A 72,089-nucleotide genomic window follows, 5' to 3' on the forward strand; every position below is an offset into this window, starting at 1 on the left:
GGAATGATTGGGAAAAGAACATTATAGGATTTAGAATTAAGGATGAGCCAAGGACAATGGATCCTTTAAGAAAAACTTACTGTCACTGTATTCTACTCTATCCTTCCAAAGAGCCTTACTGTCTCCCATGTATATCAGTTTTATGACACTGGCAAAGATAGGAATGTCTGGTCAAGGTTTTGTAAAACCTTGTAGAGTTTTATAAGGCCTCTGTATCCTAGTAACGCTGCCCATAAAAATCAGAAAGAATACTCAAATTTGATTAAACAAATGTTGTCATTATTTTTCCTCCTACTAACACTAGTGTTACTACTATCACCACTACTACTGCTGCAATTATTATATCATTAATTAAATTAATGCATCTATTATCTCATTTGTCTATCAGGACACTCCTCAAGACAAGTTTTATTAACCTCATTTATACAAGTGAGGAAACTGAAGCCCAGTGAAAGGAAAATTATTTGCCCAAGGTCATATGGCTAGGACGTGTGAAGACCAAGACTAGATTTCAAGTTTCTCTTAGGGTCCTGTGGCTGCTGACTATGTGACTTATCATATAATCATACCTGAGAGAATACAGGGCTAAGAAGGTGTTGTCGACCTTCTTTCAAAGTGTCCTATCTCTAGTGTCTTTTGGTGTTCTCTGTGACTAAAACACCTCAAGCATCTGAAAGCATAGCTTGATACTCAAGATCTTTCCCACTTATACTTAACACAGGGGAACACAAAAGCTAGGAAATCTATCCAGAATTTCTAAGAGCTGAATGACTCTGTGATGATGAGATCCAACATGGCTCTCTTGCTCTCCCACTTTTCAAAAGTTTGTCATAGCACTATATGATGGTAATTTGGAGAACAGCCACTTAGAGACCCAAGTACCCCTTGATTTTGTATGCTACCCTTAAGCAGCTTCAAAGTACAAGAGACTAATGCCTTGCTGTTGGCAGCAGCTACAGCTTTTGTTTCATCTTATCCCTGCCTTCCTCTCTAATAGCGGTAAATATTTTCTGATTGTAAATGTAAGGCTTTTGGCACCATATAGTGTTGCTACTTTTTTTTTTGTCATTCAACAAATGCTTAACAAGTCTTTATTTTGCAAGGCATTGTAAGGGTGGGGAACAATGACAATAATAATAATGTAGTTATATAATGCTATAAGATTTACGGGGTACTTTAACCTGTGTGATCTTTGCCCTCAAGGATTTTACAGTCTATCAGAGGAGATAAGACACATATGCAAAGGAGACAAAATTTAATAAATTTCAATGTGTATCCGGTCACTTACAATTCATTTGAAGAGAGATTTCTGTGACTCTTCTTCCTTGCCTTTGGGAAAGGATCTGAAACCATCTTGTCTTAGTTTTTCTGGTTATAAGGTGTTCAATTTAAAATACATTAAATTAAACTATATCTAATGAAAATTTCCCCACTTCTTAGTACAAAATTCATATATGTCAACTAGCAAAAAAATAAGTGTGCATTGAATAAACTACATGCAATGCAAAACAGTTACCTTATTTGAGTGTTAAGGATATTTTTTAAGGCTTAACAAGTTGCACCTTTTGAAATAGCAAGAATCACCAAAAGGCCCTGCTGCATGTTACAGATGGATAGCTCTGCAAATGTGATTTTTGTAAACAAAGCTATATTCGAACTATAAAAGTGCAGGGGAGCATAAGAAGAAGCCTCAATATTTTTAAAGGGAAAAAATCCCCAATTCAGTTCATAGACAAAATGATATATGCTACCAGTATTAATTATAGTAAAGCATCTAAATTGTTTTCAAATAGCCTTATAGAAAAGTTATAAAATCACCATGAATCAACTTCCTCCCTTCCCTCCTCCCATCTTTAAAATTTATTTACTTATAGGGTTTTCCTCAGATTGTTGAAGTCTAAGTTGGCAAAAACTACCAACAGCCTAAGTAAGGAGACAGCTCAGAATGAGGTTTGATTTTAAAGTTTTTGATAAAATTCCAATTTTTTTCTATTTGATTTTTAAGAGGTGTTTTTCCCTAATTATTTTAAATGGTATTTTTAAATAATACATATTACTTAAAATTATTTTTGATCTCCAATCTCCAGTAGAAGTAAATGATTTAGAGACAGAAGGGAGGTTACAGATTAAGTAATCTGACCCCATGGTTTTTTCATTATTATTATTTTACTTTTTATATTGATTTATTTTAGACTTAAATGCTAAAACTCAAATACACAACAAGAAAAAAGGAAATCTATTATAAACTTGAAGACAAAATAATAAAAGAAAAAAAAGCTTTGCTGTGTGCACAGCAGAATGTAAGAAAGGATTCAAAATATACAGCAATAAATTTCCATCTCAGGAAAGCCTATATAATAAATACTACATATTGTGTTCAGAGCTATCCATCTTTTCTTTGCTTCCTTGTAAGTTTTCTTTTGTTCTCTGCTGTGTACTTTTTACTTTGTTCTTTTTTTCCCCTTCCTCCCTGCCCCCCAAGAAAGCTGTAATTAAGGCAGATATATTTATACATATACATACATACATACATACATAGACATACATATATGTTTGCATATACACACAAAGATATACACATACACACATATACTTACATATGCATACATACACTTAGATGTCTATAATCATACTCATATATGGACATATACATTCATATGCATCTATGTAAGATCATACTGTATTTATTTGTCCTCTGTTTCTCTGAGGGTAGATAACTTCTTGCTTCATAAGTCTCAGTCTTTCTGACCCCATGGTTTTTTAAGACAAAATTGAGATCCCAAATGATGACGTTGCTCGTGCTCAAAATCACACAGGCAGTCCTTTGACTCTAAACCCAGTGGTTTTTTTTTTTTGCAGTAAATCATGTGATGATGAAACTTCAAAGTTAGTGGTAGAATAGCTATATATTGAATAGAAATGCCACAGAATCTTAGAACTCTAAGGAATCTTAGTACATTTCCTTTCAATCCATCCCTCTGGAATCCTAGGTTTGGGCTAAGCTGACTATGGGAATTTAGCTATATCTATTCATGTTTACTTGCATACATATGATATAAAATAATAAAGATTTATATATCAGTGAGGGAGAACAGACATAGAGACAGAGGAGAGAGTGAGTGAGGAGAAGGAGGAAGAGACTGACACAGACAGATAGACAGACAGACACACACACACACACACACACACACACACACACAGATTTATTAAGTGCTTACCATATGACTGGCACTGCAGACAGAAGCAGCATAGATAGTTTCTACCCTAAAGGAGCACATATTCTAATGGGGGAAGATAACCCATATAAAGGAACTGCAAAGTTATGAAAGCTGCTGGCAAGAGGTGGAAAAAGTCTTAAGGGTGAGGAGTTGAGCTAAGAGTAAAATGTACATGGCTTGGGTATCTCACGAAATGGTGGCCGAGGCTAGGAACTCACCAATCAGAAGAGAAGGCTGTGTGGGAGAGGCATCAATAATGTAATAAACATATAATATATAATGGATGAGATTTTGAAACTGATATGATTCTCAAAAAGTGAAGGCTTTTTCTTAGTGTCCTTATAAATACTTACACCAGGGCTACAATTGAGTAGCCCCCTTTTTTTTTTTTAGTACATTTAGTTAAATGTGCCCAAGTGCTCGCTCTCTCTTTCCTCTCTTTCTTTCACAAAAGCGCGCGCTCGCACACACACACACACACACACACACACACACACACACACACACACACTTCAATTAAAAGTCTTTGGAGTAGGTCAATCTATGATGGAATTCTAAGCAAAAGAAAGGACCTCTACCAGGTTATCAATGCTTCAATTGATTTGTGATATCATTGATGTCTGCACAGATTGCAACCCATTCACAGTTTATCTTGTGTGACTCTCGTTTCTGTCCTATAAATCCTCCACCAAGGGCATACTCAAAGTACTGGGTCTTTCCTCTTAATGTCTTGATTTCACAAGGATACCAATGCTGCACGTTGGTTGTTCATCTGTTATTCTTTACTCTCAAAACATGGCCAGCTAACCTCCTTTTCCAGTCATACATCTCTTTGATGATCTCTTTTATGTTGCCTCTTTTGTAAGCCATTTCCCATTGGGAATATGAGGGAGTCTATTTACACCCACTATGGCTCTCTCCACTGCCCTTTGAGTGTTTTTGATTCCTCAGAGATTGGGGTATTCCATGATTCACAGCCATATAGTGAAACTGGAAGATTACTGATATTAAAAAGATGGATTTTTGCTTCAGGGAGATGCTTGTGGTCACTGGAAGTGCTATGCAATTTCTCAAAGTGCAATTCAATCCACTCACTTCCTCCTGTTCAATTCTGGGCCCAGTTTATTTTCCATCCAAAGTGTCTATCCAAGGTGTATGTATTGATGGGTAAGCCTTATGGGTTCTCCATCTAATTACATCCAATAGATTGTCTGAACAACAGGAATTCTTGTATAGGAAAGTGGATAAAGTGACTTGGAAATCAGGGAGAGCTGTTTTCAAATCCTGCTTCAGACAGTATTTGTATGACCTTAGGCAAGTGACTTACTCTTTCTGAGTCCCAGTTTTCTCACCTATAAAATGGGAAAAATAATAGTACTTACTTCCCAGTTTTGTTGTGCAGTTCACAGGGAGATGATGTATATGAAGCTTATCACACACTACATAAATGTAAGCTATGATTACTTGTTCAATTGTTTTTTTTTTCCTTTGAGGATAGTTAAGCTGAACCCTTTTGAATGATTTTATATCTCATTTAGGAGGCTCTGCAGTGTTCGAGGTCAAACTCAGAGGCACAATAGATAGATTGCTGAGCCTGGAGTTCAGGGAACCTGAATTCAAATCTGCATTCAGACACTTACTAGCTCTGTGACCCTTAGAAAATCACTTAACCTCTCTCTGTCTCAGTTTCCTCAACTGTAAAATGGGGATAAGTATAGCACCTACATTGTTGTAAGGATCAAATGAGATATTACTTCTAAATAGTTTAGCACAGTGCCTGACACACATTTGGTGCTTTATAAATGCTAGCTGCTATTATTATTATTATTATTATTATTATTATTATTATTATTATTATGGTTGTTATCATTATCATTATTATTATTCACTCATTCTCAGTTATTTCTCCAAGCAAAATATGGAGTCTTTGACATAGTATTCCTCAAAAATTATCTTTTATTTACAATCTCTGATAGAAGCAAATATTATTTGGAGTTGCATGGGAACTTAGAGATTAAGTGATCCATCTTCCTCATTTTATGTATGAAGAAACTGAGGCCACAAATGAGTAAGTGACTTGCTCAAGACCATGCAGGCAATAATTGTCCTCAATGGCTCCTTCTCTAGTCTTTCTTCCAATATACCAAGTGACAGTAAAATGTCAAGGTTAATGGAAGAGTAACTTCACATTTAATAGAAATTTCATAGAATCATAGAGATCTAAGGGACCTTAGAGATTATTGAGTCAACTCTCCCCTTTTTTTTCTACAGATAAATTCCAAAAAGGTTCAGGGGCCTACCCAAGGGCACACAGTTATTGATAAGGCAAAGATGAGAACTCAGGTCTTCTAATTCTTACCCAATTTGGTATTTTTTCTATCAACATATATAGTAAGTAGCAGCAAAGATACATATGCATGTGCACGTACATATTTATGTATGAATGAATGAATATATGCATATTTGAGGTCAACTTGATAGGAAAGTCCTTCTATCAATGCAGACCAGACATTGTTCTTCTAACTTACAGTTTTAGAGGGTTGCATGGGGCACCAAGATGTTAAGTAATTGTCCAGGGTCATAAGTCAGTTATGTATCAGAAGTGGGCCTTGAATGTAGGTTTTCTTGACTCTGAGGCCAGCTATCTATCTACTACATAAGTCAGTCAATCAATATTAACAATTCAATATGTGCCAAGAAAGTGCTAGGAATATGAAGAAAAGTTAAAAAAAAAAAAGAAGGCCCTGCCCTCAAGGAGCTCACATTCTAGTAGTGGAAAAAACATAGAGATAATTACGTACATACATGAGAAAAAATGGAAGAGAATTTCAGAGGGAAAATGCTCCTGCAGAAGATCAGATTGAACCAATTCTTGAAGGAATCCAGAGAAATTAAGAAGCAGAAAGAAAGGAGGGAGAGCATTGGAGACACGGGGGACAGCTATTACAAAGGCATGACCATAGGAGATAAAGTGTCCTGTTCTAGGAACACCAAGTAATGAGTATGGCACTGCTTTAGAGGCAACCTGGAATAGCAGATAGGAGTGTTAGCCACTAAATCAAGAAGATCTTGGTTCCACTATTGCTTCCTTCCCTTGCTAGCTGTGTGATGTGACAGAGGCAAGTTGCTTAATGTCTCAGTTCTTCAAGGCAACTCTCTAAGACTAAAAATTAACCACCTGTTCTTCATTAAGGGAGGGCATTTCTAGACAGGCAGTCCCCCATACCAATATAATAACGGATGCTGGGGGAACCAAAAGGGAAACAACCGAACAACAATAAAAGACATAATTCATAGTACTTGTGTTATAGGGAACCAACTTTTAGAAGAAGGAAAAATTCCATATCCATTTTTCAATTTTAACATTCATTTATTCAGCCAATTAGACACATAGCTGAGTATATCTGGCAAGATTGACACAACCCCAATGGTTTTCTTATTCTAGCTCCACAAAGGGTAGACTGATATTTTCATCATTTTGTTTGCAAATTAGTCATTCCTTGCAGCTGGGGATCTTTGCTTTAGAGGTTAGTCAGTATGTCTGCTCTAACTCCAATCTCAACATATCAGGTCAACTGATCTCATACAGTACTCCTCACTTTCACCTCAAACTTAGCAACTCTATGACATTATTTGGATTGTACTTTGGGTTTTTTTTTTTTAATGATTTCCACACAAACCTTTTTGAAATGGTTGCTGGCCACATGAGCTTAACAGATATCTATAGCTTGTGTTGGGAGATTTAGAACAAGAATGGAAATAACTAGAGGCTTGGGAGGATGCTGTTGAGAAAGTGGCAGGAGGCCAATGTTTTGTACTATAATACCTCCAATGTACCCAGAAAAGTTTTTAGTCTATGGACCTGAGTTGCCGGTATAACTTTTCCCACTAACACCTCAAATTAGATCTTTACTTAGACCTTACACAAGGAGAAATCTTGAAGATTATTTAATGATATGCCAGGAGAAATGGAAGCAATCCCCAGACTGAAGACGTAGAATTCAAATTTGGCTTTCAAAATGCCTAGAGGGAAGGGAGCCATTGCTACACTATAAGGTTTCTATCTCCTGTGCTTTCAAATCCTAATAGCAGTGATTCCACATGTTTTTCCCAGGGAGTCTTAAACTTATTCACTTCAAATTTCCTTTCCTCAGAACAACATAGTCTCATGAGAAAGGACAAAATAGCTTAAGTGGCCAAGAGGCAGTTGGGGTTTTGTGGGAAAGGAACTATCACTTTCTGGTATTTAGTTGAGACATAGTTCTTCTTCCCTCTTTTCCTTCTCTTTGTCTGTGTCTCTCCAGCAGAGAACTATTCTATAACATTTAGAGCACGAATGTAAATGTGTTTTCTTTATATGGACTTGGGCAGAATTTAGGACATAGAAATACAGATGAAAGAGCAAGACTTAAGTGTGTTTCTTAGGCATCAAATCCTATCACCTGTGACTGGATAGCATCCTCCCCTCATCTCTTACTTCCACTGAGCTCCCCTGCAATGAGGGCAGGCAGAGGCTGAATTTGGCCATCAGACAGCCACAAAATAGAAGTGAGCTGTCTAAGCTTACCTGCTACTGGTAGAACAAGAAGGAGAATGGAAGCTATTTGCAGTAGACAGTTGAAAAGGGCAAGGAAGAGACTGCCTTGCTTTAAATTGGTTTCTTAGGCTGACTATTGGCTTATCACTTCTCAATTGAGGCTTCTGAGACCAATCACAAGCTAGACTGCGCTCTCTCTCTTCTCTCTCTCTCTCTCTCTCTCTCTCTCTCTCTCTCTCTCCCCTCTTTTCCCCTCCCTCTCTCTTTCCCTTTCTTTCCTCTCTTTCTTTGCCCCCCTCCTCTTTCCCCTTCCTTCTCTTTTGCTTCCCCTCTTTCCTCCTCCTCTTCTTTTTCTTCTCCTTCTCCATTTTGCTCTCTCTCCTATTGCCCTCTTTTTCCTCTTTCTCCTTTTGTCTCCTCCTGCTTCTCCTCTCCTTCCTTCTCCCACTCCTCTTTCCCCTCTTCTGCTCTTCCTCCTCATTTTTCTTAACAGTACCTGGAAGTTAGCGCTCTGTAGACGTTAAGGACCAAATCAAAGCAGGCAAATGGAATGTGTAGGTTATTTACGGATTGTTGCTGAGCAAATTTAATCATAGCTCCACTGTAACTCTATCATCATTTCCCTTGACGAGAACATCACAGACTTAAATTTTGTAAAGGAGGGGAAAAGTGGCCGTAATCCAACTATAACAGTAACAGCCAATTCTGCTGTGATGGGAAGAGGCTCTGTATTAGTGCCAATACATTAAACCAACTTTCAAATTGCAGGGGGGAACTTAATTGCCATTACAATTCCCTTGGCACTTCTGGGAGAAGGTAACAGAGACGCTTGAATGAGCATTCGTTTCCAGCTCAGCACTGTGTGTGTGTGTGTGTGTGTGTGTGTGTGTGTGTGTGTGTATGTATGCACTTGTGAGTGCACTTGCACTGATGGTTAGTGGTAGGGTTGGAGGACAAAATATTTCTGAAACACTCTGGCTCACTCAGTTCCTGGTGCACTGTACAAATTGTGAGAGCCTTTCACATTAAGATCATGGATTTAAAGCTGGAAGTGACCTTAGAGGCCACTGAGTCCAACCCCTTTATTTTATAGATTAGAAACTGAGGCACAGGGGGGTTAAATGATTTGCTCAGTGTCCCAAAGCTAGCAAGTGTCAAAGGTAGACGGCTTCTTTATCTGTAAAGTAAGACAGTTGGACTAGATAATCAATCAACAAGTTATTTATTAAGCACCTAGTATTTGTCATTTACCATTCTAGGTGCTGGGGATACAAATACAAATAATGAAACAACCTTTACTTATAATGAGCCTGCGTTTATTGATCTATAAGGCCTCTGAGCTTTAAGGCTGAGTCCATGTTCTACAACCCTTGCTCTTACAAGGAGTTGGAGGTCAGAAGGAATTCCCATCAGCACTGTCTTTTTTCCCCAGTAGACAAGTGACGCTACTACTTTTGAAGTTGAATTTTATCTTTGGATCTGGCTACAGATTTTAATACCCACTAAATCATGATGGAAGTGCACTGATTTTCGGATTTTTATCATACAATTATCAGTGTACTTTAGTACTTCCAGCATTTATCAAATGCCTGCTTTTGAGACTAGGAGATTCAGTGGAGACAGTACTGACTTTGGGGTTTGGATGATACTTATCTTAGATGCTTACTAGTTGTGTGGCCATGAGCAAGCCCTTTGACCTCCCTTGATATCGGTGTCCTCATCTGTAAAATAAAGAAGTTTGGCTCCATGTTCTCTAAGATCCCTTCTAGCTCGAAATCTATAAAATTGTGTATCAGGCACTAGGGATACAAAGTAACAAAAACAATCCTTGTCCTCAAGAATCAGGACCTGGAAGAGACCTTGGGGTCATTTAGTCCAATCCCTTCTTTCTGAAGATGAAGAACTGAGGGCCAAAAGTGATAAGTGACTTTCCCATGAAGACATAAGTGGTAAGTATAGAATCAGGATTGAGTTCAGGCTCTCTGACTGCAGATTCAGCACTAGTCCCAATTGCCTTTCCACATGGACAGCTCTTAGGTGCCCTTCATCAGGTCCAACACATGACAGCCACCCCCATTTCCAAACACTTCTACCTTTCTAACCTCAATTTGGAGCAGGAGGGTAAATCTATCAATCAATCTATCAATCACCTATCATCAATCAGTCATCGTCTATCATCTACCTATCTATTCATATTGTACATATAAACATATTGCATGTATATGTGAAATGTGTATATATACACAATATGTATGTTTATATACACACATACACCCTCCTGCTCCAAAATGAGGTTAGAAATACCTACAAACATACACATACATACATATATAGATCTGGTGGGCTAGCTTGATTGGAGAAGATGATACATGGAAATAATGGTTAGATGGACAGAGTAGCAACAGATTATGAAGAATCTCAAAAACCAGTAGAGACTGGGGATCAATTTGGATTAAACTGAGCAATGAACATCAATCACCACTCCAGAACTCATTACTGTTATTCTGGAGCCAGATTCTAGTTTTTTCTCCTTGTTTTCAGTAGAATGAACAGTACAAAGAATGACTTCTTTAATGCCCAAAGGAGACAAACCAAAGTAAAAGCAAACTGATTGGAATTGTCAGGAGATCTTGCTAAGCTCTCTGTGAATGGGGCACAAAGAAAGTCCATAAGCATCATCTGTCTGTAGTGCATAGCTAGCTATGGGCCATTTTTCAAAGCTTGCCTCAGCATTATGAGCCCAGTTCCCTACCCCACATTTCTGCTTCCCATGACTCAACATTTCCGGTGGTAGAAAGGTGAACTCTCTTCTGAGGGCCCCACTTCACCTTCAACTTATTCCCTCTCCCTCTCTAGGAACTCTATTTCTTATCCAAATCCTACCACTTTAATACCCTAACTGAAGTCTGTTCTATCCTAAGGTGTCTCAAAGCTTCTGGGTTTTGGAATCAGAAGAATTTCTCTTTAATCTCCCTGTACCCCATACTCCTTATGCATACTGGTACTGACCAGTGATTCAGGGAGGTAGGATGGGGAGGAGCTAGACCCATCAACTGCCCTCCCTTAAGGTATCAAGCACAGTACCTGACCCATCCTAGATATTTTTAAAAAAGAACCTATGGTGTTTTTTACATACAATGAATCCAGGGCAAAAAGACCCTCCAACTTTCCACATTTCCATCTCTTAGAAGGCATGTTATCTTTTAGAAGATTCTCACTCAAGGCTATCTTTAATGTTCTTTCAAACCTGGTTTCAAGTAGTTAAAAATAAGAGAGAGAGCAAATATAGTGTATTGTAGTTAAAACATGGAAGGCAACCTCTTTTTGTAGAATCATACTGAATTTGCAGTAGGATAAGAGGACCTGAGTTCAAGTTCTACTTCTGCTCTTTGCTCTTTGTATGATGATCAGCATGTCACTCAATTTTTCAGAGTCTCAGTTTCTTCACCTGTAAAATGATGAGATTTGACTATGTGGCTACTAAGATTTGCTCTAAATTTATTATTTGGTGTGTATAGTAGAAGCCAAGAATAGCATAGGTCAAGTCAGGTCAACAAGCATTCATTAAAGTATTTACCATGTGCCAGGCATTGTGCTAAACTCTGGGAATTCAAATAAAGCAAAAAGAAAGGCAGTCCTTGCCCTTCAGGAGGGAGAAGACAGCACATAAAAGGAAGCTGAAAAAGAGAGGAATGGGCAGAAGGTGCCTACTTGGAGCCATGGCAGAGAAAGTTTGGAGACTTATGTGTAGAACCCAGAGAAGAATGAAGACATGCATGGAATGGGCACTTTCCTTAAAATGGATGTTCTGAAAGAAACTAACCAAGTAGATGTAAGACCTACAGGATGCAATGAATTTCCAGGGTCACGAGTGTAATTGTAATGATGAGTCTTAGCTTTGGGGAAGAGAGGAGGTAATACACATCCCACCTTTCCTTGGATAGTTGTGGGACTATGGGTATAAAATGTTACATATATTCTAAAACATGGCATCTGTGTTAGTCATTTTGGATTAACTGCTTTTCTTTTCTTACAAAGGAAAACTTCCTGGGTGAGAGGCGGGAAATGGGAGACTAGGGAAGGATACCTAGAAATGATGTGGCAAAAACAGACCTCTCCAGACAGAATTTATGTTTTCTTATTTGAAGGATCACAGCTACCTGATAAGAGGAAATCAGACTGATTAAACTAATCACGCTAATGTCTGAATGGACTGACTTCCTCTTTAATTCCATAAAAACATCATCAATTTATTTCAAAAAACTATATTTTTGATACATGTAACTGCTATTGTCTTACAAGATAATTAGGCACAAATGATATATAATTCCCATAAATTAGTATTCATATGTTCATCCAAATGGATCTTTAATTGGTAGAATTTCAGGCAGAATGATGGAGATGCTGTACTATTAGTCAAATCTCACCATTTAACCTGCTCCATCTATGAATAAGGCTATTTCTGGGAGCTAAGTGGGTAACAACAACAACAACAACAATAGTTAACATTACTATAGCATTTTAAGATTTACAAAACACTTTTTGTTTTCTCATTGATTCTCACAACATGAGAGATAGATGCTATTGTTATTAAGAAAGGCGTACTACTTATCTGAAGAATAGCCTGGTTGAGGGAATAGCTTTGTGTAAACCAAAGGGTAGACTCCCTCTGAGTTTTTTTTTTTTTGGCCTGGAACCCAAGACCAGCTATGACCTTGGAATGGATAAGGATGAGAGTTCCTGACTTAGAGAAAAAGATGAGAATAAGAATAATAGCTGGTATCATATATAATTTCATCTGATTCTTACAAAACCTTGTAAGGTAGAGTATCAGTATGCCAATTTAAGAGATGAGGAAACTCAGATTCCTAGAGGTTAAGTGACTAAATGACTTGTCCAGTGTCAAAGAGTTTGTAAGTGCCTGAGGTTCAAACTCAGGTCTTCCTGACTTCCAGGTGCATCACTCTGTGCATGATACCACATGGTACCTCAATCAGTCCCATAAAGTAATTGACCTTAAAAGTAGGATGTGTAACTTTAGGACGTGCTAAGATGAAAGTTGGATAAGGAGAAGGGTAATTATGAAGCTTCTTTCCAGATGACCTTTGGCCAGACTGGAATTAAATATACTAAAGCTCAGTCAAGGACTTTTGCTTTGCCTCCAAGATCATAGGCCCAAAATGGGCCATTTCCTTCTGTAGGCATGTGAGGTTTATTGGATATAGGGGAGCTAGGGCAGCAGGCAAGGGTGAGAACTAAAGGGAAGCTTTGCATTTGAAACATTGTTTAATAAAAAGCATACCTGTTGGCTGTTGGAACAGGTGGAAAGGAAGAGGGAGCAGTGATCCTGAAATGCTTGGTTCGTAGACAACCACTTAAAAAAAAGTGGGAAAGGGGCAGCTAGGTGGCACAGGGAATAGAGCTCTGGCCTTGGAGTCAGGAGGACCTGAGTCCAAATCCAGCTTCAGACACTTAACACCTACTAGTTGTGTGACTCTGGGGCAAGTCACTTAATTCTGATCCCTGCACCAAAACCAAAAAAAAAGTGAGAAGATCTTACATTTATGGATCTAGTGGACTTTAGAAAGGCTTCTTTCTGATTTTCTCAAATGAGATCAAAACATTTAGTATAATTATATAAAAGTATTATAAACTACAGGTATTTATGCAACTGCTTATTATTTATGCCAAATCACCATGACAATGAGCATATTGTCAAATGTCACATTAACTTGGTTGTTATTATAAATGAATTATGACCTTAAATAAACTTTGCCTATATGTTGCAATCTTCATTTTTATTGTTCAGGCAGCATGAGGGACAACTTAAACAAATGAGAGATCACATCGTTTCTAAGCACTATCCAAAAGTGAGAAAAGCAGATGGAGAGTTATTCTTCACCTTTCACATTTCCTAATATAGCAATTCAGTGCCTTTTAAAAGAATTATTTTCTTTTCTTTCTTAGTACCCTCATGTTATAACAGAGTGATTCCATTACATGAATGCTTCAACCACATTAGGTTTACAAGTGAACAGTCATTTACATTATTTACATGAGCTTTGTGGATTGTTTTGGACTTATTTTCCAGATGGAGGCATTGTGTGACTCCGAAAAATCTAATGTGACTTGGAGTTACTAGGAGTTTTATATCAAATATAACCCATGATTCAAAACCTTACATGCATAATGTTTACATAGCATGGGCTTAATCTTGGGAGCTTCTTACTGTGGTTCATTCCTCTACCCAGGGTTTCCTTAGGAATGTCAGAGTTTGACTTCAGTTTCCAAAATGAAAGGAAAAAGCTCTCAATTTTTGTGCAAACACTCAGGTTAACATAAAATATAGAAAGACTTTATTTAACCTTAGAGAAAAAGGAAGAGAATCAACTTGAGCTCATATATAGTTAAGGCAACCCTTCCCTTTGATGAGTACCACCTTCTTCAAGGACCTAAGTAGTCCTCCATACTAATATTATTATGCTAAGGTTGAAGGTTTCCTGTAAGAGGCCAGTACTCATGGTCTCTTAAGAGCTGACCCCATCTCAGGCCATAGAAGGGCTTAAAAATGATTTTGAAATGAAAGTAAGAGAAGTAGAGGAAAAATTGGGGAGAGAAATGAGAGTGATGCAAGAAAATAATGAAAAATTTCTAAAGGAGATGAAAAATACTGAAGAAAATAACACCTCAAAAAATTGACTAACCCAAATGGCAAAAGAGGTCCAAAAAACCAATAAGAAGAAGAAATGCCTTAAAAAGCAGAATTGCCCAAATGGAAAAGGAGGTCCAAAATCTCACTGAAGAAAATAATTCCTTAAAAATTAGAATAGAGCAAATGGAATCTAATGACTCTATGAGAAAACAAGAAATTATAAAACAAAACCAGATGAATGAAAAAAAATAGAAGAAAATGTGAAATATATTGTTGGAAAAACAACTGACCTAGAAAAGAGATCCAGGAGAGATCATTTAAAAATTACTGGACTATGTAAAAACCATGATCTGAAAAAGAACCTAGCCATCATCTTTCAAGAAATTATCAAGGAAAACTGCCCTGATATTTTTGAACCAGAGGGTAAAATGGAAATTGAAAGAATCCACCAATCACCTCCTGAAAGAGATTCCAAAAGGAAAACTCCCAGGAGTTTTATAGCCAAATTCCAGCATTCCAGGTCAAGGAGAAAATATTGCAAGCAGTCAGAAAGAAACAGTTCAAGTATTGTGAAAACACAATCAGGATAACACAAGATTTAGCAGCTTTTGCATCAAGGAATCAAAGAGCTTGGAATATAATATTCTGGAGGTCAAAGGAACTAGGATTACAACCAAGAATCACCTACCCATCAAAACTGGGTATAATCCTTCAGGGGAAAAATGGGCATTCAGTAAAATGGAGGACTTTCAAGCATTCTTGATCAAACGACCAGAGCTGAATAGAAATTTTGATTTTCAAATATAAGACTTAAGAGAAGCATGAAAAGGTAATCAGGAAAGAGAAATCATAAGGGACTTATTAAAGTTTAACTGTTTACATTCCTACATGGAAAGATGATATTTATAACTTGTGAGACCTTGCTCAGTATTAGGGTACTTGGAGGGAATATACATATATATACATAGAGGGCACAGGGTGAGTTGAATGTGAAGGGGTGATATCTAAAAAATAAAATTAAGGGGTGAGAGAGGATTGTACTTGCAGAAGGAAAAAAGGATAGAGGTAGAATGGGGTAAATTATCTCACATAAAAGAGGAAAGAAAAAACTTTTACAGTGGAGGGGAAGATGGGGACAAGTAAGAGAGAAGGAGTAAATCTTACTTTCATTGGATTTGGCTTAAGGAGGGAATAACATGCACACTCAGAAATCTATATTACCCTACAGGAAAATAGGGGGGAAGAGGATAAGAGAGACGGGGATGATAGAAGCGGGGGCAGGTTGGTGGGGGGTAATCAGAAGAAAATGCTTTTGAGGAGGTACAGGGTCAAAGGAGAGAATAGAAAAAATGAGGGGTGGGATAGGATGGAGGGAAATATCTTTCACAACACTACTATAATGGAAGTGTTTTGCATGACTACACATGTATAACCTATATCAAATTGCTTGTCTTCTCAATGAGAGTGGGTGAGGAGAAAGGGAGAGTATTTGGAACTCAAATTTTAAAAATGAATGTTAAAACTTGTTTTTATATGCAACTGGGAAATAAGATACATAGGCAAAGGGGTATAGAAATTTATCCTGCCCTACAGAAAAATAAAATGAGAAGGGGATAAGAGAAGGGGGTGGTGATAGAAGGGAGGGCAGATTGAGGAGAGTGGTATTCAGAATGCATGCCATCTTGGGGTGGGAAGAGGGGAGAGATGGGGAGAAAATTTGGAACTCAGAAACTTGTGGAAGTGAATGTTGAAAACTAAAAATAAATAAATTAATTAAAAAAAAATAACTGACCCCTTCTGCACAGTCCACATATCTCACAGTACCAGTGAGTTTAGTTTTGCTCTTCTACAGTAGTACTCTGTCCTTGTCTATACCTTGGTTCCAAATCCTGCTTGGTCCAGGAACTCCCCTGCTGGATCTAAAAGACTTGGTACCAGAATTCCTCTGTTAATCTGTCACTGCTTGCCTGGAGCACACATTTCCCTAGAGTACATAATCTACACAAGACATGTCCCCAAGCAACCCATGTGTGTAACACCAGCTTCTTATTTTTGCTTGACCTCATCTCTCTATCTGTCTCTACCCTCCTTTTCTTTCTTTTTTTTTAAAATATAAATTTATTTATTTTTAGTTTTCAATATTTGCTTCCACAAGATTTTGAGTTCCAAATTTTCACCCCATCTCGCCCCTCCCCCACCCCAAGATGGCATGCATTCTGAATATCCCTTCCCCTAGTCTGCCTCTCTTTTATCTCTCCCCCCCTTCTCTTATCCCCTTCCCCTTCTATTTTCCTGTAGGGCAGGATAGACTTCTGTACCCCATTTCCTGTATTTCTTATTTCCCAGTTGCATGTGAAAACATTTTTTTAAACATATGGTTTTAAAACTTTAGGTTCCAAACTTTCTCCCTTCCTCCCTCCCTACCCACCCTCATTGAAATGGCAAGCAACTCAATATAGGTTATACATGTGCAGTTATGCAAAACACTTGCATAGTAGACATGTTGTAAAAAACTAACTCTGTTTCCCTTAATCCTATCCTGCCCCCCCATTTGTTCTATTTTTTCTTTTTACCCTGTCCCTCCTCAGAAATATTTGCTTCTGATCATTCCCCTGCTCTCTAGTTCCCTTCTCCCCCTATTTTCCTGTAGGGTAAGACAGATTTCCATACCTAATTGAATGTGTATGTTATTCCCTCCATAAGCCAAATCCTATGAGAATAAGATTCACTCATTCCCTGTCACCTTCCCCTGTTTCCCCTCCACTGTAAGAGCCTTTTCTTTTCTGTTTTTTTTGTGAGATAATTTACCCCATTCTACCTCTCCCTTTCTTCTTCTCCTAGTATAATCCTCTCTCATCCCTTAATTTTATTCTCCAGATATGACCCCTTAATCTTCAACTCACCCTGTGCTCTATCTATCTATCTATCTATCTATCTATCTATCTATCTATCTATCTATCTATCTATCTATCTATATACATACATATAATTTTTTACCTCCAACTACCCTAATACTGGCAAAGGTCTCATGAGTTATAAGTATCATCTTTCCATGCAGGAATGTAAACAGTTCAACCTTAATAAGTCTCTTATGATTTCTCTTTCCTGTTTACCTCTTCATGTTCCACTTGAGTCTTGTATTTGAAAGTCAAATTTTCTATTCAGCTCTGGTCTTTTCATCAAGAATGCTTGAAAGTCCTCTATTTCACTGAATGACCATTTTTTCCCCTGAAGGATTATACTCAGTTTTGCTGGGTAGGTGATTCTTGGTTGTAATCCTATCTCCTTTGCCCTCTGGAATATTATATTCCATGCCCTGTGGTCCTTTAATGTAGAAGCTGCTAAATCTTGGTGTTATCCTGATTGTGTTTCCACAGTACTTGAATTTTTCCTTCTGGCAGCTTGTAATATTTTCTCCTTGACCTGGGAACTCTGGAATTTGGCTACAATATTCCTAGGAGTTTTCCTTTGGGATCTCTTTCAGGAGGAGATCTGTGGATTCTTCAATTTCTCTATTTTGATAAATTTCTTGAAAGATGATGTCTAGGCTCTTTTTTTGATCATGGCTTTCAGATAGTCCAATAATTTTTAAATTCTCTCTCCTGGATCTATTTTCCAGGTCAGTTGTTTTTCCAATGAGATATTTCACATTTTTTCTAATTTTTCATTCTTTTGGATTTGTTTTACAGTGTCTTGATTTCTCATAAAGTCACTGCTTCCAATTGCTCTATTCTAATTTTTAAGGAAGTATTTTCTTCAGTAATCTTTTGGACTTCCTTTTCCATTTGGCCAATTTTTCTTTTTAGGGCATTTTTCTCCTCATTGGCTTTTTGGACCTCTTTTGCCATTTGGGTTAGGCTATTTTTTAAGGTGTTATTTTCTTCAGTATTTTTTTGGGTCTCCTTTAGCAAGCTTGACTTGTTTTTCATGATTTTCTTGCATCACTCTCATTTCTCTTCCCAGTTTTTCCTCTACTTCCTTACTTGCTTCTCAAAATCCCTTTTGAGCTCTTCCAAGGCCTGGGACTGATTCATATTTTTCTTGGAGGCTTTGGATGTAGGAGCTTTGACTTTGTTGTCTTCTTCTGGTTGTATATTTTGATCTTCTTTTTCACCAAAGTAAGATTAATATAGTCTGACTTTTTTGCGCTGCTTGCTCATGATCCCGGCCAATTACTGGAGTTTTAAACTCTTTGTTAAGGTAAAAGTCTGCTTCCAATGTGGATAATGTACTGTCCCAGGCTTCAGGGGTTTGTACAGCTGTTTTCAGAGATACCTGTAGGGACCTGTAAATTTTCAGTTCTTCCAAGGTGGTATGACAAGGGCCAAGGTGTTTACTCCTTTCCTTCCTGCTCCTAGTGACCACAAGCACTCCTTTCTGTCCTGGAATGATGAGGAGGGTTTTGTCTTCACAGCCTCTACAAGCTCCACCAAGCCAGTGCTCCTTCTCACCCCAGGATTACCTCCCAGAACTGTGACCCAGATCCAAGCACAGGCAAAGCAAGAGATTCCTGCCTCAGCACTGGCAAAGAGATCGCTGCAATCCCTCTCTGATCAGCTACTCAATTCCCCCTCAGTGTGTGGGCTGGAAGCTCGGGAGGCAGCTGTCCCCCCAGGGCCACACTTTCAGGGAACTGGAGCTGAGACCCCTCACTCCTCTCTGCACTGCAGAAACAGACTTTTCCCACTGACATTCTAAGTTGTCTTTGGCGTCTGTGGGCTGAGATGTCTGGAAACCACCACAGATGCCCGTGATTCAGTCCTCTGAGGCCTGCTCCAGGTTCACTGTGGCCTGCGTGCCCACACCACACTGAGCTCCTCTTCTAGCCTGGTACAATATACCTTTCTCATCAATCATCCAGGTTGTCTTGGACTGGAAATTTGTTTCATTCTGTCTTTTTGTTGCTTTTCCTGCTTTAGAATTTGTTTAGAGCCATTTTTTACAGGTATTTGGAGGGGTTTGGAGGAGAGCTCAAGCAAGTCACTACTTTCACTCTGCCATCTTGGCTCCACCCCCGTCTTCTACCCTCGTTTTCAAAAGACCAGGTTCAAGAGTGTATAGCTGAGGTGTGTGAGTTGCCTGTGAATTAGTCAATTAATCATGATATCAGTGGAGAAACTCAGAAAAATAAAAGGAATTCATACCTCATCAAGAAACCATCATTAATGACAGGATGAAGTCCTAATCAGTGGTTGGCAATGAGGATTTTATATCTTGCATGAGGAGACATCAGATAGAGGCAGAGTGGATAGAACATTAGATTTGGTGTTAGGAAGACATGGGTATGAGTGCTGTTCCAGATACTTAATGGCTATCTGATCCTGGATCTTTCTCTCAATGTTTCCTCATCTATAAAATGGAGCGGGTTAAGAATTACTGACTTCCAAGGTCTTTTTGAACTCTAGACCTATAATCCTATAATCCCTGTCCCAGAGCCCATTGGGATCTCTCTTCATTGGTGGAGAAAAATGCCTTGTTCTGTGTGAAGGACAGGGCAGAGTTAATGGGAGAGTTCCAGCCTTTTTCAGTATTCTTTGGGACTCTTCAAGCTTCTAGTCACTTCAAGCACTTCTGGCTTCCAGATTTGAGAGAGAAGATAGAAAAGGCCAATCCCACTTCAGGTTGCTGAAGGGAAAGATTGGGAGACATGAGAGAAGCTGGCAGTCTCTATCATATCCCTATCCCAGATGGTGAAGTGGAGACTTTGGAGAGTTTCCACTTGGGAAAGATCTAGAGCTCTCTTAACTTGGTTGAGCTATTATCTCAGTTCCAAAGGGGGAGCTCTTTTACTCTGTATTGTATGATATATTTTGTCCTATATAGGCTTTCTCTGATTTCTATTTTTGCTATCATTTGATTAAATGTGTTTTGTTGCTATTTGCTATGTATATTCATTGTGGAACTGGTATTAGGTGGGAAAGGGATCAAATCTCTGATATAGACCTTAGAGTCATCCTCTCCCCTGACTCCTCAATAATGACAAAGTGATCAGAAGTTAGCTCGAACCTGACTATATCCCATAGACCAATTATATTTAAGGGAGCAGATAGATGTACCAGCCTGCTACCCCCTCTCTCTGAGGAGGACAGAGCAACCCAACTTCCTATTCCTCCTCCCCCTCCTCCTAGCAGGAATTAAAATTGCCAGTAGAGAAGGGTGGGGGGAGAAGAAGCTAGAGATCTCTCTTTTGTCTCCCACTGAGCCACACAATGACATCCCTCAATACAGAATTCTCTCTGTTATAATCCTATGTTAAAGCTAGAAGGGACCTTAGGGCTCAGCTAGCCATTTTTTATAGATGAGTAAACTGGCCCTTGGAGACAAAGTGACCTGTCCAAATTCTCATAATAGCTTGTTTATTACACAGTTTGTAGTCTGTATATTTTATGTTATTACAGATGGGAATTATTTGGCTTTAAAAAATAACATAGACACATCTGCGGAATTCTCCTCTCCTTTCTCTAACACAAATAATAAAATATACTCTTGGCACCTGAAATGTAAATGTAACAATTATTTATAGGAAATCACAATACTACCCGTGAGTACTAGATAGAAATAGTACCATTGGTCCTAGTTCATTGCCTTCTATGTTCTGTTTGCCAGCTTCTATGGAGCAATCTTTATTCTGCTAGGTTCTTTTTCTCTCTACCTTCAATGAATTACTTCTCAATAAGAAAAATGAAACAAGTAAGAAATAACTGACAGGAAAAGGGTAGGTGTAAAGTATCTTTTTTTTAAAAATTCTGTAACCATCTTATGGTATCATTTTGGTGCTTTGGAAGAAGACATAAGCTTATCTGCTTCTGGACACTTCAAGTGATACTTAGGCACTGAAGTACTTTGGGATGACCCAATAATCCATTGATTTACATGATGGCATCAGGGAGAGGGGGTGTTCCATCAAAGAAAATTGGCCAGTGAACCAGGAAGAGCTGCCCACTAAGTAGACTTTAAAGGAGAATCAACTCACTCTGTCCCTCTCTTCTTCCTATTTTTTTGAATATGTGACTGGGGCTGAGAATTCTTTCTTAGATTGCCCAAAAAGCAGAGAGGATTTCTTCTCCACTTCATTCACCCTGGCAGCAAAGTCAGCAAGTCACTCATTTTGTCTGGATGATCTTGAGATTGGACATCCCACCTCTAGCTGCCTGTTCTTTTTTGTGATTATTTCCCTGATCACAAGTGACTAAGCAGTGTTCATAAGAGATAGTCTTTGGGGGAGTGGCTACCTCTGGAGTTCAGGAGTTTGTGAGTTCCTTCTGGGCTTCTGATACTGGCAGTAGGAGTACTTTCTCTTCAACCACCTCCTTCTCAGAGAAAATGACCACTGACAAAATGATAAGTCAATGCCATGCCCTGACTTGCCAAAATATATGGACCTTAAGGGAGTTTCTCATTCAATGAACAGCAGAGATGAAGGTGAAGTGGTTGTTCCTACAAAGTGTTTTATGTTCTAATGGTTTAACTGTCAACCTCTTGGGAGAATATCACAGGAAACGTGGATAACAATTTCATGTTTCAAGTCTTTGTCAATGCAAACTTATGAGGATTTTATGTTTTAAGCATTCTTTTTCTGTGTGGAGGAAAAATAAATATCTGTGCTAGACCTGAATATCTTTCTAATATTGAATATTGAATATTCATATTGAATATCTTTCTAATCCATATTTGGGAACCCTGGACATGAGCCAAACCTAAGCTTTTTTTTGAGGGATTATCCCCAGAGTTCTGCTGTGGTGTGAATATGTAATGATCCAGAGAGTGTGAAAAAGAGTCTGACCTCTTTTTTTAGAGGCCAGGATCCCTCAGAACTGAACCCAATCCATGTGAGCTCAGAACTAGTTCTGGGCCAGTCAATTGTAGAAGAAATAAAAGAGGGAATGAAAAAAGAAATAAGGAAAGATAAGAAGAAATGAGGAAAAGAAAGGAAGGAAATAAGGAAGGAACAAAGGGAATAGGGGTAAAGTTGAATGAAAATTTAAGCCATCTATCCAAATAAATATTTTTTCATTCTTTCTTCCAGCCAGTATATCATTGTTAAGTTTCTCTTGACTCAGAAGTGAAGTAGTAAGTGAATGATAAGTGAAAAGCAACCCCATACAACAAGAAAAATGACCTTCTATGGCTGGGAGAGAGAAGCATATTCCAAAATATGTGCTATAGGAATGGTTAAGGGATTGACCAGCATCTGTCCTACATGTCTCAATGCTGAAAATTCAGCAAGGGCACATTTCAGGGCTAAGAAAAGCAAATATACAAAGTATTTTTAGAAATGAAATGACTTTGAGAATATTAAAATAAGATTCTGAAGCATTATCATCATAATTCATCACTAAATTGGACTAACTTTGAATAGGAACTTTGGTTTGTATTTTTAAAGTTGAATATAGAGAATATCTGGAGTATGTACCCCAAACAACCATAAGGTGAGAGAAATTCAGGGTTAAAAACATGCTGAATTGGTAATCTTGACTAAAGCCTTTGTCTTTTGCCCCTTTGTGCCACCAATATGACCAACAGTGTGCTTGAGCTATCTGCAATTATCTTGCAAAAGCTGATAGCTAAGTTTTCAGCCTGAGCATTTATAGCCTGGAAATCAGTCAATTCTACAAACTAGGGCTTGACAATATTGTTTCTTTTTGAGTGTCCAGATTTAAGAAAGTGATAGCAGGAATTTTAATAATAGAGATTAAACTTAAAAGTGTGTCACTTATATGTTTTTTTCCAGTGAACCGGTTGTTAAATATTTATTAACAAACATACCACTGAACATGACCTTGGATTCTCAGAGCTATGTCAATAGACTAGAGACTCTGGTAGGTGATAAGATCATAGACCTAAGACTTTAAGTAACCTTAGAATTCAACCTTATGAATCTAAAGATAAGACAACTGAGACGTAGAGAAATGAAGTGATTGTGTAAGATTACATAAAAAGTAAGTGACAGAGTCAGAACTTAGAAAGTCCATCCAAGATTAAAAGATATGTCATAGAAAAGAATCATCACATTCTTAAACTAAAGATAAAGATGTTTCTGTAAATAACTTTAACAATAAATGTGTTTTTAACAATAACTAGAAAAATAACAGCAAAGTGAGTACTAGACCAAGAATGGAGATATGTCTGTTGCCTGAGAACCAGTTTAGGCAAGGTCACTATAAGAATGATCACAAGTTGGTGGATTTTGTTTAGTTTTGTCTGTTGTTAGCCATGATAACTTGTGAATATTATTTACTTAGGCATAGAAGAGCTGTAATAAGCATCAGGGGAAAAAGTACTTTCTTTTTTTGTTATTTTTTAGAAATTATTTTATTATTTTATTTTTATTTATCAACAATCACTTCCGTATGCTTTTTTTTCCCCTTTCCTCCCCACCACCCTCCCCAAGATAGCACACAATCTCATTAGGCTACACATTTACATGCTATTAAATATATTTTCACATTAGTGAAGTTGTAAATAAAAATTAAAACCAATAGGAGGAACTATCAGAACGAGGAAACACCACTCAACGGAAGAGAAAAAGAAAAAAAAGATAGCGATTCAACTTCCATAGTTCTTTCTTTGGATGTGGATAGCATTTTCCATCACAAGGCCTCTGGAGATGTCTTAGATCCTTGTATTGCTGAGAAGGATTAAGTTTATCAATATTAGTCATCGCACAACATGGCTGTTATTGTGTACAAAGTTCTCTTGGTTCTGCTCACTTCACTCAGCATCAGACCATACAAGTCTTTCTAGGTTTTTCTGAAGTCAGCCTGTTCATCATTTCTTATAGCACAATAGTATTCCATCACAATCATATATAACAACTTGTTCAGCTATTCCCTAATTGATGGACATCCCTTCAATTTCCAATTCTTTGCCACCACAAAAAGGCCTGCGATGAATATTTTTGTGCATGTGGGGAAAAGAGTACTTTCACTGATGAAATAACAGTCCTTAAGTGTTGAAATAAAAGCATGGTGTCTGAATTGAAGTACTAGGTATTTTTCAGTATGTGCTTGTGCGCGTGTATGTGTGTGTGTGTGTGTGTGTGTGTGTTTAGCACCCATTCCTTATGGATATTGAAAATGATTACCATATAGGAACCTCATTCTCTGTGATATATCTCTTTAGAATGTGAGGAAGAAAGAGGACAGTACAGGGTTGGGTAAACTGAGCCCTATTCCTAGTTTGACTGCTAACTGGCTATGTGAAACTTGATCATGTTCTTTGTCTTTCAGGACCTGTTTCCAACAGGAAGACTTATGTGAAATGATGTAGAACAAAGTAAGCAGAACCAACAGAAGAATATACACCATGACTACAACACTCTCAATGGTATCGACATTAAAAATCAGTCAAACTCAGATGAATTGCAGTGACCAGTCTTGATCTCAGAGAATAGATGATACAATACATTTCCCTCCAACAAATAGAGATGTGGGGGATTATGGGAGTAGAAAGTTTTATGTGCTATCAGCCGCCATCATTGTGTTAATTGATTTGCTTGTCTCATTTTTTTGTTCATTTAGTTTTGTTTTGTTTTACAAGGGATAGTTCAGTGACAGTTGGGTGTATTGGGAAATGAGCATGGTGTAAAAAAATCAAAGGCACAGATACTATTTATTGATTAATTTCCTTATTTATTTAAATCAGTTTTTATTGATGTCTTTTTTTTTTAATAATCACCATCATTTCCCTCAGTATAGAAGAAGCTCAGTTTCCTCATCTGCAAAGTGAGGATATGGGACCAGATGATCTTAAAACTCCCTTCCAGCTCTACCTGACTGCTTGATACCTTCTGGCTATCTTCTAGTCAATTTTTCAAGAAAGGAAAGGATTATACTTCTCTAGTGAGAGAGCACAAAAGGTGCTCCATCTCCCTAGAACCACACCTTAGCCTGATGGGAGAGAGAAAAGTGCTGCAAGGACAGTCCTGAGCAAAAGCATTTTCAATAAATTTCATGGAACAAATGAAGTGTGCAGTGCACACCCGCCTCTTAGGATTAATTCCCAGGTTACAGTGAAGCTTGGAAAATTGCTATTTCTTGACCTAAAAGGAGGTTAAAACACTTTTGCTGGAAATCAATTCACTTTAAAGTATTTAGCACTGTTCATATTTTGTAGGAGTCTCTATGATGGGGCTGGTTTCAATTGCCACTTTATGTAGCAGTCGTAGGAAGCCCATCAACCTGGGAGAGAAATCTGAATGAGTGTTTAACAAGATGGGCCATTTTTCTTGTTTCTCTTTTAGCATAAATACCAGAACATGGCCCCAGACCTACCATTGTGCCAGGATACTACAGCCCTTGGATGTGTTTGCCATGTGAGTGGTTGTGGAAGCATTGCTTAGGAAATAAAATTAATTTTCCCTGCTGGTTTTATTTTTGCTTTTCAAGGGGAATTTATGTTACACATGGTCAAATAGCATTATGTACAATGAAGGAAATGAGGTGTGAGAGATCATTCAATAAAAAATGGTAAATCACAAAAGATCATTTAAAGAAAAAATGCAGTTAGGAAGACTTAGAAAAGTATAAAGACCCTCTTTCATAGATTTTTGAGGGAATGCTGTAGCAATGAACGAATGAGATGAGTTTGTTAAGTGCTTACCATGTGCCAAGCACTCTGCTAAGTGCTGGGGAAACAAGTAAAAAAGCCAAAACAGTATTCTGCCCTCAAGGAGGTCATTTGGGATTAGATGTTCCTTCTAAGAACAACAACAAAAACAAACAAACAAACAGAAAAACCCCAACAATGTAGATGATTAATGTAACCTGTGGCACAGAGCCCATTTGCATAAGACTTTCTTCATTGGTTGAGATTGTTCACTTAATGCTACTTGCCTGTATGAGGGGCAGAGTTGGCAAGAGATTAGGAAAAGATAAATCCTGGTCATCTAGTTTCTAGCTTCAAGAGAACAGTTCCAGATTCTTTTCAGATCCCTGATGGGAGAGAAAGACTCTGAGAAGAAGATGATATGTAGAGGAGCTGGCACCTCAATCATGTCCCTGCTTCCAGATTACTACTGAGTTTGGAGAATTTCTCCTCGAGTGGATTTGGGTCTCTCTGTCTGTCTGTCTCTGACTCTGTCTCTGTTTCTGTCTCTTTCTCTCTCTTTTCCTCTCTCTTTCTCTCTCTCTCTCTCTCCCTCTCTCTCTCTCTCTCTCTCTCTCTCTCTCTCTCTCTCTCTCTCTCTCTCTCTCTCTCTCTCTCCCTCTCTCATTAGTGAGCTCAGATATCTTGATCCCAGTGGAAGAACTCATTCACTCTGTGTATCTTCTGGTGTAATCTTATTTGTATACCAGCTCAGATTTCTATTTGTTACTAGCTTGGATAAGTGGGTCTATTTGCTATTTGCTATGTGCATTTTGTTGTAGAACTGATACTTAGTGGGAAAGGAGTCAATGCTTGGATATATTCTTAGATCATTTCTTCCCCATTAAGAGATGTAATCAGGAACTCTGTTAGAATCTAAAAACTGTCACCCTAGATTAACAATATTTAGGGGGTCAGATATAATTCTAGCCTGATACTCTTTCTCTGAGAAAAAGCCAGTGGCCAGCCTCTGGCCCCAACTTCTTGCTTCTCCCGGTGAGAATCAAAGTCTTCCCTGGGGACTCTAGGGATATCTTTTCATGTTTCCTTGTGAGCCACATCTATACAGACTCATATGGACACGCATAACCCATGGGCAGATTGACATGTACATACACACCCACACCCCCCTCAAATCCCGTCCCCCACGACTCTTCCATGAAAAAAAAATAAACATAGGGTCACCACTATAATCAGGCCACACAGAGGAGATCAAGGTTATGTGGGAACAGGGTGAGGTGGATTTTAACCCTGTTGTCTTCTCTGCTACTGGATCACACAATTTAAAGGTTACACATTGGAGTATCAGTGAACTTGTTCTGTAATACAGCAGAAAATAAAACTAGGGTCAATTCATGGTGAAATACATGTGTCAATTCAATATAAGGACTTACTTTTTAATAATGAGAGCTGTTCAACATTGGAACAAGATGTTATGGTAGATAAGGAGTTTTTAACAGTGATGGTAATCCAGCACTTGAAGGGAGAGGGGTACATTTAATGAGAGGTTGTAAAAGTCTACATTTCTTTCATCTCAATATTGTATGATTCTAGGAGGGAGAAAGTACAAAGGAGAAAGGGTGGGACTTCTTTAGAAGCTATCGCACTTTGGTTGACTGCTAGTATTATTAGAAGTACACACTATGATTAAGGAATAAATTAAGAAAAACATTTTACTCTGAATTCCAAAATTGCCTGACCTGTTTAGGAGGCTCTTTGCATGGACCTCTTTGAATTATGGGATTTGCTTGGTTTTTTTTCTTTCCCAATTTAGACATCTGTAAAAGACAGTTATCCAAGGGCTTCAAGGTACCGTCTTATATCATCTCATCTATCCCATGCCTCTAAGCAGTACAAGTAAAACTGTCTTAGATGGAGAACAACATCAGTCTTCCTTTAAAGTTCCCCAAAGGAACATGAAACTCTTCAATATGTCTTTTTTCACCCATTACAAGTTTGGTACAATAAGTTTAAAAAGAATTTTGTGTTAACAACAATGAATTTCCTCCAGCCAAATTTTTGTCATTTTTTCAAAATATTTATTAATATGTTTTATTTTTGAATTGAATAAATTTCCTTTTGTATACTTCCCTCTCCCTTCTCCAGAGAGATATTTCCCTCCTTTTTTTCTTTTTGTTTTTCCTTCATTTGTCAGTCCCTTATGCTATCTCCTCCCCACTGAGCAATTTTTAAAAACCTTGAAAAATAAACTCATCAATACACACATGAATAGCCTGGTAAAATAAATTCCTACATTGGCCATGTCCAAAAACGTGTGTCTCCTACCACATTTTAAATTCAATACCTCTCAGGAAGTGGTGGTATGTTTGATCTTCATTTTTTGGAACTTGTGGTTTATCCTTGCATTGATTAGAGTTCTAAAGTCTTTCAAAGTTGTTTTTCTCTGTAATGTTGTTATCATTGTATAAAGTGTTCTCCTAATTTTGCTCACTTCACTGTACGTCACTTCATAGAAGTTCTTCCCAGGTTCTTCCAAAACTGTCCATTTTTTCATTTCTTATGGAATGATTATTCCATTACATTCTTATATTACAATTTGTTTAGCAACTCCTCAACAAAAAGACTTCCCCCTTACTTTCCAATTTTTGGCTACTACACGAAAAGCTACTATAAATATTTTTGTGCATATCAGTCATTTTCCTCTTTATTTGATTGGGGGGGCATAGATCATGTAATGGTAGAGCTGGCTCAAGGAGTGTATATTATTTAGTAACAGTCTGGGCATAATTCTAAATAGCTTTTGTGAATGATTGGACCAATTCCCAAGTCCACCTAAAAAGAATGAATGTATCTGTTTATACCACAAACTGCAGCCCAAGCAGATTAAAGGATGTTATTGTTGTTGTTATTTCTTGAATCAGGGGAGGGAGTAGTTGTGGTTCAAAATCCAGATAAGGTAAGTTGTCTTACTTTATTAAAGAGAAAAAGAAAAAAAAAGAAGGAAAAATTCCCTTTGTTCTGGCAGGTTTGAAGTTCCACCAAGGTGGCTAAAATCTTATAGGCAATCAGAAAGAGAATTCCATAATTTCCCTAAGGAAAACAGATCCTGAACTGGAGTTTCAAAAGAATTAGAGATTTTGATATCAAGTTTGTTGAGCTTAAAAAGAAAATCCTTCTTGAAGCCATGCATATATTTGCAAGTAAGGGAAAAGAGGATGTGTATTAAGAAAGTGAAAAATTAGTAAAGAAGATATAATTTTATATATATATATATATATATGTGTGTGTGTATATTTATATATATATGTATGCATGTATTTGAGACTTTCTCTTTGATTCATTAGTTTGTTCTAAAGTGTATCAACATTTAAATTTCCAGGGTTTAATCATTACTTACTGTGAATTTTTTTTTAGAATTCCAAAAGACTGACAATTTTACTTCTAAAGTACAAAGGTTCTAATACCACCAATCAGTAAGTCAACAATAATTTATTAATTCCTTATTGTGTGCCAGGCAATATGCTAAGCACTGAGGCTACAATGAAGGGCAAAAACATGGTCTCTTTCTTCAAGGAGCTCAAATTCCAATATGGCAGACAACATATAAGTAGCTACCTATATACATGAAATATTCAGAACAGATGAAAGGTACTCTCAGAGGTAAGACACTGCTCATGGAAAGGGAAATGACTTGGGGGTGGGGTTGGAAGGTTTGCAATAAAATGCAATTTTTTTTCCTTTCTCTTTTGTGTTATAGAACCTAGGGCTTGAGGCAGCATCAAGGATTATCTTGTGCAATATTCTCCTTTCGCAGATAAAGAAACAGAAGTTGAGAGGTGACTTGCTCCAGGTCACACTGCTGATAACTGATTGGGCTAAGGTTCAAAAAAATAGGTCTTCTGACTGCAAATCAAGCATACTTCCCACCATGCCACACTGACTTCACACTTGTGTCCCTAGATGAGATGATCACAAGGATAGTATTGGGAGAACCCATTTTGATATTTAGAAGATCCATAACTTTGTAAGGGTTCAGTGCTGACTTTACACACACACACACACACATATGTATATTCATGGATATCTGGGTAGAGAGCCCTAATTATCTAGAAATATAGTTTATACACACACACACAAAATCTCTCTCTCTCTCTCTCTCTCTCTCTCTCTCTCTCTCTCTCTCTCTCTCTCTCTCTCTCTCTCTCTCCCATTTAGCAGATGATATTCTAGTGTTGCCATGGCAGAAAAAGCCACCAGCCCAAGATCAATCCTGGACATTGCTAGTTTGACCATCTGACAACAGGCATAGTCTATCACTGAGCCTGTTCTCAAACCTTGTCCTGCTTGATAGAACCTTCCACTTTCTGCTCAGTTGTTATATAGCCTTTGATAATCCAAGATCATCTCCGTGCCACTAGTCACAGATTAGAGCTTCAATGGAGAAAGGAAAAGAGGATTGTAAGAATAAACTCTTGTAGTGGTAAAATTCATTGCTAACAAGAACAGAGGAAGGTATTCCTTTTCTCAGTTTTGTGCTTTTATTCATCATCAAAAGCTTGTTATTCTGTATCATACATTATGAAATCCCAGAGGCCCTATGACTGCTTTTATTTAGGAATTGTGCTGATTTTCTGAGCACCTAGCAATGCTGAAACCTCTGCTGTAGGCTGGTAAGATGGTGATTATTTCAGAAAATGGAGAGTTTGAAAGTTTGGCATTTCATGGACTCCACTGCTTCCAACTCCCCACCCCCACCCTTTTCAAGTTTGTGAAGGTAGGAAACTGCCCTTGGTCCAGGGCACAACAGTGGTATGCTTGCAAAAAAGGAAAACATTTCCAACATAGTATAGTAGGCAATGGCACTGAACTGGAAGTCAGGGAACTGGGTTACCATCTCAGCATGGATACTCACTATTTGTGTGACAGTGGGAAAAAAAATACTTAAACTCTTTGAACCTTCATTTTCCCTTCTTTCAAACAAGAGATGGTATGGATAAGAGACTATATGAGACAGTGGAAAAAACACTGACTTTGGAGTCAGAAAAGCTGGATCCTTGAATCCTGTTCCTAATGTTTTCTTCCTGCATGATCTTGGGCAAATCACTTAGCTTTCCTGGGCCTCAGTTTCCTCATCTGTAAAATGAAGGGGTTAGATTAGTCTCTAGACTAGATTAGAGACATAGTCTGTAATGTATTTTCATTGTGCTCCACAAATTCCTGATCTACCTAGAATCCATCTGGGGCTGTTCATCAGCAATAAGAGTTGCTAGAATAGACTAAATTCACTCTTCACTTCCTTTTCTTCCTCCCCTAAAAGGGCTACCCAGATCCTTTCTGGGTGGCCAAGCAGGAAAAATGATATGGCTGTTCATATCGTTTGGATGAGTTGAGAGTCATCAACTATAACCCTTACTATATAATGGAGTATCCCATTTTATTTATGCTAAGGTCCTTCAGACATCACCACATGACCTAACTCTCTGATCTAAAGATACCTGGGAACTACTAGTTTACCTTCCAATATACCCTAAAGACACTGGGGCCTTGCTATCCACTCTGCCACTGCACCTGTAGGACTTCAAGGCTTTTACTTATTCCATATAGCTAAGCTGTCTTATGTATTTTGTCTCTCCCCATTAAAATGAGAACTCCTTCAGTGCAGAGACTCTTGTTATATTATTGTTTTCTATTTGTTTACCCTGGCAGATTATAAGGGTTCAATTTTTTCCCTATTCATTAATTCATTTTATTTGTGATCCTTTGGCTATCTAAATACTTTGGTTCTCAAAACTTGCTTCAAGCTACTGAGCTAATAACTCTTCATACTTGGGGCTGAAAGGAAGGATGAAAAACTTGTTAATATTCAAAGTTTAAAGACTCCATATCATTTAAGGGAAAACTCCACTTGCAACAGCCCTTCAACAACCATTTATTTAGCACCTACTATTTTGAGGGCTTTGCTACTTGTATTTCTTTTGGATGGGCTCCCCCTTTATCTGATGGTGCAAAGTCCCCAGATTTTCTCACTATGATTAGACTACAATAACATAATAAAAGCATCACAATTGAAAAAGAGACACCAAAACACAGGAGTGAGAAACTTTGACTCTTTTCTTGTCTCTGCTCCTAATCTTTGTTACTCTGAATAATTCCTTACACTCCTTGATGACTCAATTTCCCTGTCTATTAAATTACGGGGAGGGGGAATGTTATCTGGAACATTGCAGAAAATATTTGGAATAATATATATTATAAATAGGAAGAATTATAATGATAGATGTCCTGGGCAGAAAACTGATACTATTACTTGTATTTCTCCCCTTGCATTTCCCTTTAATTTTTATCTCTATAGGTACCTCCATTTACGTATTCTAAACCCTTTTAGAGCTGATTAAGCATAATATGTAGCTTTTTGAATTAGTGAGAGTTTTATGTTCATATCAAGATAGAGAGCTAGAACTGGAACTCAGGAAGACCTGAGTTCAAATCTAGCCTTTGACAACTTATTAACAGTGTGACCACTGACAATTCATTCCAGTTTCTTTGCCTCAGCTTCATCATCTACAAAATGGGATAATTAATAGCATCTATCTCTCAGGGTTGTTGTGAAGATAAATCATTTATTACTAAACTGTCTTTGGTGCAAGATTAGGATGAGCAAAATACTTGTGAATATATGTTAAGATTGAATACTGGGGGCAACTAGGTGGCACAGTGGATAGAGCACCTGCCCTGAAGTCAGGAGGACCTGAGTTCAAATCTGGCCGTAGACCAAACACTCGACACTTACTAGCTGTGTGACCCTGGGCAAGTCACTTAACCTCAATTGCAAAAAATATAAGATTGAAGATTGAATACTGACTGTGGGTGTGCTGAGAATTATAGACTCGCAGATCATATTGAGTGAGAGATAAATGCGTAGCCATATGCCACTGGTGAATACATTGTGTCTCTGTTTACTTTTAAGTGGCGTGATGAACAGAATTATAACATGCAACAATGACATGATGAAACAATTTTTGGACTGAAAAATAATCAGGGTGTGACAACTATGTGGTGGTGATGAGTATGTGGTGAAATATGGTAAAATTTGCTTCTGGTGCTCCCCCATCTCCATCTCCTGTCTTAATATTATTAGACTTATCTCCTTCCCTGGGGACTAGGTAGTCTAGTAAGCAGAGTACTAGAATTCAAACCAGGAAGACCTGAATTCAAATCCTGACTTAGAATATTAGTAGTTGTATGTCCCTGGCCAAGTCATTTAATTACTCAGTCTCAGTATCCTCATTTTAAAAATGGGGATAATAATAGCCTCTACTTCCTGTGGTTGTTATGATAATAAAAGGAGATAATATTTACAAAGTGCTTTATAAATCATTAAATGCTATATAAATGTTAGCTATTATTCTCCCTCCCCCATCCTACCACCACTAGACCTTCTTGTTCTATTTCCTATTTCTGGAAGGCAATGAGTGTATGTTGAACAAGAATGATAAAGAAACTGGAACTAAAGTGTTAATAACCCTACTCCTGTTACTGAAGAATGAGTTCCTGAGTTAATACTTCTCTCATTACTGAGGCCTTTGATGACTTAACCTATCAGATCAATTAATTGATTCATATTGATGGGCAGGTGATTTGGGGCAATATAGGGATACCAAAATATGATTGTTTTCCACTATAATAATAATAGCTAACATTTATATAGTAGTTACTATCTGCCAGGCACTGTGCCAAACACTTTATAATTTATTTTTCATTTGATTCTCGCAACAATCCTGTGAGGCGGGTGCTATTATTATCCTCATTTTACAAATGAGGAAACTGAGGCAAACAGAGATTAAACGTTGCTGAGGGTCACGTGGCTGGTAAGACTCAGAAACTGGATTTGAACTCAAGTCTTCCTGACTCTAGGTCCCAGCACTTTATTCATTGCACTGTGTAACTGCTGTTATATAGAAGACACCTCAACACAATCCAGTACTTGTGGTGCTTTCCCTCATCCTCATCCCTACATTCCCCGCTTCCCTTCCACTCCCCTTCCCCCATCCCCTCCAACACACACTGCACCACTACCACCTTGTTGTAATGCACTGGACCTTGGTTTCAGACACAGGCATCTACCTCAAATATTACATGCTGGTTAGAGTTTATGTAGGATCTTAAACTGCCAATAAAATTAAAGAATCAAAGACAACCTGGAGTAGTGAGAAAAATATTGTATTCGAACTCAGAAGTCCTGAGATGCAATCCAAAATCTGGCATTTACAAGGTAATTTAATTTCTCTGAACCTCAGTATTATTATCTGCAAAATGGGTATAATAAGAGGATCATAAAATTAGAGCTGGGAGGGATCTTAGAAGTCATCTAATCCAATCTTCTATTGTAATGACTGAAGAAGCTGAGGCCCAGATTGTTTATGAGACTTTTCTTAGGTCAAACAGGTAATAAGAGTCAAGGCTGATATTTATTTTCCACCATCCCACTTTATATCCTCTAATATCTTCCCCGCCCCTCTCATTAAGTTGTTTGGAGACTCAGGTTAAATAGATATGAAAGAACTCTAGATTTGTAAGAGATTTTTATGCTTAAAAACAATTTTTTTTTCTTTTTTTACAAATAGTTTTATTTCACAGATTAGTATTCAGCTCCTTTGGTCTTCTATTATATGCATCTTTACACCTGCTTTTTCTCACATCTGTCCACTTTCTTATGAATGTGGATTATTTTGCAATATTCAATAAGTAGTAGCCATGTGCCACAATGGTTCTCCATTCTCTTGTCAATTTGACATTATTGTCAATTTCCACATTTTCCCAAGTTCTGTTATCAGGTACCCAGAGAGCATAAATCATTCTTCTCCTGCTAGGTTGCTGTTGCTGCTCTGATGTGTGATCTAATTTAGCTTCATAAACCCCTTCCAGAGCTATCATCCTAATTGTATTACCAAAGGCTCCTTTATGGCTTCATTCTGCCACTAGTTTTACTCCTAAGCCCTTCCAGATGAGAGATATTTCATGCATGCATACTTAGGCTTGAATATTTTATTACTGTTACTTTTCATCCAGCTCCTCATTCTCTTTGCTATAAGAGTTTCTCTTTCTTCTTCTATCTCAATTCACCTGGAACTGAGGAGAAGTAGACTGTGTCTTCTCAGCCTAAACTTGTTTTTGACACATTGTTTGGATTTTGATGGCTCAGAGTGATTGTAAATAGCAATTGTTTCTGTTCTGGCTAAACCCTGAGCGTCTTCCACTCCTAGACTGAATAAAAAAAAGGTTTTTTTTGAGTAGGTAAAAGAGGTCATTTTTTGTTTCATTTCTTACCTAGCCTTAATCATTGAAAGGTGTTGCCCCAGACAACCTGAGACCTGGGAAAGACCTTAGCTTAAAAAGGCCAAGGTTTACCACTGCATCTGAGGCCATCTCTAGTCATCCTGATGTATGTCTTGCCACTGGATCCAGATAGCTTTGGAGGAGAGGGTAAGGCTGGTGACTTTGCACAGCTCTGCCTCACTTCAATTCACTTGCAAGTCAAGACATCACCTTCCTGATGTCACTGGTCCTCTTCAAGAATGAAGAACAAATGACAACTGGTGAGGAAGTGGAGAAATGTGGAGAGTGAGAATTAGAGCCAGGAGTGACGTGCTCAGGACCTTGTGCAATGTTTCAGGCCAGGGATTCAAGAATATTGTGCTGTTTGTCCATTTTCAAAGAGGCCCAGTAACATCACTGGGTGATTTCTTGACTTGCCTGTGAATTGGATTTAAGTGAGGCAGAGCTGCACAAAGTTGTCAGCCTCATTCTCTCTTCCAGAGTCATAAAATTTCAGTGGCAAGACAAAAGTCGGGACAACTGGCAGTGACCCAGGATGTAGCAGATGACCTTGGAGTCTTCGATGTCTGACCAAGCTCTAAAAGCTCCACAGCATCTGTTTCAGCCACCTTCACTGCTGTTGGAGCAAGTTTTTCTCATATGCTCATTCAACCAGGGAAATCTTCACATGCTTGGGGTAGACATCCCCCTAATTCACCAACAGTTTTGAGGCCTGTTGGTTACCCTTAGTCTGGTTTAGCCCGTCTGCTGAGATAGTTTTACCTGAGTGCGGCTGCTGCACATGCTATAGCTTCTTGAAGTAACAGATGAGAGTGGGTGAGCAGCCCTGGAAAGGGCTTGGCAAGCCTCCACACCAGAGGTGCTAGTCTTCCCTGGATACCCCATATATTCCAATTCAATAATCAAAAGTGAGTCTGCAGGACAGAAGCAGATTTAGGGCGAGAAGAATGCTGGTCAGGAGCTAGAGAAGTCCATAGAGTGAGGAACAGATCTGAGAATGAAGTGAGTTTGGAGAAAATACAAACTGTCTAGCTTGAGATTAAAAGCCCTCCACAATCTGATACTGCCATATTTTTCTTACTTTATTTTACATTAATCCCATTCAAATTCACTATGTTCTACCAAACTTGATTATTACATTTTTTTTTAATTCAACATGTATACCTCCTCTGACATTAAACACTTCCACAGGCTGTGTACCATATTCCTGGAATGTAGTTCCCCATTTCTAATTTTCATTACGTTTAACTTCTATAAAAGCTCAGATCAAATTCTACTTTCTCCATGTGGCATTTCCTGAACCCATAAGATTGTAATGTTTTCTTTTTCCTCAATTATTTCTAGGTCACTATGTCTCTTCTCTTCCACCGTCTTTCTCCCTTTTCTTGTATTACATTTATTGGTCTATATGCTGTATTCCATCAGTAGAATGCAAAGTTTGGAAGGCTGAGACTGTATCATTTTTGCCTTTGCATCCTATTGTTTAACACGATGCACATAGCAAATGCTTAATAAAGGTTTGTTGAATTTAATTTATTGAATTGTTGAAGAAGTATAAGACAGTTAACAGTATTAAAAGAATGCTAGAGAGAGGTAAAGAAGAAAGAGGCCTGAGAAAAGATTTGGAGATGAGGAGGCCAATGACTTTAGAGAAAGTAGCTTTGTTTGAATGGCAGAGACTAAAACCAGACTCTAGGGCACTAAGAGTGAGTAAATTGGAAGGTGATAAGAAAATGAAGGCAGTAAGTATAGAACACTCAGGAAGTTTGAAAATAAATGTTAAATTCTTTGAGGATAGGTCCTAATTAATTTTTGGGTTTTTTTTATACACAAGATCTACCACTGTGCACATAGTATATATTTAATAAATGTGTGTTGAATTGAATTGAAAGGAAGGAGAGTAAATGATTGGTAAATTAGATCAAATGAAGAATGAAAGTACAGGAAAATCTCTTTGGGGAAGGAAAAACAATCTAGATTTTTAAAAAAAATTTTAAAGTTTGGTTATTTAAAAAAAATCTTTTGTGTGACGCCTTATTCCTTGAATAACAAAAATTTAAATTAACATTCATTCAATGTGTATTGGTTTGCTTTGGAATCAAGACCTGATAAAGGTCTTTATGTTGAAGAATATTTTTGTTGAAAATTTGATGGTAGTAATTGAGTCTCTTGGAATTTTTCTTTAAATTCCTTCTACATTCCGTGGTCTCTGAGTTCTTAAGCTTGAATCATCTCCCAAGAGGAAGGTATTGAATATGCTGCATTTACACCTGGATGTCAGTAAGGGGACCATAGCTTATACCTAACATCACTGTGAGTGACTCCTGAAGCCCACTTTTCAAGCTGTGTTCAAATAAGCTTTTTTTTCCTTTTCCCCAAGATAACTTGAAGCTTAATGGTGGAGCTTTTCAGGCATTCACAGGACCTGAAGAAACCCTGTGCTTTTGTCTCCCCTGAGAGCTATAACAACTATGAAGTGACAACACTCTACAGGGGATCAGTGAGGAAAGAAAATCAATAGTGATATATGCAATGTGTGCCTTGCCTCCAAAGAAAATTGAAAATCGGTTGTAAGGTTTCCAGGCTGGGTGAAGTGTTCAGTCTGTTTTCTAAACAAGGGCCCTTGGAATATGTGGTTGATATCTTGTTGTAATACTTATACGTGCACTCTTGAGGTCCTCCATGATTTTTGAAACTTTGATTTCCTCTTTACTATTGGAGATTCAGAGATGATCAATCAATATTTCTCTTAGATTACAATTCTCAGGCAGTTTATTATTATTTTCCCTCCAAAGGCTCTGACTAGCTTTGGCAAAATTTAGTGGAGTAGACCAGTATTTCTTTAACACATTGGTAGAGGCATTTGGGGATAACTTTTTTATTGGTAAGGTGGGGGCTTATAAGTCTTGGAATCATCCTTGATTCCTCATTCTCCCTCATACTCATACACAGTCAGTTGCCAAGTCTTATTGATCCTACTTTCCCATTTCTTTCATATCTATTCCATTTTCTCCGTTCACCTAGCCACCAAACTAGTTCAGACCCTTATTGCATCTTACCTTGACTATTATAGTAGTCTCCTAATTAGACTCTCATTTTAGAGTCTCTTCCCATTCCAATCCATCCTTTATTCAGCTACCGAACTGATATTCCTAAACTATAGAACAGACTATGTCATTTCCTTACTCAAAACCTTCAGAGACTATCTATTAGTTTTAGGGTAAAGTACAAACTCCTTCTGGTGGCCCTTCATAATCTGACTCCCACCTATCTTCCTCTTGGCTGATATGTTCCAGCCAAACTGATCTACTTTCTGTTCTCCATATGAAACACTGAATCTCTGGGCCCCTTTCTTTACATAAGCTGTTCTCTTCAAGCCTAGAATTCATTCCTTTTTTATTTCATTCTTTTAGAATAGATAGCTTCCTTCAAAACTCAACTCAAATGCCATCTCTTACACAATTGTTTTCTGTTTATTTCTCTCTGTAAATGTGTTTTTTTATATTTATAAATTTATTCTTTTCTTTTGAAAATTTAATAATCATCAATAAATACAAAGATTTTATTTTTTTTAAACAGAGGCTTATATAAGAAATTGTGAACTTATGTTAGCATGGGTGCCTTAACATCTTTTACTCTCATTCTCTTAACTCACCACAGCCTGGTGTCTACTTTCCAATACATTGTTATAAAAAGTGCTGCTATAAATATTTTGGTGAATTATGGGACTTTCTTCTTATCAATGGCCTTCTTTGGGTCTATGCCTAGTAGTAGAATCTCTCCACTGTGTTTATATAATTTCAAATTGCTTTTTAATATGGTTGTACTGATTCATATCTTTACCAAATATGTGCCAGAGTGTCTATCTTCTGACAATCCCTCTAACATTGATTATTCCTATCTGTTGTCATCTTTCCCAATTTGTAGGGTGTGAAGTAAAATTTCTGGGTTGTTTTGATTTGCATTTCCTTTATTATTTGTAATTTGTAGCATTCTTTCCTATAATTGTTAATAATTTGTAATTCTTCTGTTGTTCATATCATTTGACCTCTTATGGATTGAGTAATATATACATACACATATACACACATGCATACATTATATATTTACATCCGTACATGTTAATTTTTATATATCTTGTATAACAAACCCTTATCAGAGAAATCTCATATGAAGAGATTTCCCCCATTTAACGGCTTCCTTTTTATTTCTAGTGCACTGATTTTTGTTTCCACAAAATTTTTAAATTTTGTGTAATTAAAATTATGTATTTTATCTTTTGTAATTTTCTTTATGACTTGTTTGGTTAAGAGTACATCTTTAACCTATAACTGTGGAAGGTATTGTCTGGTTTTGATACTTTAAAATTACCATATAGTGTTGCTAATCACCCTCCTGGCCTATTCAACAAAAAGATATCAGTCAACTGACTCTGGCAATTATACACTCCACCACATTAAGAAGGAGAGCTAGAAGGATTACCAAGGTCTCAGAGAATCTTACATTAGTATCCTCTCTCTGTATGGCCACTCTTGTCTTGGAATGTGATTGGTGTAGATTTGCCCTATCAGAATTAGCTCCAAGCCCCCAAATACTAGAAATACCACCTCTTCCCTGAAAAAGCTGATCGGATTCACTCAGCCTCACTGAAAAGATCTTGGCAGAATGAAGTTGTTCTTCCATGTGAATAGACAAGTACGCCTCAATACTGTGTATGGTGTTGTTATTCTTTTTCTGCATGTAATAAAGGAATAAATAATACATAACATCTACTGCTGTGATTTGTACTTACCATTTCTCTTGGGCTTGTGCTACCTTCAAACACTACAAAAGCTTATTCATGGTACAGTAGTTCTAGGAAAGACACTGTTTAACTTATTTAATCCTCAAAGACCACAACTCCTTTGAGCAGGAAAAGGCATTTAGGAAATATAACGTAGTGTGCAACTGGGCTTATAGCCTCCAATAGGATCAGACATCCGAAGAAGGATTCTGGATCTGAATCTTGGTTCATCCTCACACAAAGGGATATAATCTTCAGTGATCTCTTCACTCCTTCCATACCACCCCATAGTATAGGCTGAAACTTTGGCCAATACTTTGCCCCTCAATGTCCTTTGCCTCGTAAAGATTCCAATTGCTTCTCATTACTCAGGTAGGCCATGAGCCTACCAGGGAATCTTATCCTGGGATCCGTGGACTCCATAGAGGTCCTTAGATAGATTACAGTGGTCCATGAACTTGGAAGGGGAAAAATACCTCTTTATTTTCACTAACCACTAACTGAAATTTACCATTTCCCTTAATTATAAAAGTAGACAATAAACATCATCCTGACATAAGGTTCATAGGCCTCACCAGCTTGCCAGAGGGATCTAGGAAAGACAAGATTAAAAACCCTTATTCTAGACTCTAACCTTGAAATATTCTAGTCCCTCCCATTTTGGGTGGTTGAGAAGGGGTATCATATCCTCCTCTAAACCTCGGCTCTCAGCTTTTCACCTTTATTCACAGAGCTGACCTGAGGCAAAGAACTGCATTCATCACATGGGGTACAGATGTGTATTTTGTTGGTTTCATTGTTGCTTTTTCTTTTTATGTCATAGATATTTCCAGACATAATACTCCTTCAACCCTATCCAACTATCCTTGCTTTATAACAAAGAAAAACTAAAAAAGTTAAGCAAAACTAATTTTCACATCAAACATGTATGCCAGAATATGTAAATTTATACATGGGGCATAAATATTTAACCTTCAGTTACGCTTTGAAAGATTCGTGATTTTAGAAACAGATCACAACTCCTCCATTCCTGCCCATCCTGTTCTGTTCTTAATCCACATTTTCAAATAAATTATTCAGAGAGGATCTACCCAACATCTTAGAAGGCAGAACTACAAGCAATGGATGGAAATTGAAGGAAAGAAATTTAGGTTTGAGATAAGGGGAAAAAACACCTTCCTAATAATTAGAACTATCCAAAAGTGGATTGGGCTATATTGGGAGGTTTGGGTTTGTTCCTCTTATTGGAGGTCTTTGAGCAAAGGATAATTGCCCATTTGTAAGATATGTTGTAAGATGAGATACTTTTGGTGGTGGTGGTGATAGTGAGGAGTTGTATAGTTTGGACTAGGGGGCTTCTGTGGCTTCTTACAGTTCTGAGAAAGTAGAATTGTAATGGCCTCTGGTAATAGACCTCTATAGGCAGAGGAAGTCTCAGCCTTGGAAAACTGTGTTATCTCTATTTCTGAACTAAACTCTATTTCCCAGGGGCCCATGTAGCTAGCCCCTGAAGGCTTTCTCTGCTTGCAGACATCTATCTCCAAAAGGTCCCTAAGCTGTACCTCTGTTAATTCTTTTAATATGTTCGGGGCATTTTACATCAGTTATCTAACTCCAGTCTCTCATTCTCAGTTCATTACAAACCCCTTCCTTTCCTAGTTGTATGTAACTTCCATGTCTTATAAGGCATTAACATTTTTATTGAAATGTTTTATTTTTGATGGCCATTACCCAGCTATCTGCCAATGGAACTATCCCTTGTAACAAAGGAAAACAATTCAACAAAATGAAAAAAAAAATAACATAGACCAAATATACCAACACATGCAACAATAAACTTATATTGTTGGCCCTCCTGTCTGCCAACCATAAGAAAATATGTTTTATCTTCTGTTGCATTTCTTACAGATGCCATGTTTGCAAGCATGCTGCAGCCTTAGATGTATCACATATGAAGAGATAGGGTTCTATAATAGAAAGGGTTCTATAACAGAAAGGGTGCTGAATTTGGAACCAGAAAATCCTGAATTAGCATTTACTAGTTATCTGATCTTGAAGAAATCATTTAGCCCTACGAGCCTGTTTTATTATCTAAAGAATGAGAATGATAATATTTGTAATGCCATGCTCACAATGAGCATCAAATGAAACTAGTTATATGACATGCTTTGTAAGCCATATAGATGTGATTTATTATTATGCTTTATTATTATTTGTTATTGTTTATTTTGTTGGAATTGTACCTGCAATTAGTTTATCAGAGTAGACCTTCCATTGCTTATGCATGAATGAATGAAAAAATATTTGTGAAGCATTAAGTATACGTCAAGCACTGTGCTAAGCACAGAACATACGAATATGAGTTAGCAAGATAAGTCCTTACTAGCTTATATTCTATTATGACAAGTCAACACATATAGGAGAATAATGAGAGGAGGGAATGTTTTGGGTGGAAGAGTCAGAGAAAATGAGAATCGGGATTGGAAAATGAGAATAGAGCAGTTGGCTGATACAGTTATTGAGACATTGGCTGGCTTCAGACTGAAGGGCAGAATTTTTTGGCAAACATAAAGCTGGTGACTATCCCTTTCAACTTTATCATTCCTTTAACATTTATAATATCCTTTTTTTTTCAAATTTTGAACTTAGCAATAATTAAAAATATAAATATTTCAATATACAAAGATGAATAAGAAAGAATATGAGAAACTGTGAATTCCTTTTATATTTAAAAAATATGTCAAATGATATGAATCCACAGTTCTTAAAGAAAGAAATTCAAACCATTAACAACCATGTAAAAATTTACAAATCACTAATAATTAGAAAAATGCAAATTAATGAAGTTCTAAGGTTCTGCTTCCAACTCAATAGATGTTTAAAGATGAAAACAGATGAAAATAGCAATTGTTGGGGATGTGGAACAAAAGGTACACTAATGAACTTGGTAGAACTATGAATTGGTTCAATAATTCCAGAAAAAACCAAACCAAACCAAAACAATTTGGAAATATAGACCCAAATATAAATATATCTGCTATCTTCCATTTATAAAAGTGGTATCTTGTAGCATATGCTACCCATGAATTCAAAGAATGTAACGTTTGGGTGGAGATTCTTTCAAACAGTGCTTGGGGGCTGAAAGGCATTAGTATCCCCAACATGCATTAACTAGAGAGTTTAGAAGTACATAATTAGGAGCACTGTATTCACCATGAAAGCTTATTATGAAAAACCATGAGTTCAAACAAAGTATCTTGTTTTCTGGGATGATGGGTGAGGCTTATGGAGAGAAGCAACATCATAAAATAAGCTACGTTATACATTTGGTACAAGGCAACTCAATAAAAGCAGTGAAGCAACAGAGAAAAATGCTGAGACACAAAGTACAATTTCAGTGTGAATTCAGCTCATACATCAGTCCCCTACTGAAGTTTTCAGGACAGAGACGTAGTTTACGGTTATTTGCAGGTTTGCACCTGCTGAACGCAATTCTACTTCACCCATTAGGAAAACAGCAACAAAAAGTCAGTTTGATTCAGTTCAGTTCAATTTTGCAGAGTGTGCTAGTCCTGGAGATACAAAGATAGAACAAGGGAGAATCCTGGAATCTCAGGGCTGGAAGACACCTCAGAGGCCATGTTGTCCAATCTGACAAGGTTATTTTGAGGCTCAAATGAGATTACATATGTGAAGTACTTTGCAAACCTTAAAGTTCATATAAATATGGTGGTAGTGGTAGTGGTAGGAATGGTCCTAGATGTAATACTAATGGTAGTGGCAATTACAGTAGTTGTAGTTGCAGTAGTAATAGTAATGATAGTAGTACTGATGGTAGAGTATTAATAATGGTAGTAGTAGTAGTAATAGTAATGGTGGTAATAGTGAAGTAATAGCAATAATAATAGCAATAGTAATAGCTATAGTTGTAGTGATAGTAATAATAATGCTTACAGACTACTGGTACTAATGTTGGTAGTAGTAATAGTAGTATTAATGGTGGTGGTGGTAGTGGTAGTAGTAGTAGCAGTAGTAAAAGTAATGATCTTGGTGGTAACAGTAATAATGGTAATAATGGAAGTAAAATAGTAATAGTAATGGGTAGTAGGAGTAATGATAGTGGTAGTAATACTGGTAGTAGTAGTAGTGTTGAGTAATAATAGTAATGGTGATGGTGCTAGTAGTAGTAGTGAAGTAATAGTAATAATAATAATGGTAGTAGTGGTGGTGGTGGTGGTAGTCGTACCAGCAATGTTGGTTGTAGTAATGGTAGTAGTAGAAGTAATAGTAGTAGTCATAGTAATGGTGGTAGCAATAGGACTAATAAGGGTAATAGTAGCAATGGTATGAGTAAGGAAGCCAACACATACACATAAGACAACAAAAATATTAATTATAATATCAGTATGAAAGATTTGTGAGCAAAAATTCCTCTCCTAACGAGAAACAGGTCTTTGAGTCAGGCAATGCCTATAATGACCATTCTTTAGAGGCACCTCCATGGCTCAGTGGATAGAGTTCTCAGCCTGGAGTCAGGAAGACCAGAGTTCAAATGTGGCTATAGATACTTAGTATTAGGTTTTGTCCCTGGGCAAGTAATTTAATTTCTGTTTGCCTTAATCCACTAGAAAAGGAAATGGCAAACCGTTTCAGTATCCTTGCCAAGAAAACCTCATGTACAGTATTGGTGTGCTATAGTCCACAGGGTCACAAAGAGTTGGACATCGACTGAATGATGGAACAACAGCATGGTAACAACTCCAGGAAGGAGCCACACCCACTCAAGTGATGACAAAACCTGATAGATTTTTCTTCATTAGCCCTGTATGTAGAGCATAAGCACTGGTGAACAATTCAAATCCCATGCTCAGGTAGAACTCTGGTATGATAACCCCTGAGGCATAAATCTGAGAATCATCTTACCCTCAAGAGGTTTGGTAAACAAGTGCTTTGCCATCTAAAGTATAGTCAGCCTCTCAGTCAGGTGTGCCCTTTGATCTAAAGAACACTTCATATCTCAGGCTCTTAAATCTACTCCATCTTCCAAGAGATGCATTAATTTTCAACCTTCTCCAGCAGCACTAGCAGAGGCAGCTCTCACTTTTTCTCCACAACAACCATCTCAATGACCTATAACCTCTTGTCCAACGGAGCCTGTTAGAGGATGTCCAGGACCCTGAGCTCATGAGTGTTGAGAATGGCAGTGTCCCCAAACCACCAGACCTGCCTCCAGCTCAATTCTCACAACTCTCATTGAGAAGAGAGATTATAAGTGGAGATGGGGCTCATGTACCTCGTCACCAGTAGCAATAACTGCTGACCAACTATTATCTGCAGGCAGATGGGCACAGAGGCCTTGGGAGTGACAGCACCTCTCACACCACGGGCTCTGTCTCCAGCCCAGACTTTTCAGTCATAAGATGGAGAAGCAACTCCTATGGAGAACAGTTAGCCATTCCTCCCCTACCCCAACTGCTAACCAACCTACCACGCACAGGGCAGATAAGCCAGCCTCGATGATACATCAGAGAATGAGGGAGAAACAGCAGGTGGCATGCACCAGACAAATCAGACCACTCCTCTCTCTGGAGGGAGACTGTCAGACCCTCACAAAGATAGTCCAGGAGTCTGAATCCAAGAATCATCGCAATTGAAATGCTTCTAGCCCAGTACTCTCAACCACTGTCCTGGCAAGCAACCTATGCGTCCTTCCTATGCAGAAGCTCCTGCAGATGCTACAGCCACAGCTATGCTGCACTCTAAGGACCATGGGACCTCTCCAGCTGATGTGAAGCTAAAATCATACATATGTGTTGTCTCCCTCATTAGAGTATGAACTCTTTAAAACTAGGGACCACCTTACTGTTCTATTTGTATCCCAAAACTTACTGCAGTGCTTGGCACATAGTAAGTACCTAATTCATTATTATTATTCATTGTTGTTGTTGTTTGTCCTTCCTTCTGGAAGAGGACCAATTACATCAGGAGGGTGATGTTTTGATTTGTAAGTGAATTAGATTTTAAGTGAGGCAGAGCTGAGTAGTCATCAGCCCCACTCTGTCCTTCAGAGTCATCTGAGTCTAGTGGCAAGACATAGGTCAGGACAACTGTTGATGGCCCAGGATGCAGTGGGAGACCTTGGCCATTTTTCTAAAGTCTTTCCCAGGTCTCGTTTTGTCTGAGGCAACGCCTATTTGGTAGTTAAAGGCTAAGTAAGGATTGAGGTAAAAGATGGCCTACTTTGCCTTTACAGAAGTCTCAATCAGTGAGAGGAAGACCCTCAGAGTTTCTGGCCAGAACAGGAACAATTGTTATTTACATTCACTCTGAGCTGTCAAAACCCAAACAATGAGCAAGTGAGACTTGGGCTGGAGCCCATTATTGGCCAATCAGTGAAGAAATCATGGAAGGGTTTATGGAGGAGATGGCACTTGCCCTTCATGGAGGAGGGAAAGAAATTATAAAGGTAGACAAGAGATAAAAAGCAGATTCTATTTCAGACATGCAGATTGTATGTCTAAAGGCATTCAGAGGCAAGAAAGGGGAGGATAATATTGAAAGAATAAAGAATAGTTCAGCTGGGTTAGAATGCAGAGTATATAGAGCTGAATAGTGCAATAAGCCTGAGAAAGTAGGTTGGAAACACTGTGGAAGGCTTTGAATGCCAGGTTGAAAAGGCCGTATTTTTTTTGGTAAGCAGTGATAATCTTCTGAAGGTTTTTGATTAGAAGAACAATGTGGTTAGACCTATGCATTGGTAAGATCATTCAGACATCAGTGTGGAGGATACATTGGACTGGTGAGTGCCAGAGGTGACAAATATCTGGAAGGTCTTGGAGTCTCATAGAAAAAGTGAATTTTCCAGGTTACTGTTCTTAAAGTTGGTGAAATGACATTTGAAAGTTCTTCAATTACAATGGACCAATGAAATGTTTTAACTTGAATACAAGTCTTCCTAAAAACCTGGAGCCCAGTCTGATCCATATGATTTGTTCTTCATTAGTCCTAGTATTCCTGGGGCCCTCTGGGCAGCTCACATTTTGGATCAGTGTAGATGTAAGCATAGCTGGGGGCACGTATTCTGTCATTTTTTTGGGTAGTATTAGCATATATTTTCTTGTAAACAAGAGGCCAAACTGCAGAGGAGCAGAGATAACTAGAAGACACCAGTGGGTAAGCAGGATCAAGAGAAAGGGAAATACAAGGACCACAAGAAGGGAAAAGTAAGACCCACATCAAGCCGACCAAGTAGAGTCCAAGAGTTCAGGAAGTAGGGGTTATTAACTCTGGCCCAGAAATGTTGACAAATATGGATCAGAAACTTAGAAATTAAAACATGTAAGTATATACATACACATATATATGTACTTATATGTCTATATGTAAATATGCATTATTATTTTTATTTATTCATATATGTAAATGATCAATATCCACATATTATGCCTACATGTTCAAACATACATAAAACATATATATGATATACGATATATTCTAATTTATACACTAAATTATACTGTATGTCTATGTGATATAGGCATATTATATGATTTGTATACTATGCAATATATACACGTGTGCATATTATATAAATGCACATATAATATTATGTGTATATACATACATACGTATATATACATATCTATATTATCACACACATACACACATTGTATATATGTATATATATATATATACATATCTATATTATCACACACACATATATATACATATATATATATATACATATATATATATATACACACATATACATATACATATGTACTCACATATATGCACATTCCTTGCTGGACTGTGGGGTTCCTGAGATGAAATATTATAGTCTGTAATCCAGCAGGCCTGTATTCTGGGTGTAGAAGAATGAAGTGTGTACAAATAAGGTGGTGTGATATAGTAGAAAGAATGCTGGAGTTAGAATTTAAAGACTGGTTCTTTAATATTCCTTAATCAGGTTATCTTTGGTAAGTCACTTAAACTCTCTTAGCTTTCACTATTCATCTGTAAAATGGGTGTGATAACAATTAGACCATTTATATCATAGGTTGTTATAAGGGTAATCATAATTGTTAGCATTTGTATTATGCTTTAAGATGTATAATATTTTTTATATATATTATCTGAGAGTATTGTGGGAATTGAGTGAACCACATTGACTCCATCGTGTGACTCAGTTCTCAAGCTTGCTCAGTTCCCTTTCTATTCAATTATGGGTCTAGACATGCAGGGGTGGAGAACCTGTGGCCTCAAGGCCATACGTGGCCTTCTACGTCCTTGGGTGTGGCCTTTTGACTGAGTCCAAGTTTTGCAAAACAAGTCCTTTTATTGAGGGGATTTGCTCAGTGAAGTTTGGATTCAGTCAAAGGGCTACACTTGAGGACCTAGAAGGCCACATGTGTTCTTGAGGCTGAGAGTTCCCCACTGCTATCTTTAGTCCAATTTCTGTGTTGTGAGAAAGCTTTAGAAATAAATCCTAGAATTTGAACTGTGAGAAAATTCCAAGATTTGGTCATAGGTTGAAGGATACAGTCCTCTCTATTTCTTTGATTATTATTGCTTTCATTGGTCTTTTAGGTTATTTGGCCATTCTTTGGGTGAAAGACCTTGTCTCTATACTATGCATTTGTGAACTAGGGAGAACTAGTTATGGAAATAAGGAAGGGAGAATAAGTGGATGAAAACTAAATAGAATTTTACTGTTATAGATTTAGAGATAGGAGTTTTAAAGGCCAGCTATATCAACCACCATATTTTATAGTTTAGGAATCTAGGGCCAGATAGGTTATGACCTTCCTCAGGTCATAGAGGTAGAAAGCAGAAAAAAAAGTTGACTATCTCCCTCTAATTGAAAATATAGTATGTTTTATACAAAATTATTGTGTTTCCATAGCACAGAAAGCTTATGGACTCTGAGGCCAAAGAAGGCACTCAGAGCTTAGATAATGTCACTTGATTGCTAGTTTAAGAACTGGAGGAGGGTAGAGAATGTGTTAGCTGTCACATGGAAAAAGGATTAGACTTATTCTGTTTGGACCCCAGAGGGTAGACCACCTAGAATCAGTGAATGGAAGTTGTAAAGAGGCAAATTTAGGTTCAATATAAGGGGAAAACAAACAAACAAACAAACAAAAAAATAGAACAAAACAAAACAGAAAGATCTGACTACCATTCGGAGCTGTCCAAAAGTGAAATGACCTATTTCAAGGCAGTTCTACATCTTTGGGCAATGGCTGGATGACCACTTGTTGAGAATATAGTAGAGAGAATTCCCTTTTTATATAATTATAATATATTTACTTTAACACTCATTTTTAAAAAATTTTGAATTCCAAGTTTTCTCTTCCTCCAGCCCTTTCCCCACCTATTGAGAGGGCAAGGAATATAACATCAATTATACACGTGAAGTCATGCAAAACATTTGTATATTAGCCATATTGCACCAAAAAAGACAAGAAAAATATAGTACAAAAAGTATGCTTTAATCTGCATTGAAAGTTAATCAGTTCTCTTGGCAAAGAGGATTCTTAGTCAAGCATGGGATGAAGTAAGATCTTTGAGGTTCCTTATGACTCTGGAATAGTGTGATTCTATGATTATCACTACCTGAATTCTCCAGAGCTTACTCTCTTACATCTTTTCCTCTTGGGCCACTCCTTCATATTTTTCCTCACTGGTCCCCCACTCTTTCTATTACTTTTGCTAGTTAATGAATGTTTTAGCATGCCCTCATTTTCTAGTTCTTTAGTATCTTGAGTCCTTGGAAGGGATTAAAAAACAAACAAACAAGAAAAATAAACATAAATAAGTTCATTTCATCTAACATTGTTTTTCTGGATATTCTGCTATGACTAGTATGCTAGATTTTCCTATGAATAGTGGGCAAAATTTAAGCACTACATTCCTTATGCATTCCAAACTAGTTAGAATTTTCCTCCAATGAGAGATATAAAAGAACAAATAAGCAAACCTGTGGTGGCTAGTTTGGGTCTGGAAAGAGGAAAAGAAGACAATGGTAAAAATTATCAAAGTGATAGAAAACAGAATTGAAGATGGAATGCTGAAAGATGTAGTGGACAATAGCTTTAGAGTAGTCACCTCAAATGCCATTGGCTCAAGGTCTACCAATGACTTGCCTTTTAACTCTGGGCAGGTCACTTCCTCTACCTAATTTTTTTTTTCAGTTTCCTCAGTTATAAAATGAGGAGCTTAGATCAGATGATCTCTAAGGTCCTATCCAGTGCTAATGGTCTATGAGCTGTTTTATTTTAGCCTGGAAAAGAGTTCAAAATATGCAACAGTGGCAATTGGGTGGTCAAACATCATGATCAAATCATTATTTAAATGAATGACAGCTGAGAAAATGAAGAATGAAACTAATTATTTCTAGTGGGGACATTAGGCCAAGGGAAAAATTATTGAACCTCCTAGCTGGTGCTGGGAAACTTTCTTCTCAGTTGAAACCTAATACTGATAGAAGAAGCTCACTTTGTATGGTAATACTGATGTCCTGTGCGGTTTATTGGGGGTCAAAAAGCCATGATGGTGAGCTATTTAGTACAAAGAATTTTTTTTTTCTAAATAAGATCTGACTGAGTCATTACCCAGAAGCAGTAATTGGGCCATCAGGGAAAAGATGGACTCAACATGAAAGAATATTTCACTAGGAAAAATATAATAAGTCACCAATTCAAAAACTGGGCAAAGACCACAAAACATACCCTAGGGAATAGGTCTTTCTTGTGGTTGTCTTTAGGGAGAAAGGAAGTAGATCCCTGAGAACTGGCTGACAAAGGTTTTTAAAGGGAATTTTTGTTTAAATGTGCTTATCAGTGATGAGAAGGTAAAAATGAAGAAAGTCTCATAAGTGTAATCCAATAACCTATTAAATTGAGAATGAATGAATGAGTTCCAAAAGAAAAATTGAAACTAATCATGGCTATAATAGGAATTAGGCAATAGATGATATATTCTAAATAAAGACCAAATTATAATTAGAAAATTAAATGTTTGGCAGAACATAAAAGATAATCGCTAAGAAATGTTTTATGATATTCTACATTTATACACAAATGTTTTTAAATGTATTTTTAAAAAAAAAACACTCAATCTATAAAAATTTTACAGGATGAAGTAGGGGATAGACACAACTCCCTGTGATCCCTTCATTCTCTCCTTCATACCTCTAGTTTGAGCCTAATGGAATGGAGGCTGCACTTTCATAGCTGTGTGATTGCCAATAACCAAATTAACTTTGCCTCTTATTACGTATCCCTGGGGAAACTACTGCTTGTTTTCCTGTGTTTTCTACAACACCAAATGGGCTCCTAATGGCCAGTAAATAATTATGGTAATAGCACCATTGGTACATATTTCCATATTACTGGTCAGTAGTTATAGTTGTTTAAGTACATTATCGTGAATATTCTTTCTCCAGCCTTATGTAACTAAGTTATAGTAAATGGTATAGTAGAGTGAATGTATCTTTTCCCTTAAATCTCATTCAGAAGTATATTTACATGGTTTCTTTGGTCATCAATTGTAACTAGATGGCATATGTAATTTGTAAAATGATGTGACAATGTGCCTTCAGATCAGGTGTAGTTTAAACCTAATTTCTATTAAGCTATTTCTCTCCATGCTCTTTGAATAGTGGTGGTATTATGTTTATAGACTTTTTTAATATTAAATTCAATTTTATTTTATCTTCAGTTTCAAATTCTCTTCTTTCCTCATTCCCACCACCCATGGAGAAGGTAAGGAAAATGATACCTGTTACGAATATGTAGAGTCATGCAAAAGAAATTCTTACAATAGCCATGTCTAAAAAACAAAAGGAAGGAAGGAAGGGAGGATAGTAGGAAGGAAAAGAGGGAGGGAGGAATGAAGGGAGGGAGGGAGGAAAGAAGGAAGAAAACCAATAGAAGAAAATATACTTCAGTCTGTATTCTGGATCCATCAGCTCTCCTATCTGCTGATAGATAAATAGTATGTTTCATCATGAGTCCTTTGGAACTGTGGTTGGTCATGTTTATCAGTGTTACTAAGTCTTTCAAAGTTGATGATCTTTACAATATTGTCATTATTGTTTATATGTTCTGCCCATTTCATTTTGCATCAGTTCATAGAAGTTTTCTCAGAATTTTTTGAAACCATTTCCTTCATCATTTTTTATACCACAATAGTATTCTATCAAATTCACATACCATAAGTTGTTCACCCATTCTTCAATTGATGGGCATCCCTTCAGTTTCCAATTCTTTTCCACCACAAAAAGATTTGCTATAAATATAGACTTCTAAAGAATTAAGAATCAAGAGTCTCAGAGATCATTCAGTCCCAACTTCTTGTTTTACAAATTAGCAAACTAAGGTTGAATTCTACCCTAGACAAGATAAATTAGTGTTCATCCCTTGCTCTGTTCCCTTTGTGATCAATAGCTTGCATTTGTAATATATGTGACTTAACTCAAGAGTACAAGCCATGCTTGGCACCAGAGTGACATAAATGATCTGTCAATATCCTGAGCAAGGTGACCACAGAAAGAATTGGGCTATGATATAAAATGTTGTAATATGAGTATTGACTATCACTTTTGATGGGAGAGTGTAAATTATGGTTACTGATTTCTTTACTCACACTTAAAATACAGTGGCGATTGTGCTTATCTCTGGATAGCTCAGATTCAGTTTTGGATGTTTTGGGTCATCACAGTTACATAAACGTAGCTTGAGCCTCTATCCAGTATATTCTTTTCAGATAACATAGTCAGGAGTCTTATATAATAAAGTGTTTAAATGAGACAAGATAGCAAAGTAAACAAAAATGAGAGGGGTTCAGGAGGAAATCAATTCATAGGATAATTTTAGTTCTCATTTGTTATTATTGTTGGTCAGTTGCGTCTGACTCTTCATGACTCTGTGCACTAACCATCTGTGGGATTTTATTGGCAAAGATCCTGAAGTGGTTTGCCATTTCCTTCTCCAATGGATTCTTTTGTCAGGAATTCAGAGGGTAAGTGACTTGCCCTGGGTCATACTGCTAGGAAGTATCTCATATAGCATTTGAACTCAGGTATTCCTGGCTGTAGGCCTAGTGCTTTACCCACTGAGCCACCAGCTGCCTCTCAGCTTCTATACACATGATATATTCAATTTACTGAAGACTTATGTCAGCAGGGAGGGAAACATTTGCTAGGCAACTCACCCTCCAAAATGGAAAGAGTACTTCATCAGGGTTGGAATACTTTCCATGGCTTCATCTCTTGGCAATTGACTATTACTCAACAAGACTCTTGCCATTCCTTTAGCACAGCTGTTCCTGCCCCTCTACCTCCACCTCCACTCATAGCATTCTTCTTCTGCAACCATATCAGTGTCATCTTCTATTGCAGCTTCTTCCTCAGGGAGAAAAGAATAGTAGTGCTTCCTTGTGAGACAACTCAAAGCCGACATGCCTGGAGGACAGCTCATTTTTTAGTCAAAACTCATATACCAAGATGGATAATTGAGAGAGAACAACTGACCTCATCACCTGCCTCTTTACTTCCTCATATGGTGTTGAACAACATTGGAATAAGTTATATAATATATTGATTGGATCCACTTCAAAATCATATTTTCTTATTTCAGCTGACCTCTCACTGCTGCATAGTGGTATTTTTTTCCCTTCTCTGATTGATTCTTTAGCCCATTCCCATAGTGGCTATCCTAACTAAACCTCCTTTTCCATTCTTCTCTGCAAAAGAGAGACCTTGCCTCATACTTTACTAAGAAACTTGAAGTTACCTGTCTCATCTTCCTAATTCCTTGTCCTCAAATGCTTCTATATTGTCCTACTCTCATTCTTCCCTCCTTTGTTCCACTCTCTGACAGGGATGACCCTTCTCTCTTTCATGTTCTTTACATTCTAGACTAATCAATCTACTACCTGACCCCTGAACTCAACATTCCATCTTCTATCTTTACAATTTTGTTCAGGTTATTCCCCATGCCTGGAATATACTCTCTTCTCCTTTCTGCCTCTTAGAAGATTTAATTTCTTTGAAGATACTGGTCAGGTGCCACTTTCTCCACAGAGTCTTTCCTGATTCTTTTGTTTATTGGTACTGTTAGCCCCTTCAAGTTATCTTATATTTCTATACCTATTTATACATGTTGATAACATGCTCTCATAAAAAAAATGCTATTTTTTTTTATCCAGCCATCTAATTAGGAAACTACAGCATTTTGCCATCTGCTCAGTTGCTACCTCTTTTCTGCACCTGGTGGAATCACTCTCTGGGCCACTTACCTAGGAATTTCATCCCCTCAGGCTTTGAGACAATGCTTGAGTTTCAGCTATGAAACTCATGAGTTTGTGCAAACTTGCTGTATCTAACGAGCTCTAAATCATGCTTTCCATACTACCCAGCCACCCACAAGGAAACCAAGGATTACTTAGGCACCTTGATATCACATATACATTCTACTCCCTCTTTTTTTCACCTCTTGTTCTAACAACAGTAATGAAGTCAACGCTACCATTTCTATGGAAAATGACATGACAAGTGACTGCTCTAAGGCCCTATTCACATTCCCTGTAACTTCCCATACCACAACATCTTTCTCAGCACCCCCCTCAATATATTATGTATATATATAATATAATGTATATAAATACATATGCACATACATATATACCTTTGTAAAATATAGACTATGAATATACAAATATATTGTGACTATGTGTGTGTATTTGTTGTTCATTCATACAGTCTTATAAATTCCTTAGGGTTTTCTTGGAAAAGGTACTGGAGTGGTTTCCATTACTTTCTCCAATGTGTCCCCATTTTATTGATGAAGAACTGAGGGAAATAAGAGTTAAATTATTTGCCTAGGGTAACATAGCTAGTGAGCCAGTTTTAACTCAGATCTTCCTGGCTCTATCTGAGCTCTCTCCACTATACCACTTAGCTGCATATATGTGTGTGTATGTAGAGAGTGTTTCTGCATATATGTGTGTGTGTGTATATAGTGTATATTTACGTATATATGTATGTATGTGTATATATGTATATATATATATATAGTTTCTATATATGTGTATATCTATAGTGTATATCTATGTACATGTGTGTATGTGTGCGTATATATGTGTATAGATACAGAGACAGAGAGTACGTATGTGTATATATAGTATATATGTATGTATATATGTATTATGTGTGTATATATGTGTATATACATATATATTTTTTATATAATCTCTTAAGAGAATGTAAGCTTCTTGAGGGCAGGCCTTTCTCATGTTTATCTTTGTATTCTCAGCACATAGCAAAGTGCCTGGAATATAGTAGGCTCTTAATAAATGTTTTATCATTTATTCAACAATTAGGCACAGACTATTTGGGAAAACAGGTGAAGAAGGAGTCTTACCAAATTATTTTTATGATACAAATATGGTGCTGATACCTAAACCAGGAAGAGTCAAAACAGGGGAGGAAGAAAATGATATACCAATTTCTCTAATTAATATAGATGCAAAAATTTTAAAGAAAATATTGGCAAATAGATTACAGCAACTTATTACAAGAATAATACACTATGACCAGGTGGGACTTATACCAGGAATGCAGGGTTGGTTCAATATTAGGAAAACTACCAGCATAATTGAGCATATCAGCACCAAAAGCAACAGAATCCACATGATCATCTCAATAGATGCAGAAAAAGCTTTTCAACACCTATTCCTATTAAAAACACTAGAAAGCACAGGTATAAATGGAGTCTTCCTTAAAATAATAAATAGTCATCTATCTAAAACCTTCAGCAAGCATTATATACAATGGGGATAAACTAGAAGCATTTCCAATAAGATCAGTGTCCATTATCACCACTGTTATTCAATATTGTACTGGAAACGTTAGCTTTAGCAATAAGAGAAGAAAAAGAAATTGAAGGTATTAGAATAAGCAAAGAAGAAACAAAGCTATCACTCTTTGCAGATGACATGATGATATACTTAGAGAATCCTAGAGAATCAAGTGAAAAACTACTTGAAATAATAAACAACTTTAGCAAAGTTGCAGGCTATAAAATAAACCCACATAAATCATCAGCATTTCTATATATATTTCCAGCAAAGCCCAATAGCAAGATATAGAAAGAGAAATTCCATTTAAACTTACTGTAGACATTATAAAATATTTAGGAGTCTACCTCCCAAAACAAACCCAGGAACTCTATGAACACAATTACAAAACACTTTTCACACAAATAAAATCAGATCTAAATAATTGGAAAAACATCAGTTGCTCATGGGTAGGCTGAGCTAATATAATAAAAATGACAATTACCTAAGCTAATTTACTTATTCAGTGCCATACCAATCAAACTACCAAAAAATTATTTTATAGAGTTAGAAAAAATAATAACAAGATTCATTTGGAAAAACAAAAGGTCCAGAATATCAAAGGAACTAATGAAAAGAAATGCAGGGGAAGGTGGCCTAGCAATTCCAGATCTTAAATTGTATTATAAAGCAGCAATCATCAAAACTGCTTGGTACTGGCTAAGAAATAGAGTGGTGGATCAGTGGAATAGGTTAAATATGCAAGACGCAGTAGTCAATGACTATAGTAATCTATTATTTGATAAACCCAAAGACCCCAGCTTCTGGATAAGAACCCACTCTTTGAAAAAAACTGCTGGGAAAACTGGAAAAGAGTATGGCAGAAACTAGGCATAGACCCAAATCTCACACCATATACCAAAATAAAGTCAAAATGGGTTCATGATTCAGATATAAAGGCTGATACTATAAGCAAACTGGGAGAACAAGGAATAGTTTACCTATCAGATCTATGGAGAACAGAAGAATTCATGACCAAACAGGAGATAGAGAACATTATGAAAAGCAAAATGGATAATTTTGATTACATTAAATTGAAAAGTTTTTGCACAAACAAAGCCAATGCAACTAAGATTAGAAGGAAGGTAGAAAATTGGGAAAGAATTTTTACAACCAGTCTCTCTGATAAGGACCTCATTTCTAAAATATATAGAGAATTAAGACAAATTTATAAGAATACAAGCCATTCCCAATTGATAAATGGTCAAAGGATATGAACAGACAGTTCTCAGATGAAGAAATTAAAGCCATCTATAGTCATATGAAAAATTGCTCTAAATCATTATTGATTGGAGAAATGCAAATCAAAACAACTCTGAGGTACCACATCACACCTATCAGATTGGCTAACATGACAAAACAGCAAAATGATAAATGTTGGAGAAGATGTGGGAAAATTGGAACATAATGCATTGTTGGTGGAGTTGTGAAATGATCCAACCATTTTGGAGAACAATTTGGAACTATGCCCAAAGGGCTAAAAAATGTGCATACCCTTTGACCAGCAATAGCACTTCTAGGACTATATCCCAAAGAAATTATACAAATGGGAAAAGGACTCACATGTACAAAAATATTCGTAGCAACTCTTTTTGTGGTGGCAAAGAATTGGAAATTGAGAGGTGCCCATCAATTGGGGAATGGCTGAGCAAGTTGTGGTATATGAATGTAATGGAATACTGTAAGAAATGATGAACAGGCTGACTTCAGAAAAACCTGAAAGACTTGCATGGTCTGATGCTGAGTGAAGTGAGCAGAACCAAGAGAATGTTGTACACAATAACAGCCACGTTGTGTGATGACTAATATTGATAAACTGAACCCTTCTCAACAATACAAGGATCTAAGACATCTCCAGAGGTGTCGTGATGGAAAATACTATCCACATCCAAAGAAAGAACTATGAAGGTTGAATTGCTATCTTTTTTTCTCTCTTCTGTTGAGTTTAGTTTCCTCTTTCTGATGGTTCCTCCTATTGGTTTAAATTTTTACTTACAATATCACTGATGTGAAAATATGTTTAACAGGAATGTAAATGTATAGACTACATCAGACTGTATGCCATCTTGGGGAGGGTGGTGGGGAGGAAGGGAGAGAAAAATTTTAAACTCAAAAGCATATGGAAATGATTGCTGATATATCAAAATAAATTAATAAAATAAAAACAAAAACAAAAATATTATGCACAGGAACTGACTTTTTATTTGCCGGTTGTTTGATTTTACATCTTCCCATGGCTGCTAGCTGGGTACCCTTTAGTCTGTATATACTCTATATGTATTCTTGATTATCTAGTACTTCCTCAGTAAATTCTCCAAACATATTAAATCTTAAGAGAACTGCTCAGTGCCTAACCACAATACACATGCTCATCAAGAGACTTGAAGAAAGATTTTGTGAGCCAGCGAAGAAATACTTATGAAATCCTTGAGTCAACAATTGTTCATTTTACATGCCACAGTCATAGGGACTGAATAAGTAGAATCACCCAGACAAGGTACTTAATATCTTAGAATTCATGTTCCCCTTCAGTGAAACCAAGACATAAACGTTAAAAATTCAAAATATCACAGTTTGTTGTGAGCCCCAGAAATAGAGTATTTTGTCTCTTTCAAAGTTGCAGAATATTAGTCTTAGAAGGAACCCTAGAGATCATCTCATCTTTGTGCCTTAGCTTAATCACTTGTAAATTCCCTGGAGCACTGGGAGAGTTCATGTTTATACTGTCTGGCAGGACCTTAGTATATTCTAAGTTCAATGTGTTCTCATTCTTGTTGTATACTCATTCCAAAAGTTTTTTTTTTAACTTGTTTCTGAAAGTGACAAAACTCCTTTGCTTGGCTTGTTTCAATATCCTAAATAAGTTACGTGTGCCATGAGTTAACTGGACATGTTTAGATAGACATAACATCAAGATCAGAGGCAGGGTGTTGTAGCACATAGAAGCCCAGCCTTTGAGTCAGGAAGACCTGGGCTCAAGCCCTGCTTCTGACCTCATACAAGGTATGCAATTAAGGGGAACTCGTTTAATCTTTCAGTGAACATGGTTACTTCGTAAGACTCTAAGTTACAGGGGAGAGAAGGTGGTGATCTCCACCGGGAGAGAATGTTTTCATATCAATTTTCTCTCCCTTGCAGAAATCATGCATTTGCCTCCTCTCTCCAGAAGTGACAGGTCAGTGCAACAGAGCAAGAGGAATAGCTAAAATTTTCTACACATAATAATTAGGTTTTAATTATAAGGTTTTTACCCTACTACTTGGTATTCCAAAATAATAATTTCTGAGGAACTCAAAGGACTTTATTATCATGTTGACTCTTTAGAAATTCTACTTGGATATTCTAATTCATTAAAATGGCTGATTTGGATCAATGGGTCAGTTATTTATTCCCATAAAGTGGATTACCTACCAATTACTATGTTATCACTATGTTGTTGGGAGGTGGGAGGTAGGGAAGAATTGGCGATTTCACCTGTGGATGGAATTCTCAGTGTGGGAACTCCTTCCATTATGGCACAGCAGCAATTCCTTTGTGATTTACAGTCTTAAAGAGTAGTCTGAAGGCACACTGAAAAGGTAAGTGAACAACTTAGTCACACATGGCTGTGTTTGTTCAGACTTGAAATTAGGTCTTCCTAATTCCAAGGCTGAAGCTCTATCCACTATGCTATTCAATATTTCTGGGTTGGGTATGGTTCAATGGAAAGAAAACTAGCTCCGGAGTCAGAGGATCGAGATTAAAATCCCACATCTGAGACTTATTACCTAAATCCCCTTGGGCAAATCATTAAACTTTCCTAAGCCCTAGTTTCATTTAAAAAATAATATGTATATTTTATTCACCCATTAACTCCATGGCATGCAAATCATGAGCAAGTTTTCAGCAGTTACATCATCTTGACAATGGCTGTATGAGGATGTAATTAATTGGAAAACAAAGATTGGAGAAGCAGCTAGAGGTGACAGCCTATGCCTTTGTGATACAATTATCAAAATCAGTGGGGGTTAGAATCTTCTGATAATGATGGCAATGTAAAAGGCAGTTGGCAAGCCCGACTTCCCTCATCTATCACCCCATCAAAATGTAAAATATCATCAGATGAAACAACGATTAAGACCTAAGAGAAACACCAGCAAGCTATTCCATCTAGTGTAGGACTATAGAAGAAGACACCCAGAAGCCTGTGGGTTCTCAGATCAGAATAAAGTAGGGTGGGTCAGGGAAGAAGCTAATGGCATCTTGGTCCTGCTTACAGCATCATTCCCCCTGCAATTTTCTTTTCATATATGAATGTCTTTCTCTTAACCACTTATTAAAAATGTGGGTTTTTATCATTGAAATTGTTAAATTTCACCACTTTGTATCTTGGAGTTTGAAGCATTATTTTGTTTTTTTTTTTACTAGTCTGTAGATTTCCCAGTTCTTGGATATATTCAGAAGCTTTGAATAGCTTCCTTCTATTATTCTCTACTTTATCTTATTCAGATTTTTCACTTGCCACATTCTTCTGGAAGACCTATAATACTTAAGTTATCTCTGAACATTCTCTTTTGGGTTGGTCACTTTGGCTTACATTGAATCCACATGTTCTTTTGCTGTTATATTTTTTCCCCTTCTGCCAGCTGTTATTTCAATCAATTAATCAATAAATAAACATTTGTTGTTTACTGTGTGCCAAGCACTATGCTAAATGATGGGGATTAGAATAAAAAGCAAAAGACAATATCTGCTCTCAAGCAGCTTTGAGATAAATTATTATCTTGCTATTATATTAGTAACTAATTACTAAACTAGGATCCAGGTTTTCTTCTCCTTTATTTCTTCACTGAGGGCACAGCCCCAGTAGAAGGTCAGTCAGTCTCTGAAGGACATGGCTGATTAACAAAATTGCCCTAATCCTAGAGGAATGTGATCTTGGATCTTGGGCAGGACCCCATCTAGGAGACCTTACTTCTGTTTAGAGTATGAACAGAATTTAGTGTAGGTGAGTTCTTGCCCAGTGGAAATGAGCCTCCATTAGAATTTAGAGTGGTCTAGCTCATGATGGAGAAAACCAACCAGAGCGGTTTGGATGGAGATGAACTTGTCTGTACAGATTGGCAGAGGTGGCTGAGTCTCATGATCAAGCCATATTCTCAGTAGGAGGAGCTGAAGACTTCTAGTTCACCTCCTCATTAAATGTCCACAAAGCAGGGTTGATTTTCCACTGTCAGGGGCATCCCCTCTTACGAAAGCAATTAAAGCATTTAGTATTTCCACTGGGAGTCTTTGGTTATTGAGAGAAACCACTGACCAGTTTATTTATTATTAGCAAGCCTAATTAATTAATTGATTATTAATTACTCAGAAACTTTGTCTTTTGGGGTTTCTGACTGGTCACAGCTTACAATCTAATGGAGAAGATAACATGCAAACTGATATATACAAAGCAAACTATATACAGGATGTATTGAAAATTAAAAGAGGGAAGGTATCAGAATTAAGAGATGTTAATTTCTTCTTTTATGAATTTCATTTGTCTTTTAGACTATTCTGGATTTTCTTGTTCCATCCTCTCTGGGAATTCCAGAGAATTCTAATTTCACTAGACATTGATTCATTTTCTTTTTCATGATTACATTTGTTAAAAGCTTTGTATTCTCTTTAAAGTTTTATTTAGTCTTCTGGGGTTGCAGACCTCTCTATTGGTTTGTCTTCTTATGGTTGAGACTTTTTTCTTCATATTGTTGGTGTACAAATATTTAGTTTTTGAGTATTCCTCCATGACTCACTTTCTGGCCTCTTTTCTGGTGAATTGAACCTTGAAGTTGAAATGCAAAACTCACTCACCATGGAAGAAAAAAGAGTTTTCCTGTCTGAGTCTCTGCTGTGAGTACCCTCTGGTGGGACAGGACTGGCCCTAATTGAGTTTCAGTAAACCTTTCCTTCAGGCTTTGTGCAGCCACCCACACTATCAGTCCTTCTGCTTTCCTTCTTTCCTTCATGTGAATGGATAGAATTAACATGCTTTCTTCGTGGGGAGGAGGCATTAGTATAATAAAGTCACTGAAGCTTTGTGAGGTGGGGAAGGTCCTTACCCGAGGGTTTGGCCCTAGTCAAAGGGAAGAACATTTTCATCCCACTTCTTCTAGTTTCTTTTCATTCACTTGGCTGGGCAGAGCCAGTATCTGCCTCTTTTTGAGAAATAAAGGATGAGAAGGTGTTCATATAGAGCAACTTTAGTGGTAGGAGGCCTCTACCCTAGAGTGATTCCCTACATCAACCTGTAAATTTGCTTGGGTTTCTGCTGGTGGTATATGATAGCTAGTGGGTGTGGGGCACTGAATCAGCCCTTTAGAGTTCTCCAGTGTTTATAATGGCTGTTATCTTGTCAGGGAGTCCATTGTCTTATTCTGTTGATTTAGTTATAATTACTCTATTTCTAGTACATGTGCTCTTTTTTTGAGAGTGGGAGGAGTGATGTGATTTAGAGAAAATAACTAATCCACTATCTTCCTGTTTATATGACCAGAACTCTAACGTATGCATTTGTGGGTAAATGTGCCCCAGGTAGATGAGAGAATGTTTTATTGTTACTTTTCCCACTAAACGTTTCAATTAAATGCTTTTTGTTTTTAACTAAGTCTTGATTGGCAAATAAGTAAAAACATCAATGGGGACTTGTGTGTTATGATACTAAGTGAATGTAGACCCACAGAGAGTACCTTGAGCCTGGAATGGTTATTCCAGAGGTCCCACATGGAAGAGCATGGTACCGCAGATGCTACTGATAGTGTTTCACAGACTTTAGTCTTTATCTACTGATGTTTCAGTAAGAGCTATGTTTGTGTATTGATCTATTGTACATTTTAGAGTTGCAAAAGATGGTGAAAATGTGGAGATTCACAACCACTGCATTTCCAAGCTGAGATGTCCTTTAAAGGAAATCTACCCACTTTGCAATTGGCCATAGCTTGGAAGAATTTTGAGTAGGACAAGCAACAAATAGCACTAGATTCGAATTTATTGTCAAGTATTCCAGCCAGGGGGATAGACTCCTGCAATGAAACCTCATGTACAGGAAAAACACACAGCAGAACAATGAAGAACCTTCTCATTTCAAGTAATAGAAAGACTGGGCAATCTGCCATCATATAGAATAGACCTAGAGAATGGCTAGAGTCCTGACAAGATAATTTATTGTAACCACCTGCTGTAATAGGAGAGCTACAGGTACTCTGATGACCAGAAGTATGGGAGGGATAGAAAATTAGGGAATGAGGCTCTAATAAGGATTTATAAGTTGCAACATAGAGTCAGCACCTGAAGATCACCCACATGAGGATGATCCTGATCACAATAAAGATGATGAAGACACCACCTTGATCATCATACTGGAACCCTCTTAAGGGAAAGCTAGATAAGACTGCTCTAACATAAGGAGGAACTCTGCTTAGAAATGGCAGAATGCAGAATCTATCCCCTTTTCTTCTTCATATTTTATCTTTGAAGGTCTCAAAGGGAACAGAAACTACCTATACACTCACTAAAGGCTGTAGACTGGCATTCAGCTTGGGTAATCTATAGCTGTCAAGGGCGGCACTTCCTAAAGCAGTTTGCTCTCAAAATCATTGCCTTTATCCTAATGGATTTTGGCTGAGAATCCATACTCTGAGAAACACTTCTCATGTAGCAGCTTGACTACTGTAAAAACCTTCGAGTTTCTGGTTGGGTAGCCTATGCAAAACAAATTAAATTGTTTGTGACAAAGAGGATGTTACTTATGTCCTTTTTCCTCCTTACAGAGAAAAAGGACTTTGCTTCTTATCTTTATCCTAACTTTGAAGTCTTGTTGAAATGTATGTTCTCCAGGCAAGTTATATAACTTGGTAGCACTTTTCTTCAATTAATCACAATACTTACACGGTCTACATACATTTCCTTCATGTATGAGATATGAAGGGGGCTGAGAATGAAGACGATATAAAAACAAAAGAATAATTAAAACAAAAAAAATGATACTGGCAAAAATAAAGAAGCATCTTCTGGCCTATTTTAGCATCTTCTGGCCTATTTCTGAAGATGAGAAAATGTACATGTATACATACATGCATATATGTATTCACACAAAAAGGTAAAAACATTTGGAAAATAATTTTAAATATTACATTTTAGGGGTATAAACTACAGAATTATGAAAGTAAGGAAAATAACTCAAAATGATGAAATGACATTCAAAAATTGATATGAAACAACATAAACATTACATGTTGGAGAACAAACAGGTTTCAGTTTAGAGTCTATTCATTAGACACCAGCCAAATAATTTTATTCAAGCTACTTAAATAATCATTGTTCAACACTTTTTCAACATTTATTACTCATATTGCTGATTTATTATTGCATCGTTGTATAAATACTTTGGATCATTTGCTAATCCTAGGGATTTGAGTCTTTTAAAAAATGGTATCTAATTAAAAATGCAACAAAATCGTTGGTAACTGTGAGTAGTCTCTTTATACACATCTTTAGCCGGTGATGGGATATTTGAGCTCTGTACGTGACTCCTATTGCTCACAGTAATTCCTCTAGAAGTAATGCCTTCCATAAGATGGTTTCTCTCTGCCGGATTACTTACTGTAACCCCATTCCTAAAGCCTGTTGGTATGGATCTCTCTCCTCCTTGGTGGTGATGAATGCCCTGACTGCATGAGGGGAATGGCAGAGTTGGTGAGAGTGGAAGAGCTCCAGCTTTTATCAATCTTTTTTGGTCTTCAAATCTTCTTCAAGTTTTGCGTCATTTTTTGGCACTCCTGGCTTCTCAGGGTTTCTGTGCTGAGGTAGCTGGTTGCTACCCCACACTGTAATCCAGTGGGGATTATCTCTGGTATCTGAAATTAAGGTCAAACAACACAAACCAGAAACAGACACCACCAGGTGCATTTGTGTGGTGGGAGGGGAGATGGCAAAAGAGGGAGAGAAGGGGAAGGGCAAGTCCTTTCCCCTTCTTACCAGCTCAATTCATGACATCCCTGCTGGTTGTAGCAGTTAGGAGCACAGCCAAAAAGATGGTGGAAAATAAAGTCACTTCGTCTCATCAGTTTTAAAAATACAGATAGCCGATCATAGGGGGCTACCACCACTCACATGGTACAAGACATAGCAGGCTCCATATTAGGCAAACTGAGCATGCTGAAAGGCCATCCAATATGTGATCCCTGAGAATTCATTTGTTTATTTCTTGTTGATTACCTAGAGAGGCTCCATCACTGTTCTTCTATAGTTTCTCTCTCTCTCTCTCTCTCTCTCTCTCTCTCTCTCTCTCTCTCTCTCTCCATTCTCACTATTTCAATTATCATGAATTTATACCTAGATTGCTACAATAAATCTTAGTTGGTGTGCCTGATTTTAATTTCTCCCTCTCTTTAAGCTTTTCTGTTGTCAGACTAAAATATCACTCTCAATATATTATTTTCATGCTAAAAATCCTTCAGTGGATCCTACTTCCTTATATACAAAATCTAAACTGATTTTCAAAGCTTTCCACATTCTAGGTCTCCCCCTTACCTATCCAACCTTATTTCCTCCCACTCTCTACTGCCTCAGAAAGTAATGACTGCTATGCTCATTCTAACTTCAGAGCCTTGTTCAGGTTGTACTCCTTGTCAGTAACGTCCTTCTTTCTTCTTCTCACCTATTCAAATATTCCCCAAGTTCTAAAGCCCAATTCAAATCTCACTTCCTGAAACCTTGCCGGTAGTACTCACTGACCTCTCTTTTCTTTCAATTCCTATAATATTTATAGTCTATATCATACAATCTGGTATTACTTTGTCTTTATAATTAGAAGGTGGGACAAGATAAGATCTCAGGCCCCTCCCTTCTCTTTACCAATTTATGAATCTCCTCTCTTGTATTATTTGTGATTGATTTGTGTGTCTTCCTTGCCTTTCTAATAAATATTTGAGGCCAAGGACTTTGTCTTGTCTTTCTGGATCTCTAGAATAGTTTGCTCATGGTAGGGGCTAGGGATTGATCGATTTGCTGCAAAAATGACTTATTTTCTCTGTAGTAGGTGGTTTTGTGCTTGCCACAATTTAGAGCAGGGGAACAGCCTTCAAGGGAAAAGCTTTTTTGAAACTAATTGGCCAAAAACCAATTGTTGTGATAATTTATAAGATATGGGGAATTAATAGAGAAATTGAAAAAAAAATTATCTTTCATTTCAAACCAAGCTAAACTGACCTGGTTTGGTTACCAACTAGTTGTATGATTTTGTGTACAAAATGACCTCTGAGTTCCTTAGTTTTTTCATCTGTAAAATAGAGGGAGGAGTGTGGGTTAAATAATCTTTTAGTCTCTTCCAGCTCATACTTTGCTATTTTCTTTCCTTTGAGGCAAAGGTTTTTAATCTTTTGTGTGTGTGTATGTGTGTGATGGAAACTTTTGGTAGCTTGATGAAATTTATGGACCCTTTCTTAGAGTATTTTTTCTAATTGCACAAAATACATAGGATTACAAAAAAGCCCAATTATATTGAAATATAGTTATCAGCATATTAAAAAAGATCATTAATTCCAACTTAAGAATCCCTGCTTTCAGGGAATAATTCATAAAACAAGATGATTTTTCTGTTTAGTGGACTTTGTATGTGTGGTATGTTTCCATTCACTGCTTACCCTGCCTTCTTCCCCCTGACCAAATATTCACCCTCACAAAGAAATATCTAGACAGGATTCGGATGTGCAGATCTTACAGCTCTTATCTTTGGTCCTTCCATAGTGGTGTAATGAGAACAAACAACCAGGACATGAAACCACACACACACACACACACACACACACACACACACACACACACCCCATGATGACCCTATAAGGAGAGGTACTATATGACAAGCCACATGATGCCACATGCTCTTGCTTTTCTCCCTGTCTGCTCTTATACCAAAATATGCACCAAAAGAATGCACATTCATTTCAACTGCTGCCCTTCATTTCATGCTATCATACTCATAGCCAACAGTTGCTACAAATGCTAGCCCTCTGCCTACTATTCAATGCCCTTAATTCATCTTGGGTAATTGTAATCACTTGTTTTACTTTCTAGTTACTCTAAACAGGGTGAGAGATAATAAGCAGCCATAATTCATTAACTCACCCTCCTGGTGCCTACTGCTTTGCAGCCCATACTGAACTATCCAAGGAAAACCTTTGGCACAACACCTCTGCTGGGCATGGTGGTAAACTTCTGTAGTGCCTGCTACCAGGGAAACTGAAGCTGATGGATCTCTTGAGCTTAAGATTTCTGAGCCAAGTAGCCTAAGCCAATCAGGTATCTGCACTATGTGCAGCATCAATGTAGTGAGCTCCTGGAAGTTGGAAGTGGTATAGGGAATGTGGGGAAGGGAGGAAGAAGGGGAACTAGGTTGCCTAAGACAGCATGATCCAGGCTAGGTCTTAAATGCAAAAGTTCCAAGCTTCTATACCAATTGGTAGTGTGATTGGGTCTGTGAGCAGTCAAGTCCCTGCACTAATAGCTTGGAAGAGCTAGAGGGAGACCCAGTCTCAAAATAAGAAAGAGACCTAGTTTAAAAAACAACTAAGTGGCGCAGTGGATAGAGCACCAGCCCTGGAGTCAGGAGGACCTGAGTTCAAATTCGACCTCAGACACATAACACTCACTAGCTGCGTGACTCTGGGCAAGTCATTTAACCCTAATTGCCTCACCAAAAAACAAAACAACAACAACAAAAAAACAACAAAAGTGTGTGTGTGTGTGTGTGTGTGTGTAGAACTAAGATGGTGGACTAGAGCCAGCAACTGAGCCAAAGTCACCCAGTATTCCCCTCTAAACAAACTTAAAATAACCTATCAAATAGAATTCTTCAACAGCATAGCCAACAAAAGATCAAGGTGGGGCATTTTTTTCTAGCCCAAGACAACTTAGGAGGTTAGAAGGAGAGGTCTGCAACACTGGGGTGGGGGCCAGCCCAGAACACATTCCAGTAGGGGGTCTCTGAGGTGGTTACTCTGATCAATCAGAGAGAAACTACATTTTGCTGAAAGGTTCAATAGAAAATGAAGCAGTATTAAAAATTTTACATCACATTTATTGGATTACTTTCTCATTTATGTAGCTCATTTCTCAAATACGTAGGGAACGGCATCAAATTTATAAAAAAAAAATAAGAGCCATTCCCCAAATGATCAAAGGATATGAACAGAAATTTTCAGAAGAAATCAAAGCTATCAATAGTCAGATGGAAAATGTGCTGTAAACCACTATTGATTAGAGAGAAATGCAAATTTAAAAATTTCTAAAGTACTATCTCACACCTACCAGAATGGGTAACATGACAGAAAAGGGATTTAGAAAAAAAAAAGAGACACTAATGTATTGTTGATAGAGTTGTGAACTGGTCCAACCATTCTGAAGAACAATTTGGAACTATTTCCAAAGTTTTATCAAGCTGTGCATACCCTTTGACCCAGCAATACCACTACTAGGTTTCTATCCCAAAGAGATCAAACGGGAGAAAAGGACATATATGTACAAAAATATTTATAGTACCTTTGTGGTGACAAAGAATTGGAAATTTCTTACAATAATATTTTATTTTTCCCCAAATACATGTTAAACAATTTAAATTTTTTTTTTATTTTTGAGTTCCAAATTCTATTTTTTCCCTCTCTCCATCTCTTCCCCCCTCCCTGAGACAACAGGCAATACAATATAGGTTGTACATGCGGAATCATGATAACACATTTCCATATTAGTCATTTTGTACAAGAAGACTCAAAAAAAGCATGAAAGAATGGAAAAAGAAAGAGAAAAAAATAGCATGCTTCAGTCTGTATCCAGTCAATATCAGTTCTTTCTCTAGAGGCAGATAGCATACTTCACCATGAGTCCTTTGGGATTGTCTTGGATCATTGTATTGCTGAAAATAGCCAAGTCTTTCACAATTTTTCGCATATGATATTGTTGTTACTATGTATGATGTTCTCCTGGTTCTGCTTTCTTCATTTTGCATCCGTTCATGTAAGTCTTTCCTGGTTTTTCTGAAATCGTCCTGATTGTCATTTCTCATAGCACAATCATATTCTATTACAATCATATCCCACAGCTTGTTTATCCATTCCCCAATTGATAGGCATCCACTAAATTTCCAATTCTTAGCCACCACAAAAATAGATTCTATAAATATATTTGTACAAATAGGTCCTCCCCCCCTTTTTTATCTCTTTGGGATATAGACCTAGCAGTGGTATTGCTGGATCAAAGAGTATGCACAGTTTTATAGCCCTTTGGGCATAGTTCCAAATTGCTCTGCAGAATGGTTGGATCAGTTCACAACTCCATCAACAATACATTAGTGTCCCAGTTTCAAAGAATTGGAAATGGAGGAGATGCCCCTCAATTGGGGAATGGTTGAACAAGTTGTGGTATATTATTGTGATATAATATTGTGTTATAAGAAGCAATAAGCATGATGATTTCAGAAAAACCAGGAAAGACTTACATGAACCGATGCAAAGTGAAGTGAGCAGAACCAGGATAACATTGTATGCAGTAATAGCAATATTTCAATTTTGATCAACTGTGAAAGACTTAACTTCTCTGATCAATATGGTCATCCAAGATAATTCTAAAGGACTCATGATGAAAAATACTATCTACCTCCAGTGAGAGAACTGATGAACTCTGAGTACTGATTGAAGTATAATTTTTTTCACTTTATTTTTCTTGCAATAATACGAAAATATGTTTTGCATGATTTCACATGTATAACTGACGTATTACTTGACTTCTCAATGGGTAGGTGAGGGGCTAGATGGAGAGAATTTGATATTCAAAATTTTTTTTAAATGTTAAAAAATAAATAATAAATTAGAAAAAATTGAGAAAAAATAAAACACAATACTAACTTTAGCATGGACCTCAGAGTCCATGTCACTGTGTTATAACTGAGATTCCTTCAAAATGAGCAGGCTTCAAAAATTGGCCTTTTGGAATTTCACTCAGTAGCCTCTTTAGCTGGGGTCAAGATGTACCCACAAATTAAGGGCAGGATTTGTTAGAACAGACTCCAGCAAGTTTAGACACACTGAATGGAATTCTCTTGCCAACAATTCCTTGTTTTCTAGTAGATTTTTCAGGATAATTGGAATTTTGTGGCATCTAGCCCTATAATGAAGCTTCCATGGCCTTTTTTCCTGAGGATCTTCTATCATTTCATAATATGGTTGTGGGGTTTCATTGTCCAATTCTCTCAAATTTTTCTACTTTGGATGAAGTCTGATGAAAAGGAAATTCTATTTTCTCATTTTCTCTTGTGTTAAATACTTTTGAATGTAAATGATTCCACTCTGCCTCAGACCTCTGACTCATTCAGCCCAGTGTGGATGTTCTTTCTCTATTAGAGTCACTAACAGAGAATGCTTAAGTGGGCATGGTTGTCTTCCATGGCAATAATAACATTCATTCCTTGTGGATCTTGTATCTTACAAATTCCTATATTAAATGTTTTGATTTTATACCCTCTATTATGACTGTCATGGTGTTGGTGGTTGTAGTCACAGAAGTTGTAAACAAAACAAAACAAAACCAAAAAAAACAACTGGGTAAAAAGTCTGAAGACATGGGTTCTTCTCCTGACTCTGCCATTTACAAAGCTACATGTGTAACTTTGAGTAAGACACTTAAACTCTCTAGGCCTCAGTTTTCTATTCTATAAAATGGGATTGTTGGACTCTACGATCTTCAAAATTTCTTCTAGCACTAATCTATGGCCCAATGAACAGTTATTGAGAGGTATTATAAACTGTAAAGTACATGATGCTATAATTCAATGACTCTGTGGATTGGGTTTCCATTTGCACCAACAGAGAAAATATACCAATCCTTGCCCATACTCATGCCTACATCCTTCAGAGATGGCCCATCTGACATGCTATTAGCTTTTTTCTAGGTTTTGTTACTAGATCATGAAATGCCAGTCCATTGAGTTGGTTGGGACTAGTTGAGCAGGTACATTTAGGACAAGTACTATAGCTGGGAAATGAGTTGAGGCTAGAATCAGATATGAGAAAGAGAGCAGAGTGAATTGGAGTTGGGAAATTATGTAGTGCTTTTAATGATGCTAAGCTATTCACTGGCACAAAGACCTCTCTTTTCACCACAGATGTTTTCCTGGCAATGCTATATGACTGCAAGTCTCAGACCACAATCTCCAGGGAAACAAGGTTTCAGGTGATACAATGGCCAATGGAGAGATGCATGGTGTGCATAAATAGAATGCATCATGTTTCCCAGGATGATACATGCTCACAAAAAGGCATAAGAGATCATATGAAAGAAATGAATGATCAGAAAATAAATAGAGGTTGGTTAGTGGCAAGAGTGGAGCAGCTATGTGGTATGGTGGATAGAGTGCTGGACCTGGAGTCAGGAAGACTCATTTTCCTGAGTTCAAACCTGACCTCAGACACTTACTAGCCATGTCACCCTGGGCAAGTCACTTAACCCTGTTTGCCTCAGTTTCCTCATCTGTGAAATGAGCTGGAGAAGGAAATGGCAAACCACTCTAGTATCTTTGTTAGGAAAACCCCAAATGGGGTCATGGAGAGTTGGATACAACTATAAATGACTGAACAAAGTGGCAAGAGTGAGAGACTGCAGATGTATGGTTCAGGATTGCCAAGAATATACGAAATGAAAGGCACTGTCTTACAGGAATAGGACAGGAATAAATGATGTCATGTGAAATTAAAAGAAGCTGGCTGGACACATGATGAAGGCAAAGGATGACAGGTAGGCACCAAGAGGTCCATTGGTACCTTCATCATATGAAAAATTGAGGCAAGGCTCCAGTACATTGGTCAGATCCGCTATGGATAATTATGGGAGAATATATGTAATCTATCTATCTATCTATCTATCTATCTATCTATCTATCTATCTATAACTAGGTGATGTAGTGGATAGAGCAGCAAGACCTTAGTTCAAATCCAGCCTCAGACACTTGTACAAGTCACTTAATTGCTATCTGCCTCAGTTTCTTCAACTGTAAATGGGTATGATAATAGTAGCACCTACCTCCCAGGGCTGTTGTGAGGATTAAATGAG

This window comes from Phascolarctos cinereus, unplaced genomic scaffold (assembly GCF_003287225.1).
Source record: "Phascolarctos cinereus isolate Bilbo 61053 unplaced genomic scaffold, phaCin_HiC Scaffold_4;HRSCAF=312, whole genome shotgun sequence".
Lineage (NCBI taxonomy): Eukaryota > Metazoa > Chordata > Mammalia > Diprotodontia > Phascolarctidae > Phascolarctos > Phascolarctos cinereus.